Here is a 64,258-nt window from a genome sequence, read left to right as displayed (position 1 = left end):
CTGTATATTGCTAGTCCGCTGTATATTGTTGCATTTTCTGTTTTCTATACTTATATTACTTAGTTAGCTAATTTTATTCTGTTTTTATACTTTTACCTTTACTGTTTCTGCTTTGGCTCGCACCGGGACCAGGGTTACTAATTTCATTCCACCTCATGTACCAACATGTCTGTAATGACAATAAAAAGTCCTTGAATCCTTGAATCAATGTAACCAGAACGTTAAACTCTCTTTTTTTCTGCTAATTTCTTGCCTCTAATGTCTAAAATTAAATGTGACCAAAAAACATGGGGAAGTTTGGGCTTCCAAAAGACCGTAACCAGTTTACCTCTAAGTAATTAGATATTTTAGCTTTTACTTCCTCACTGGCACGACGCCGTCTCCCTCTTCGCTGGAAGTCAATAAAAGCTCCCTCTGTCGCACAGTGTCTTTTCTAAAGCTGGAGAAGACTAGATATTTAACGGGAACTCTGATAAATTTTTACAACAAGTGGCTTTCCTTTTTAACATTCTTCCACTCTCTTCAATCTCTGCCCTCTGATTGTTGGACCCCTACTCCCTCTCTCTCTCTCTCTCTCTCTCTCTCTCTCTCTCTCTCTCTCTCTCTCTCTCTCTCTCTCTCTATCTTTTGTTTTTCCTTTTCTGTCTTTTGGCTTCCCTAGTATTTTTATTTATACTGAGTAGCTTAAACACTTATTCAATACAAGAATCCTCAGTTATCTATTAATTCATTATTCTTTTTTGAATCGTGTATTGTTTCTTGTTTCACCCGATTATGTTCCTGCGGGCCACAAAATTAAGAAAACGTCCTAGGAGGTAGACTGTATGCCTTGCTCTTCAGTCATCGAGATACACGGTATTTCTCTGGTATTAATATGTTTATACATTTAATTGTGATACAGATGTGATGTGATACTCCATGTACATTTGACATTGGTTCCTGTTCTAATGTGCCGTACCTCTTAATAAAAAAAATTACAATAATATTAATTCAGTATATAATCACTGGAGTCGAACCCAGGACCTTCTCGCTGTGAGGAATAAGTGCTAACCACCTCACCACTGTGCCGCCCACCTGAAAAACCTTGATAGCCAAAAGGTTATTCACTAAGATATTAAAGACTTGATGTATCCCCATAGGCACAAAGTATAAATGCAGGTATACTATTACAAAGGTTTATAATGTCAGAGATCCCAAGAATAAATGTTGGAGTTATTTATGATATGTTACTTGTAAAACTCTACTTTTGGTGATGTTACACAAAGAGAAAAATAATGGAGTTTTTTTTTTTGAATTTTCACATCCATCACAAGTGACAAAATGTTGAAATACTGTTTAAGCTTCTGGTTACAGGCAAAAAATGACTCATCCACTGATGACTACTGTTACTTGGAGCTTTGCACCAACACAGAATACAGGTGTCTGCTGTTGGCAGCTGGGAATCAGTGTAATAAAATCTCATGGATGGCTCTGAACAAAATCCAACAGAAGAGTGTGAGGAGCCTGGCCAAGAATGCTGACACTTCAGTCAGTTGGTACAAAATGATTCATTTCACAATAACTGCGTCTCCATGGTTCATGTGCAATGAGAAATCTGCACAAAAATCACAAACATAAAAACAGTTAACTCGTCCTCAACTGACCTAACCGAAAAAAAACCTTAATCTCACATGCACCGAGGATGCTCTAGACTGAACCACAGATGAGACACGGTGGCCTTCCCGAAAAAGGCGGGTGACAACCTTTTGTCCTCCTCCGGTTGTCAGAGTAAATAAACTTTGTGTCGTGATACCAACTTCCAGAGGCGATCACATTAAATCGGTGTTTTCCAGCCACACCCTACACTGGAAACTCTTACGTGAAACAGCTTGTCTGAAGTTCCCACTGCACTATGCATAGTATGCAAAACGCCCGGGCCTTTTGGAACAAGCAGTTTTATAGTCATCCATGAATTTCGTATTAAAGTAACCAACATAGTAATTAAATGTGTGGGCGCCTAGAGTATCAACATTTTGAGAGGTGAACAGATCACGACGTGTTAAAGTGGTTGATGGGAAATAGCATAATCCGTACCTAACCTGTCCTAAAACCTATTTATATTCCTTGGCTTCCAACCCAGCATGAGACGCAACTGTTTAGTACTTTAAGTGTTATTTTATTGTTTTATTGCTTTTATTGTTTTATCGTGGTTAATTGTTTGTCTTATCTCTAATGTTGTGTCTGTGAAGGTTGTCAGTTATCCAGGTCACGGTATACCCACAAAGCGTTTAAAAAAGGCAACTGGACTTGTAGAGTTTTTTTTGAGAATACGTTTCACCGCTCATCCGAGTAGCTTCTTCAGTATGTCTTATGTTCTTATTCGTACCTATGTACAAGCACTTTGTTTCGGCTGTGGCTGTTTTTAACGTGCTCTATAAATAAATTTGAGTTGAGAGTTAAAACCCTCTCTGTCTTTCGTTCTTATTTTGGAAATTTTTCCAGTATTCTGTAAAAAAAAAAAAAAAAGAACATCAATAAAGCCCAGTATTATTTGACCATGTGCCCTTCTCTCTGACTTCTGGCAACTGGAGTATATTTGAAAATGGTGAAAAATAACTGTCTATTTTATTTTATTTGTTTTATATATTTTATATCTGAAGACAGGCAACAGCATTAGTATGTTGATTTGACTAACTTCTTTACCATCAAGTATTCAAGTCCGTTCACTCACATACTGACACTGCTCCTTTGCATCTTGCAAAAGGGAATATTGCATTAAAACCACTTAAAGTGAAAGTCGGGATATATTTTTAGTTTTCCAAGCTTTATTAATAAAAATTCATGTTCAATTTCAAGATTCATGGACTATAAACCCTTTAAATGTGACAGAAGGAAAATAACTCCCAGAGGAAAAGCATTTTGGGGGCTACTGATTGCTATAAGGCAACTACTAAATGAGTTCTGTATTATTAATAACATTAAATAAGTAGGCTACAAACCAGAATCCATATATACACAAAAAAATATATGCTATATTACTCACTGTATACATATCAAAATTGAGTGTAAAGATACTGAATTTTCAACAATAATGATACACACGATTACAAAGTAACCTTCCAAATTACTGGATTTTACTGGGAAAATAAGAATATATTAGTTTAGGCCAACATGATGAATACATTACCTGGCTGAACTGGGCTATATTTGAAAGACAATAAATATGGAAAAAGAAACCATGCTGTTACTGGTGGGGGGGGGGGGGGGGGGGGGCATAAGTCTTAAAAGTAGTTAAATCTTAAAAAAGGAAGAAAAAGTACGAGGAAGGCAGTGGTTAACAGGTGAATAAAATAGCTCCCACTAGCATAATTTGTTTGTTCTTTCTTTGACAGTGACATTGGTTAACTTACACCAAGTCTACTGTGTACGCCGTGTAAAAGTCGCTATAGTGTGGGCTGATGCACAAGTTTAATTCTCTTTAGTGGAACAGTGTCAAATTACAAACAATGTTGAAAACTAGGCTCAAAGGAGAAAATGCAAAGGTGAAAACATGAATTTATAGTGTGCACCATATCACTTGACCTCATCTTTCCCCTGAATCACAACATACGTTTCTTACACCAGCTAAAGAGGATAATGTGCCGTTCAGGGATAACACCTGCAGTCAACATCAAACTCTTCCAGTTGGCTAATCCATCTCCAGTCTATTATGACCGGGGTGCAGCATCAGAGCAGACACACCCCAATCCCTTTCAAATGGTGGAGATGAATACAGTTTGGAGAGGTTACTAGGAATATTTACAGTGAGCCCCAATAGACTCTAGATCCACCCCTGGGCAGGGCGAGCAAAATATCTCTGCCAAACGGCGTTCGTGCGAGCCATTGACTGCACAGGTGAGAACTAAAGAGGACGGCGCGCTGTTTTCTTTGGTCTGCACATACTGTCAGGATAGCGTGGCGCAGCTGGATAGGAGGTGTCTGACTTCTGGAGGGTTTTGAATCATTTGCCCCAACACAAGGAACTCTTTTCGACTATCAGCTCTCTTGATCAGGACCTTTCTGCAGCCATGATTTGGAGTTCTTCGCCGGTGTTTTTGTTGCTACTGATGGTGAGTCGAGATGGAATTTCATTGCCTGTCTTTCCACATTCAAAGACCGAACTAACACTCTAGCTTAGTTTCTGTTGTCTCATAGTCTACCACGTTCATACGGAAGTCCGCGTCTGTTACACAAACCAATATAAGCACGTTTGCGGCAAGCCACATGTAGGTAATAAACCGCCTCATTGGAAGAAAGAAAAACTATTTTAACAGGAATAACCCACGAGCAGAACTCGTCTCATTCTGGGCAGTGACTGAAAAAGAGAGAGGACAGGAAGAGAAGAGAGAATCAGAAACAATAATAATAATAAAAAATCAGAAATAAATATGCAGCAGACAAACATGCCCCAGACAAAAATAATAAACATTTTTTGTCGATGCGTCATGGGTGAATGAACACGATGAACCGAGCCAGCATGCACAAAAGAATACCTAATAGAGTTGCTGTTATGAAAATAAACAAGTGTGCAGAGGCAGAAAGCTATTCCAGTGAGTTTATGTAATAGTGGGATATGAGAGCTTTCAATGTTGAAAGAGAGGAGAGGAGAGAAGCTTACTGAGTCATGGGAAGACCACTAGAGGTCCCATAGGAGGCCATGTGAACCAGAACAAGGTGACACAGTAGCTGTGTTGCCCTTTTTTTTCTGTATTGTAACTGTAAGTTTTTGACTTTCTGACTCAAAAATAAAATAAATCAAGGTTTAACCGTTATATCCTATTTAATCTGTCTATCTATCCTATCTAATCCTGTTTGGATTAGAAAGGATAGATTAACATGAAATGAAAATACGTTGAAGATTAATTAGTCTTCAACAAAGAATGAGGAATTAACCCAGTACGTTCTTTGTGCCTAGCCGGTTTTGTTATGCACCTGGTGAGTCATCGCTCCCACATTTTCAGTTAATTACATGTTTGTAATTATGCTGACATGTCCGTACACTGAAGGAGAAAACATCCAGGGAGTGGCAGGGTGTTGTCTTCCTCATAACAACCTACACTGTTCTCAGCAGATCAATGATTTTACTTAGAAGCCTTTACAGGTTCTTTTCATTAAAGGCCAAATTCATTTTGGACAAAAGCTTAGGACAAACTGAGTGCATCTCCTCCTCCCACAACAACAAAACAATTATGGCTCATTCTGTTTCTTCCTTATTCTGGCTGTCTAACAGTATTGGTTCTAGTCCTCTGCTGCAGAAATTATAGTACCCTCTGAGCTGAGGGAGGTTGGGTCTGTCCCAGGACACAACCCTGGGTTCAGCCCAGGGGCCTCATGTAAGAAGGGTGCGTGCGCACAAAAACGTTCCGTACGTACTCGTTCACGGAAAAGTTCAGATGTATCAAGAGTGAAATGAACTTGTGCGTGCCCAACGCCAACGTCATGGCTGGCGTACGCTGGCTTCTACAGCTGCTGATCCTTTGGCGACACATAGAGGTGATGCTGGGAAACTGTAACAAATGTGAAAACAATTAGTCCGACCAGTCGGGACTGTGCTGGTCGACCCTTGAGCAGAGCCATGCTAGCCGTGTGGGACGGAATTATCCACATGTCAGCCAGGTATATCAGATTCCCATACAATGCATCTGAACAGGTCAACATTAAAGCGCAATTTGCAGCAAGAGACGGTTTTCCAAATGTAATCGGAGCTATGGACTGCACACACATTGATATAAAAGCGCCATCACATGATGAATTTGTAAATGTCAACAGGAAACATTTTCATTCGATCGTGTACAAATCATATGTGATGTGCAAATACAATTAAACAACATTGTGGCGCGTGGAGGACAACGTGCCAAAGAGTACATTTTTGCACATCTCCACTCCAGTAGAGTAGCGTCTCCAATTTTCCGTGAAGTTCTTCTTTTTTCCCGTCTTACTCATTCTTATGTTTTCATTTTATGATCGTGCAGATAGGGGAATCTCAGGTGATGGGTCAATTTAAATGTAATTTGCATATTTAAAGTGGGGTGTGGATAGGGAGGGGTCGGGTACAACATGTGCGCTCAATTCCGTGTTGAATGGGATGCACAAAGGAAATGTGCTTCTGGATCTGAGCGTGAGCCACGTTTTAGTTGAAAATCCACGCAAGTCTTTGTACATGAGGCCACAGGTGGTTGTGGAAGTGTTTTTCCCCTCTCTTGGGGTTGCTTATAGGTTTGTGCACAAGATGGGACGAGTGGTTGCTACCAAACAGGGCATCAGCATCTTGGGAATGTTTGCAGCAATGAGGCTTATCTGGTTCTTTATTGAGACACACATGTTCTTTTCATTACTAAATAGTAGTTTTTGTCATTATCATTTTGATTTTGAAATTAAATAGATGTAATGCCATCTTTAATTATAATATCAAGTAGTTCCTATCGTTCCAAACCCAGTATTTTTGCTACAGTTGTATCCCAGGGGTATGCATGAATTAGTATTTACATAAACACCAATCAGGCATAACATTATGACCACTGCCAGGAGAAGTAAACAACACCTAGACCAGACCAGACACCCCACCCCATGGCAATGACACTCCTTGATGGCAGCAACCATCCCCAGCGGGATGCAGCCTGACACAGCCACACGCACAAAAACGGTTTAGGAACAAATAAAAAAAAATAAAATAAATACCACAAGCCCCTCCCCTCAACCCATAGGACCCAAAGGCCCCCACTAACAACATCCTTTTATCAGACACCACAGGACACCCTCAGAAGGCCCATGTCCATTCTCTGATGAGTCACAACTGTTTTGGAGGAACAAGGGAGACCTACACAATATTATAATCATAATGTTATGCCTGATGGACTATTCTGTCAAGTTGTCAGTTGTCAAAGTAAAAGTAATTACATGTGTTGTGTTTCAGCTCCAAGTGGTTGCTGTGGCAAGGGCCAGCACTGGAGGCATTTTGGTGAGAAGAAAAAGAACCTGGATTCCTCCGCCAACAGAAATAATGGAAAATGAAGAGCCTCCTGAAAAACGTGTTGCTCTCGTGAGTCAATGGTGTTTAACTCCTTGTGTTTTGTCCTATATGTTTTAGGCTTTGTGCTAATGTTCAGGACGAAGAAGAAGTTTAAAAAATGTGTGACTGAAGAAGCCCTTGGCTAATATTTATGTCTCCAGTGTAATCATAAAATAGAAAATAAAATTGCTAACATTTTAACTTTAACACAACCTATGTGATATATTGTCTACTTTATGTGAAAGTCATTACGTGACATACACAAAGAAGGATAAAGTCTGCTATTTATGCAGTATTTGCACATATAGTTCAACCTTACTTTTTCCACAGCGCCAGTATTGAGATCAACAGTCACTCAGTGAAGACATACTTCATATGTGCCCACCTGCTGCTTTCCTTTCCTTGCTTTTATTGTTTGTTTGTTCCCCAAGCTGAGCAGCCAAATATATTTTCGGTTGTTTTCGTTGTTGTTCAGTTCTATAGTGCAGTGAAATTACAAATTAACATGTTTTGTTCTCTCCTCCTTGTATTTTAGATTCATTCAGATTTAGATAATGGCCTAGGTAATATGCAATACTCCCTGAAAGGCAGAGGCGCAGATCAGGATCCATACCATGTGTTTGTGGTCAAACCCGATAATGGACATATTCATCTGAACAGAAAGGTGGATAGGGAGTACATCCATTTGTACAATGTGAGTGAAAATATTTATTTCCCTTCACAAGAATTTGAACTATCTGCTTTTGATTTCAACAATTGAAATATTTGACATGGACAACATCATTTTGATTTGTTTCAGCTGTCAGGTGTTGCAACGTTCATTAATGGCACTACGGCAGAGGATAACATCGTCATTCGGTTCAAGGTTTTAGATAAGAACGACAACCCTCCAGTGTTTAAAAAGCTAATTTCCGGGACGGTGAAAGAGCTCAGTCCTGCAGGTTATTATTTTGGCTTACGATACACAAAATGGGTCCTTGAGGCCTAAGCAAAGGTGTTGAGTGCATTTCCAGCATCAGAAAATGCTTCAAAGCCAAGTTTTAAAGTATTTTACTATACAACATGATTACTTACAGTGTTGCTTGGTACATTGCACTTTTCTGTATCTCAATACAATACTAAGAAATGGAGACAGAAAAATTACTGGCCCGAGAGGTCAGCTTATGAGTTATTAATATGATTAGTTGATTAAGTGTGTTTAAGTGCAGCAAATCTGTCAAAGACTGCAGACAATATATAAAACCAATGCACTGTTTCTGATGATGAGAAATGTTGCAGGCACATAAACACAGATGTGAACAATGCATGATTAAAAAACAGCTAGAAAATTGGCTTGCATATATTTTATGAGAAAAGAAATGCACCCAGCGCATTGGTCAGGCTTCAAGTATGCGCGTAAAACACTGGATTTAAATCTATTTTGTGTTTTTAAGTTTTATGACTGTTTCATTTAATGCTTGTTTTCAGGAACTACAGTTATGAAAGTCGAGGCAATGGATGCTGATGAACCTGGCCATATGAATTCTAAGGTTGCCTATACCCTCTTAGATCAGACACCACGTGATGACATGTTCTACATGAACAGAGATGGAACCATCTACGTCAAAAAGCCTTTGCTGGACAGAGAGGTACGAACCAAACTAACAGCGTTTCACGTTTAAAACACAGTCAGATACATGGGGAAAATCAACTCAAAGGAAAGAACCCAGGCGCAGGACTCAAGTGTTCAGGCACAAGGTTGGGACTTTAATAACAACAAATGCTGGAGGGGAGTTCCAAAAAGAAACTAAAAGATCAGCAGGAGCTGGCTGGTGAAAAAGCTAGAGTGGGGCTGCACCTGAAGCAAACAGAGAAAAGCAGGTTTGTTAGATTGAGCACATTAGAAATAGACTGAACATCGATTGCTGGTCCCAGTGTTACTACCGCAAAGGTAACTGAAGAACTGGTGATGAGTGGGAGCGTAGAAAGTCCTTAAGTAGAGAACAGCTTGACTGGACAGTGAGATGCAGGTGAGATGGCAGCCCAGCCCCAGCATAACAACCAGCAGCAGCTCAACTCTGCACACCTGGGGCAAAAAGGAAACAGCCAAACAAACACAAATGCAAACCCATAGAAGGTGACAAGTCGCCTCTTAAAGGGGAACTACCGTTTTTTACAACCTGTTTTTTCTGGCATAAAATACGATCGTTTACTCATCCATATAACTTCGGTGTCATTTGTAGTCCTTCAGAAGATAGTTAGCTCCAGGGCACTGGGGCACCGAAACGCAGCCTCTAAATAACGCATTAACTGCCACAAAACTCGTTAATTTCACCAATATTTTGTTATGATACGCTAGTACTATTCCCCTTTGAGTCTGGAGTTACCTGTTATCATCATCCGGGGTCTGTAGATTGACCTATTAACCTCCGACCTTGATGATGTCATCTCTGAGTGCCGCGAAGGTCGGCTTGTTTACCTGTAATTTGCTACTGCTAGTTTTTTGCAACATGGCTGAATATTCTTCAGATTCTGAGGTTGTGGACGATGTCTTTGTTTATGACGGACGTCCTTACCGTTTTGAGCCAGAGTATACGGATGAGGTGCTCGTTGAAAGGAGGATGCGGAGGCAGAGAGAGGAACAGCTGGCCAAAGAACAACAAACAGCTGCACGTCCGCGAATAGATAACAGGTAACTCTGGACTCAACGGGGAATAGCACTAGCGTATCAAAACAAAGTATTGGTGAAATGAACGAGTTTCAGGGCAGATAATGCGTTATTTAGAGGCTGCGTTTCGGTGCCCCAGTCACTCCCACTATATGGATATACGCAGCGCTCTGTTGGAGCTAAACATCTTCCGAAGGACTACAAAAAACAAAAACAGTTATATGGGTGAGTAAACGATCATATTTTATGCCAGAAATAAGGTCCAGGTTGTAAAAAAACGGTCGTTCCCTTTTAACAATCACTACAACTAAAATGCAGTAGATTTTAGAGAGCACAAGCTGATTCCCACAACATCTGCCCCATTTATAACACCATGTCCCATGCTTGGTCTTGGCATTCCTGTTTCTGGAGCTGCAGTTTCTGTACCAATGATTGTCCATAGTTTATATGGATTTTCAGTTTAACAGATTTTATGCACATTAAAAATGTAAGTCATCTATGATTTCTTGTCTTTATCATTTCAGAAAATCGACAAATACTTGCTGACAGTGAAAGCACAGGACCTAGATGGCGGTCCAGGTGGAAATAGTGCAACTGGCACTATTACCATTAAAGTCGGGGATGTGAATGACAATCCTCCCACTCTTGAAAAAGAAACGGTAGTTCTCTTAATCACAGTCTTCTACATCATGTCGTGCTTTTGTTTTGACGACAATTGTTGAACTGATAGGGCTAATAGTAAGGGCTGAGAATCATCTTTTCTTTCTCCTCTTTGCCAGTATTCTCTTTTGCTTCATCTGTTTACTTTGTGCCTCTCTTCCTTCCTGGCCTTGAGCAGAATGGTCCCTGTTAAAGGGTTAGAGTTTTTATTTGCTTTTTCCATTGCCTTTGTGCTTGCTTTAGGGCCTTTGGGCTAAGGGTACTGTAAAGCATATTGACACAAGTTATATTGTTTTTCTCACTTAGTAGATATAATTTAATTAAATTACACATATCTGTGCATGCATTAATCTGCTTGACTCTACATGGCCGACCTAAAGCAGATGGGTCCAACCACATGAACTGGGCTTTGCTCAGTGTTCATTCCTGTTAAAAGTTTTGACTTGCCACCCTCACTTTACTGCTTCCTCTTGGGATTTCAAGCTCTGAGTTCGGTTAAGTGTCTCTAGACAAGTTTCAAGTTTTGGTGGCCCTATGAAAATAAACGTCGAATTGAGCTGAATATGGCATTAAACTTAATATGGTTTCTTTGATCTTAAAACTTGTTTTATTTGCAGTATGAGGCAGACATTGAGGAGAATACACATGGTGTGGAGGTGATGAGAATCAGAGCAGAGGACCTAGACCTGAAGGGCACGGACAACTGGGAAGCTGTGTTTGATATTGTCAAAGGCAATGAAGAGGGCTACTTCAGCGTTAGAACAGACACCGAAACCAATGAGGGTATCCTAATGCTTGTCAAGGTACTGCAGTTTTCACTTTATGAGTCCTAGACGATTTGAAGCGTAATTTTGCAACCGTCACTTTTAAAAACTTACCTTGGTCATTATAAGGGATATGCATATCTTGTGTATCTTGTATATATTTATTTATTTATTTATTTATCAGAGAATATGACAGGAAGCATATACATAAGCATTAAGATTATAATATTATCTGCCATACAATGATATTATCATGATTATTAATATAATATTGAACATGGTGACGCTGCCACGGATTAACATGTTGGGGACAGGCTGACGACAACTGGGCTACTGGAACAAGACACACTTCGACCAGTGTCCACATTGATGAAGAAGCAACAGTGCTCAAATACCAACTGAAGGCAACGAGTGTAACAGTTAGAGAAGTAGAGGCTAACACAGTCCACCCCATTAGAAGAGCAATCAAAGGCAGTTAACACCACTAGCCTCGCTACCAGCGTTACCGTTGATCACTTAACACAATAAGCTTGTATAAACTACAACTACAGGTGACGTACTCGGGTATAAGATCAACAAATTGTAGTGAGTGTCGACCATGGAGAAAATGTTTGGAAGCTAAGATTGAAGGAGCCCGGAGGGATAATAATAGACTATTGTAGAAGGCTGTCAAGAGAAACTGGAGCTGCTGGATGCAAAAGGAGTACAATAAGATATGCATGAGTGAGGCTCTAGAGACTGCCAAGCAAACATGCACAGCTCTGGATGAGAACATTGAGAAGTACCAGGGACTTAGAAGGAGAATCAGAAGTCTGTATAGTCAGTGTATGTAAGTGTATGCAATTATAATTAGCTGCAGCTCAAGTCGTGAAGCTATTTACCACAAGCACAGAACATTTTAATAAAAGGATAAAATGGCGTAAACCTATATAAATATAATATTTTCTTTTTTTTATATATGCACCGTATGCATGTCATATTTATATTAACCTGTGTTCTTTATGTTTGTGTTTTGCATTTCACAGGAGGTTGATTATGAAGTTATGTCGAAACTTGAACTTGGACTGTCTGTGAGGAACAAGGTTTCACTGTATAATTTATCTGCTGGAGGAGGTGGAGGAGGTGGAGGAGGCGGAGGAGGTGGAGGAGGTGGAGGAGGAGGAGGAGGTGGAGGAGGTGGAGGAGGAGGTGGAGGAGGAGGTGGAGGAGGAGCTGGAGGAGGAGCTGGAGGAGGTGGGGGTGGAGCAAATGGAACTGGTGCATCAGTTTGGTCTGGAGGAACATCAGTGACAAGTTTTAAAACCTATCCCATCAAAATCAATGTGAAGAACCAGCCTGAGGGGCCACGTTTTAATCCCAAAACTAAAAACATTCCCATCTCGGAGGGACCCAGCTCCATCAGCATTAATGACATCATTGCCCGCTACCCTGCAAAAGACGGAGACACTGGGGAACTAGCGGAGAATGTCAGGTCAGTGTACGCAAACACACAATATTACTATAATCTCAATATAAACTGATAACTGATACAACTGATTTCTTGTGCAGGTACGCCAAGGGCTCAGACCCTGACAACTGGATAACCATTGATCCATTGACAGCAGAGATCAGACTGAACAAGATGCCTGACAGAGAATCTCCAGCCCTGATCAATGGGACATATTTTGCTGAAATAATCGCCATTTCAGAAGGTACACCCTTCCGCTGTGTATCTGCTCCTGCTTTAGATGTTTTACGTCTCAGAGCAATACTCTTGTGACAAGCAGCTGTGGATAAGCTGATGTGGATTCAACCTTCATAAAGTTGCATCTCTGTTACTAGATTCTACAAGCTACATGGTTTAACTCATATACTGTATAAATCACAATATGACCGTCAAAAAGAATTGTGCTACTGGAGAAATATGAACTCTCTAATGCTAATTTCCATAAATGCACTAACCGCAACAGTTTGCATTGGCTCCAGGCTTTTTTACTGAGCCATTAGGACATCTTCTTAAAAGAAAGAGTCACAATAGTCTAGCCTGGACACGTGCAGTAACTAGTCACTGTGAAACAGAATGTTTCTAATATTGCATAGTCCCATTAGCTTGTTTTATATGCCATCACACAAGTCATACTGCCTTTCTGGTCACTTCCCGCAGCTGTAACACATTACCACCTGGGCATGCTAAAAACCCCAGCTCCTACAGTGTATTGTTTGTACTTTCTCTTTTTCTCTCCTCCCTTACCCCATCAGCTCCTTACTGCTCCAATGGCTCTATGACCACAGGAGGGGTCTTCTCCAAATGTTGTGACGCATTCCGGCAAGCAAAAATAAGAAGCCATTTAGCCAGCAGCTACAAAACGTAGTATACCTGAAGAGGCTGGACTCTTCTGGCTTCTAGTGTGTTAGTTTCATCAAACTCACCTATATTTGACCAGGCAAATCTAGGTCTACGTCAGGGTATCTTCCCAGCTGGCCATGCTCGGTAAACTTCCACAGATAAGGCTGTATGACTTCACTTCAAAAATATGCAGAGCTCCACTGTCAGTCTGAACACATTATTAGAAGAGCAAACTGTTTCCCATCACTAGAGGGAATGAAGTTTCTGTCTATATATTAAGAAAGAAACTTTAATCAAAGGAAAAGGTTGAACTACAGTATATTCACATTTCCGTTTTTTCCATCACAGACATGCCAACTAAAACGGCCACAGGCACCGTGGCCATCCAGGTGGAGGATTTTAATGACCACTGCCCACAGCTGACCAAAAAGGATCAGACTCTGTGCACCACGAATCAGTCTTTTATTGTGAACGCTCATGATGAAGATGCACACCCTAATGGACCTCCTTTCCACTTTTCCATCATCGAAGAACGCACTAATGGAAAATGGCGAGTGGAACCTCTCAATGGTGAGAAGCAAGATTTTCATTTTCCTAGAAAGTTGGAGCCCGACTTAAGGTTTCTCCTACATGCACCGAATTTGGTAACAACATGTATTGTCTTCCGACTTACAAATTATCCTATTAGTGCTGTATAATAAACAGAAACAGAAAGTTAGCAATTTTGAATGCACCGTTTCATTTTTTGTGTTTTATTGCCATTTGCACACATCAATTTTACAAACTTCAACTTCCAAATTTCAAGGAATTAGTGATTCAAAACATAGCATAATGATAGTGTTATGATATAATAATAATATAATACAATTGTCACTGTAGTTACTATGTCAACGTATTCTATAGCACAAAAGAGTAACTTACCAGCTGGTTGTCACTGCCTGCTCTGGTTGGAAGTTCAACCTACTTCACAGTGTCTGGTTTGGTGACGTCAGAGGCAGTCAGGTGATGGAGGTCATCAAAAACAAGAGTTTCAAGTTGTGTTCAGGAGTAAACAAAGACACAGTATAGTAACTCAGTCACATGCAACATAAGTTACAAACTTGAAGAGTCTAATTCAAAGTCTACTGCTCTGTTTCTGACAGATACAGCAATAGTTGTGAGGGCTCTACAGTCCACGTGGCCTGGTATCTACAAGGTGGAACTTGCGGTGAAGGACAATCAGGGAAAGTCCTGTCCAGAACCACAGATTATGAAGGTGAAAGTTTGTACCTGTGGGGATGGAACAGCAGTGTGTGCAAATCAAGGGTCCTCTGCTTATCCCGGTAAAAAAGTGAAGTTGGGTGCTGCAGCCATTGGAACACTAGTACTGGGCCCGCTGCTGTTACTACGTAAGTGTGGAGTTCTGATGAAGTCTCTTTTTTGTAAAGGGGGGTCTTAAAGGGAAAATCCTATTTTTGCTGCAATGCTGCGAGTGGCATAATCATACCAAGGGTTGAGTAGTGGCTGTCTAGCGTACTACCAAACTTGAAACAGGTGACATCAATCAGATAATGTTTAACTTAGCCAGAACTTGCCCAGAAGTATTCAGAGGATTGTGATTTCAGACGTCGCCAAGTATCAGTTGTGATGCAAAACAACCCAACGGCAAAACCCACTACAGTGCTGTAAAAAAATTGGTCAAACTGTCACTCATCTTTTAGACGTAATCGCATTGCATTGTGACAGTCCCAGCACAACACTTTGGAAGCCTTTAAGTTGGAGTAAAACTTCTTCTTCTTTTCATTTTTTACAGTCATTCCTCTGTTGCTACTCCTGTTAAAGTGCGGGGGTGCTGCAGGTTTTCCAGATATCTTTGCAGAGATGCCTTTTGACACCAAGTCACACCTCATTGCCTACCACACTGAGCATCAGGGAGAGAACACGGTAAGACCAGCCCTCTTAAACAACATTTGACCTTTTTGAGATTAGAAATATTGAGATTAATAGTGGTGGCTCGTTGTTATTCAATTATGTCTGTTCGAAAGCTGCGTAGAAGTGTATTTTATTAACTTAAGAACAAATGTTGACTCTGTACTAACATTTGGATCACTGGCTGATTATAGGAAGTGCCACAAATAAAAGCTCCCAACCAAGATCCTGACGATGTGATCATGATGGATGCGGCCAAGAGTAAAAGACTTTTAGCCAGTCCACCTTTGGATTATCAGCAGTCTGTCATGTCCTTGAATCGGGACCCTGGTGAAGAATTTTTTTCAAGTGGCCACGGAGCGGGAATGTGGGGGATGACCCAGCGAGATGGCAGTGGCTTCTACTCTCAGTTCGAGGGGAGGGAGTCAAGAGAAGGTGAAGGAATGATTGATGAGATAGCTTTGCCAGACCAATTCCTGTGGCAGTACTACAGTCAGGTGAGGAATTAATTAGTGGTGAAGGCTCAAGAGCCAAGCAAAGCTGACTTTGTTTGCAGGTTTTACTTTGATTGGTTTCTATGAAAAGGAACTCATCTTAAAAGATAACCTTGGTAATGATTTTTTTTTCTTTTAAAACAGGCGACTGGTAAAGAGACATCTGGAGTACAGGATGATCTGTTGCAATTTGACTTTGAGGGCCAGGGCTCTTCTGCTGGCTCAGTGGGCTGCTGCAGTCTCCTAGAGACTGACAATGACCTGCAATTCCTCGATGACCTCGGACTGAAGTTCAAGACTCTGGCTGAGGTATGCGGAGGCAAGAAGATCTCAACTGAAGTTTCACCTTCTCTCCCCAGTGTCTCTGTCAACACTAAGACATCAGTCAACACTTCAAGTTCGACTGTGGTTCAACAAGTCTCCCCGCCACCTAAGCTGCAGCAAACCATAATCAAAGCTGAGCAGAATGAGGTCAACAAGGTTTCTCAAAATGTGACCAAAAGCACAGCCACTGTGACGGAAGGAATGACAACAATACAAAGAGGGATGGCAAATCAAGGCCAGATGTTTTCTTTTCAGCAGCAGCAGCCCATCTACTATGCAACCGCTCCTGTGTTGCAGCCAATGCAGTATGTAATCCAACCACAGGTTCAGAACACTGTGCTGCTGGCTGAGGCACCAGCCACCAACGTCCAGCCCATGGTACTGATCAACGCCACTCAATCTGGACCTTCCCAGACCATGATGTCCACTGGAAATGGCTCCGGGATGGTGCTGGTGGAAAACGCTGGGGTCCAGAGTAGCAGTGGCAACCTGATCCACACAGGAACCTTCTCTGGTCCTCAGACCATGATGTTGGTCGAGGGTACAGTCCCTCAAAGCCCAACGAATGTGATAAGTGGGAGTCAGGCATGCCTCGTTCAGAGAGGTACCCAGGTAAAAAAAAGTTCTTTGAAATACGCTGAAGTATGCTTAGTAAATTCCATGTCTCATGATTATGTGTGAGCTTTGACGTCCTCCTCCTCCCTGTCATGCCACCTGTCCTCCTCACTGTCTGTAGATGTCAGCATACTTTGTTGGCGCTCTGCGTCCCCACGCGTACTGGACATTTAAATCGTTAGAGCTAATAAAATTTACCTATACCCATGGGACGTGCAAGTGGCTTCCCCCATGGTCCTAAAAACGTCCAGTAACACCCGGAATGATTTCAGTGTAACACAAATGGAGTCCTCAGTTATTTTGAATAGGAGATTAATACAGTGTAAATATAACTGAGGTGAATTCATGAAGAGTTTCAAATGAGTTAGCAAATAGTAACAAGTATATTTAAATATATTTGAATACGCCTTGATTTCATGTTAATGCAGTCACTTAAGTATACTTAAGTGAGGTTAAGTGGATGTTAAACTGAACTAATTATACACCATTAATACATTAGGGCCACTTTCAGTATGATGAATAAAAAGCACAATTTAACTAATGATAATTTTTGTACATTTAAAATACTTCTTTAACATTATTCACAATATATATATATATATATATATTGATTTTTAGACAGGAACTGACTGTGTTCTATTAAATGTTACTGTACCAACCAAGACACTGAACTCTGAGTTGCGCCCAGCACTTTGAGAACAAATAGGTAGAAAAACGCTAATATGAATACAAGAGCATTTACCATTAGTTCATGCGTGGTGTTTATGGGTTAAACAACCAAACAAAACAAGTTTCTCTTCCTCACAAAACTTCCTATATCTCTAGATCAGTTGTATGTTTTATTAGCATTTAGTTTTTTGTTTAAACCAATTGTCCGGATTTATTCTTTCATTTGTGGCTTTGAACTAAGATTTTAACATAATGCAGTAGGACTATAGTATTTAAAATCCACAATTTGTAATGTGAAACACAGGAGGACTATTAAAGAAATATATGTTTTTTAAAACTGATCAAAGAGCATTTTAATAGATAGGACTCAATTGTCAGTTTGTTGTGTGCGGTTCTCAAAATGTGACCAAAAGCACAGCCACTGTGAAGGAAGGAATGACAACAGTAAAAAGAGGGATTGGCTGTGTTGTAGCCAGTGCAGTATGTAATCCAACCACAGGTTCAGAACACTGTGCTGCTGGCTGAGACACCAGCCACCAACCTCCAGTCCATGGTACTAATCATTGCTACTCAATCTTGACCTTTTTAGGCCGTGATGTCCACTGGACAAGCCCAGGGTACTGGGATGGTGCTGGTGGAAAACGCTGGGGTCCAGAGTAGCAGTGCCAACCTGGTCCGCACAGGAACCTTCTCTGGTCCTCAGACCATGATGTTGGTCGAGGGTACGGTCCCTCAAAGCCCAACGAATGTGGTAAGTGGGAGTCAGACATGTGTGCCATTTGTGCTGTATTAACATTAATGTACGTTATGCAAGACTTAATGTTTAAATAAGTTTCAATTAGTGTAATTGATTGCACTGTTTTGAGGCACCATTAAGATTTTAGACTTCAGTATAGACGGTTGAGGCTAGTTTTCCAAAATGGCACATCTTGGCACCATCTGTGCCATTTGAATTTCCTCATCTACCAAACTATATATTCCACTTGTGCATCACTAATGGTGTCCAATACATACAAATACAGCATACTTTTAAAAAAAAATTTCAGCCAGACATCTAAACCAGCCACCAACCTCCAGTCCATGGTACTAATCATTGCCACTCAATCTTGACCGTTCCAGGCCGTGATGTCCAATGGACAAGCCCAGGGCCACGGGATGGTGCTGGTGGAAAACACTGGGGTCCAGAGTAGCAGTGGCAACCTGGTCCGCACAGGAACCTTCTCTGGTCCTCAGACCATGATGTTGGTTGAGGGTACGGCTCCTCAAAGCCCAACGAAGGTGATAAGTGGAAGTCAGACACGCCTCGTTCAGAGAAGTACCCAGGTAAAAAAAAAGTACTTTGAAATAGACTTAAGTATGCTTAGTATACTTCCATGTCTCATGATTAAGTGAAGCACAGGAGGGCTATTAACGAAATATGTCTTTTTAAACTGATCAAAGACCATTTTAAAAGAAAGGACTCAATTGTTAGTTTATTGTGTGCGTTTAAAAAAAACAACACTCATTTATCATTGAAGTGTACAGTACAGTAGTAAATTTATCAATTTTATTTAAGTATAAATGATCATTATTGTACTTTTTTACATAAGCACTACTAGGGGTGCAACCATGGGTGCAGATCCCAGGGGGGACAGGGGCGACATGTCCCCCCCAATTTCTGAAAAACATGAATTGTCCCTCCAATAAAAATAACCTAAATTATTCAAAATTGAACAAATGTATTTTCAGACTTCACATTCTTCATATTTTAGATTCACATCTAAAAAGAAATGATTGAAATGGTGATTTATCAAAAAAAAAAAGTCCTGACATCATTTCTGCACCCCTGGGTGCAACGTAATTTCAATGTTTGCAATGTACTTTAAATGTACTTACTGATCATTACATTACATTTTTATCATATTAAAATATAATTCTTTTTTTACCAGGGCACTTTACAGTCAAGAAAGCTGTCCGGATCCCAGAGAGTCCAGAAGGTCAAAGAACCAACAAGCAATGGAGGGCAGCTGGTCCATCAGAGCTAGTGGTCTGCCCTAGAGGAGTGAGTCTTCCTCAGCAAAGGAATCCCATCTACTGGCCCATAACACACAAGTCAAGCTTTTGTGCTACAACAGAAATCAATGCTTTACCAAATGTAAGGTAGTGGTGCAGGAGATGTTTACTGAATTGGGATGAGGGAAGAAAAATAACATTTTAATACAGCTGAAAGTTTTGGCAAGGCAGTTTCTCATTGGTGGCGGGTGCAATGCTGCAGTTTGACAAGGAATTAAGCTACCTTTGCCTACGTGTTCATAATACAGCTTCCGCTTAAGATTAACGGGAAAGAAACTCTCATAGTTAACCTCTGTTGGTCAGCTATTTGGAATAGCTGTAAAAACAGACGCTGCCTTTTTGTTTTAAACTATAACATTTCATATTGGGGACAGATTTACATTTTCAGCTTTTCTAGACTACATACGTCGTACATAACCGTCATAACTTCATCAATCAATCAATGACATACAGTTCTCACATCAGCTTAATATCTCAGCGTCTTATTTGTTGATTGGCACGGCCCGTGCAGATCATTAGTGGTGGAGATCATCTGACATTCATCATTATCAAGTCAAGTCCAGTGAGCTGTGGCACCAAGTTGTAATTGTAAAGTCATCGTTAAGTGTCTCTTAATATCATGTATTTGTGCTTAACATGCACAAAATCCCTATGGATGCGCAGGAGGAGTGAATATTACGAGGGGGGCATTGCGTATGGATTCCAACTTCTTGTAATGTCTAGAAAAGTTCAGGGCTGCAGTTCACTTGTGAAAACAGCTAAATAAAAGTGTGGGTACCATGAGAGGTTCAGACAGAGTTTGCTAACTCGAGTATCCTTTCTTCTCATCGACGGGGAGTTAACGAGGCATCCGTGGCTGAGATAATTAACTGTGTATACTTGTGTACATGCAGCTAACCATAAATCTGCTCAACTCTTTTGGTTTACTTGTTTGGTTCTGGTTGATTCTTTGAATATTTCTACTTTAGCTTATCATAGTTGGGTTATTGAGTTGTCGGCTTCACCACACCATTGAGTTAATGCTTATTTTTTTCCTGACATCATTATCCAACCTAATCAACTGTTAATGTTTTTTGTACCAACATATGCTAAACATCTACTTTTACACAGTTCTCATGTTTGGACTACAGTGAATGTTTCATGATGGAAAAGGGGCTGTTCAGATTGTCTTATGTCAGATGAGGTCATTATTTTATTTTTATTTTTTCAATAGATACAGTTCTCTAGATGTCTTATTCATGTTTGTACTGCATTTTCTTTAGATCATGTACAATCTGATTACAAACAATAAAAATGGGGGTTCATTTGTTACCATGCTTATTCACATGCTCACATATTTCTTTAATAAACTTTGTAATGAGAACTTGATGTCAGCAAGTTTTTATTGCCTATTCCTCCCTGTGCACACAAGCACATCGTGCATTTTACCTTATCTGGTAAAAAAAAAAAAAAAAAAAAAAATACGTTTGACTTCAGTGTTTGACTGTAAGAGTAGGCTACATCCCGTAGGAATGCATAGGAAATGCCAGAGCATACATCGTCCATATTATCCTCGAAAATGTACACAGGCTCCTGGTTAATTTCGATGATTGTGTTTGTTATTCAATTTTAATCATATAGCTCCACTAATGATCCAAATTGTCTCAAGATGCTTTCAGAAAACAGGGTCTGAAACCTTGAATCCTCCTCACTACAAACTCTCAACGTTAATTATTCGATATTAGCTTTAAATTGTTTGAATGCAATATACAGTTCTCTCTGACAGATTTCCGTCACTGCATTCCAAAGAGGCCATGGGTTATTTTGACATGAAATCCTTGTTTTCAAGCGATACCAGCTGCAACTGAATGCAGGAATCGACCGGTCCTGCATATGATTAGTCTATAAATGAAGTTTGTCATAAAATGTAACTGAAGCTATTTCTTTCTTTCTCTTTTTTTTTTTTTTTTGCCATTTTTTCAATAGAGCACGACGTGTTTTTCAGTTAGCAAGGACGTTTGCACCTTCCCCTTTGATAGCTTTTCGGTTAGGCAACTCCAACCAATTGCTTTTGTTTCCTTGATCTTATCTGACTGCAAGAGAACGGAGTAATGATTACACACGTGACTCGGACCCCAGTCTCTTGCATAAAAGCTCATTACATGACCCATGACGGGAGCCACTGCCACCTCCCATCTTAATATGGCTGCAGAAAGGGACAACAGCTAAATTAGCTCACCATTTAATTCAGCTTGCTGTCCCTCCACACCCTTCTTGCAACTGGCTACTTTCCAGGTAGCCATAATAAGGCAACTGTGACTGCATAAATATCGTAGACGAAGGAAAACCGTTTCCACTGATCAAGCAGCAACTACTAGAATGGCAGCCTTCGTCATTCAGAGATTTTGTCATGCATATTTGTTACTAGTTTAAGTAGCCGAGAAATAAAAGCGCAATCTTGAGGAATTATGTGCACGGTGAATAACAGTTGTTTTGAAGTCATGTGTGATTTCTCGTCGAGGAGATAAGCTTCCATTTTGATGGCGTCACGAGTGAGTTTTTTTTCATCTGAGAGCAGAACCCCAATGGCGAGTGAACAGAAGCTTTAATTTTGCAGACACTGCTATGGACTACCACTCCTACTGCAGACATAGGTCAATCTGACGGCAAAGTAAAGCTCAGCACTTGTGGCCTAAGAGATTCTACTGAGACGGATGAATTTGGAAAGTTTTGAAGTAAATCTGAAGCGATCCAGACGGGCAGGAATAAACCAAAACTAGTGAAAATATTCAAACGTCAGTTGTAACAAGAAACTTTTGTGTTTCCACAAATGTTATAATTCATAGTGTAATAGCTATTGGGTTATAAGCTTTAATTTGAGAGTACTCACTTTAAGGAGTGATTGTGACAGTTTACTAAAAAGCAGTTTCACGGACAGATGGATTTTTATTCACCTTAGGTTTTCGTGCACGTTCTTCCAGTTTCAATTTGAAAACAATTCTTGGCCCTGTGCCTTTGAGGAGACTCCAGACCTTTAATGTGTTTACTAGGCTGCAGTGCCCAAGGCCATGATAATGAACTCTTACCGCATGTAGTAGGTGTTGGTGGTTTAATATCAGGCTTAAAAGCTGCTCCATTCATTACTACAGCTCATGTGAAGAAACAAAGAAATATTCAAGTGTAATTATGGCCACATCTGGGATTCCCCAGTTGTGAGGAGATCTGTGGAGGCTGGAGTTTCTTTGCAAACTAGAAGCTAACTCCGGGTTTTGCTCAGTGAGTTTAATACTTTACTAGACCTGGTAATGACAGATTACATCTCGAGAATAATAAAGCAAAAAGAAGACAGGATGCAGTTTGGAGTGAAACAGCAAAAGCTTCCGTTTCAGATTTTTAATAAGATTGAAAAACACAAAAAATAAGCAATGTTATCCATCATAACTAAATATACAAGAATTTTTATAGATCATATATAAAAAGACAGAGCTCCACCCAAATCCAGTACATTCCAAAATGAATCTACAGGTTTGTATAACGTATTTATTTTGTATTGATGCAACCCACACAGATATAGCATAACGGCAAAATATATTTTGTTCATTTTATTGTTTCCATTTATTCATTTTCCACCTTTCCCAGTTGGAGCAGTGTCTATTTAGCTGTACTGTATCCAGTAGCTCCCGTACATTACTTGAGTCTCATCACCAATGAACCTTTTCCGAGGTGCCAAGAAAGTCTATTCCTCTCATTTAGTGAATTTCTGTCTTTCTCTCTTCCACAATCTTCTTTCTGTGGGTGGTGCCCCCCCTCACCTGGGACTGACCTTGTGCCTCCTGAAAAACCTGGCCTCCATTGCTCGTTTGCTCTCCGACCACCAAAACTCTCTGAGATCCAGAGAGCATGTTAGCCTGTAGAATACCTCCTTGGACTACGGGGGTCTGATTTCCTTTTAGGACTTTCATTGTCCCTACAGGGACTTTGCTGTCAACAACCATCATGGCCTGGGAGCCAGAGAAGTTTCCAGTGTGGAACACGTTGGCACCGCCCCTCTGGACTGCAGTGTTGTTTGACATCATCATGGCAGGGCCCTGGGTTTGACCACCAGACATCACTGTCTGCTCCTGAACGACTACTCTTTGGGAAGGTCCAGACTGGGTGTTGTTTACCAGCACCATGCCTTGGAGGTTTGTGGCCGGTGCCTTGGCCAACAGCATGGTGTTCTGAACCTGTGGCTGGACGACATAATGCATCGGCTGCATCACAGGGGTGGTGGTGTAGTAGAGAGGTTGCTGCTGCAGTAGGAGCATCTGACTCTGATTTGCCCTCCCCGTATCGACTGTGGCCGTTGCTTCTCTCACTGTGGCTGTGTTTTCCTTCACAATTTGAGAATGCTCTGTTGTCTCCCTGACCTCAGTCTGCTGTACTTTGTGAATGGATGACTGCAGCTGGGGTGGAGAGGACTGCTGTTGGGCAGTCTGCACACTTGATACTGCTGTCATGGTGTTGGTTACTGAGTGACTGGGAGGAGGAGTCAACACTTGTTTGACTTCAGTTGAGATCTTCTTGTCTCCGCAGACCTCAGCCAGTGTCTTGAACTTCAGTCCGAGGTCATCGAGGAATTGCAGGTCATTGTCAGTCTCGAGGAGGCTGCAGCAGCCCACTGAGCCAGCAGGAGAGCCCTGGCCTTCATAGCCATACTGCAACACACGATCCTCCAGCCCAGTATTATCGACTCCACTGGTCACCTATTATTGAATGATTAAAAATGTCATTATAAGTCCTTAGAAACATCAGGGGTGTCTATGTTTACTTGCATTAACAGCTCTTTGAAATGTGTTTTTAGAAATACTTTCAAAGTTAAAATGCTGGCTTTTGATCCTTTCTCATCAGTCAGCTGATTCCTCACCTGATTGTAGTACTGCTCCAGGAGGTGGTCTGATAGAGCTATACCACCGTAAATTCCTCCATCTCCTCCTGATCCTCTCCCCTCAAACTCGGAATATGAGCCACTGTGAACCATCTGGTTCATCCCCCACATCTCGCCTCTGGAAAAACCATCGATGGTGCTCCCATTCATCCCGTTCATCCCGTTCATCCCGTTCATCTCGTTCATCTCGTTCATCCCGTTCATCCCGTTCATCCCGTTCATCATGTTCATCCCATTGCTGACAGTCTGCTGAAATTCAAATCCTGATCCAGGTGCCATTTCCGATGTTTTTTGAGCTGTGCCTATACACACTGGTACACTCAGTAGTGGCACCTCCTATATACACAGGGGATCCAAAGATTAGAACAGAATCATCTTTTTTTTTTTCTCATGTTGTCAAAAATCATCATCTCAACAGCCACCAGCCGCTATGTGTGCCAGTATTTCTCTTGTCAACAATGTTTAAGAAGGCTGGTCTTACCGTGTTCTCTCCCTGGCGCTCGGTGTTGTAGTTGATGAGCTGTGACTTGGTATCAGAAGGTAAATCAATAAAGAGGTCTGAAAACTGTTCAGCACTCCCACACTGGCAGAACAGCAGCAACAGAGGAATGACTGTAAAACAACAGCAAAGTTTTAGTCCAACTTAAAAGTTCCCAGTGTGGTGTGCTAATTGGTGTGTATTGAATTAGAGGAGGTGCTTTTTAAGGTTGTATGTTGAAGTACATTACAGGCATCACCAATTCTTTGATCACATGACCTCTCATCTGAATGAGCATCAGACTTACGCAGTAAGAGCAACAAGCCCAGTAGTAGTAGTCCAATGCCTGCTGGTCCTAATTCAACTTGTCTGCTGCTGGCACCCATGCACACTCCTTCAGTCTCACAAGTACAAACTTGGACCATCACTTTCTGTGGTTCTGAACAGGACTTGTCCTGCATGTCCATCACCTTAAACGCCACCGTGTAGACACCAGGAAAAATGGGCTCCTCCATCAACAAGAGAGCTGCAGTGTCTGCCAGAACCAAGACAAACATTATGTATGCAGAAAAATTAAGAACTCAAGGTCCACGTTTTATTTTACTTTCTGGTAATCCAATGGTTTAAGATGCATACCAGACATAATGTTCTTACACTTATCTCGGATGTCAAAAATTGAAAATATTCTTACCATTGAGACGCTGCACTTTCCATTTTCCCTCAGTGCCTTCTGGAACGATAGAAAAGCGGAAAGGAGGCCCAAGAGGGTATGTATCCTCATCATAAGCGCTCACAATAACAGTTTTATCCTTGATGCACATAGTCTGCTCGTTACTGGTCAGCACTGGGCAGTGGTCATTAAAATCTTCCACCTGGATGGCCACGGTGCCTGTGGCCGTTTTCGTCGGCATGTCTGTGATGGAAAAACAGAAGTAAGAGCATTCAGTATTCTGCTTTGCTTGTCTTTCCTTTGTTCGGAGATAAGTTCAGGTACAAACACGTCACTGCCTTGGCTGGTGGACACTTGTTACTGATATACGGTTCATTGTTTTGGCTGCTTGACTGTCTGCACGGGTCTGTTAATTCACCATGAAACAGACAGTGTACTGATGACTTTAGTAATCAATGGCTTTGACTTTCATATTGTTTCATAATAAATCTATTAGCAGAGCTTACACTTTATGAACTGTTGATATTGACAGCGCACTTTTATGCAATTTAATGCTCCGATATATTTAAAGCTGCAGTAGATACACAATGTAGATATTTACCTTCTGTAATGCAGAGTATTTTAGCGTAATATGTCCCATTGATCAGGGCTGGAGATTCTCTGTCAGGCATCTTGTTCAGTCTGATCTCTGCTGTCTTTGGATCAATGGTTAGCCAGTTGTCAGGGTCTGAGCCCTTGGCATACCTGCACAAGAAATCAGCTGTGTCAGTTAACGGTTATCAGTTTATATTGAGATTACAGTAATATTGTGCGTACACTGACCTGACATTCTCCGCTGGTCCGCCAGTGTCTCCATCTGTTGCAGGGTAGCGGGCAATAATGTCATTAATGCTGAAGGAGCTGGATCCCTCTGAGATGGGAATAGCTTTAATGCTGGGAATAAAACGTGGCCCCTCAGGCTGGTTCTTCACATTGATTTTGATGGGATAGGTTTTGAAGGACCCGCCACCGCCTCCACTTGCCGGAGTTAAACCACCACTGGATCCACTTCCCTCAACGTATGGAGACTTGTTTTTCACAGCTAATCCTAATTCAAGGTTCTTTACATTCTCATAATCCACAGGCTGTGAAATGGCAGAAAGATGACTTGTTTTAGTTCTTGCAAAACCCAGTTAAGTATGCATATGAACAAGATTTCAGTAACAACCTCGTTTTGAAAATTCTCAATGATTTTATAGTGACGCACAACAGTGCAACATCCCATTTAATCATAGTTTGTATGAGATGGCCTCTCCACTGAGTTCCTGTATACCAAGGTGTTTGGGGGTTAAAGGGTTAAAGAGTTTATCCTAACACCAGGCAAAAGGTAACAAGCAGAAGATTAGACTAGATAATCTGATTTTATTATTCTATTACACTGATCCCAAAAAGACTGGAGTAACAGCCCATATATTATCTATATCTAAATTAAAACAGCAGTACCTTGTCAAGCATTAGGATGCCCTCGTTGGTTATGGGGTCTGTTCTAATGCTGAAGTACCCAGCCTCATTGCCTTGGACAATATCAAACATAGCTTCCCAGTTCTCTGTGTCCTTCAGGTCCAGGTCCTCCGCCTTGATCCTCATCACCTCCACACCATACGTATTCTCCTCAATGCTTCCCTCATACTGCAGAGCAAATTACAACATCGAAGTTTAGTTATGCAACTTTATTTTAATGACACACTGATTTACTTTTCAACTTCTTAACAGCTTCTTCACAAATGTAGCTTTCTCTTTTACAGAGTCAGACTTGTCAGTGTTCTTTCTGCGCATTGCTATTTTGTGCAAGAAGATGACTTGAAAAGCTTGAAACTTCAGTTTTAAAAGCATGAAATTACATTTTGAAACTTTGACGGATGTACATTGTTGTCTCAGAGCTGACTTTAAGATACCCAATTGTCAGAGAGAGTCTTCAAGTCCATCTTTTGAGTTACTCTTTGGGTGAGACAAGCATTTATGTCTTCAAGGCATGCCACACAACGGATAAACGAACAAGTTTCTCTCTTTCAGAACAATTTTTAATGACATTTCAAGCTTTCAAACACTGAATTTCAACTTTACAAAACATTTAAACAAAATTACCATCTCTTTTTCCAGAACGGGAACATTGTCATTCACATCGTTGACGTTAATGGTAACGGTACTGGTTGCGCTGAATCCCCCTGGTTGGCCGTCTAAGTCTCGACCTATAACTGTCAGAGTGTACTGGTCTGCTTTCTGAAATGTGAAGACAGTATAATTAATAACCCCAGAATAAATAGTTGGGCTCAAGAGGTAGAGCAGAGACTTGACTCTGTTGCATGTTTCAGTGAAATTTCTTCAACAACTGGAACAGGATGGCATAATAACAAGTCATGCATTGTACACAAGCCAAAATTAAGAAAGAGGAGAGTAGCTGCTATCTCAGGGAAGGAGCACCTAGCTGCTGTGGAAGACTATTCATGTGATGTTGTTCTTGCACACTTGCCCATCACAAATAGTCAACAAATACTTTGTTGTTTAAGAGCAAGTTTGTCAGATGGGCGATCCCACTGGAAATGAGTGAAAGTGACGTCACACCTCAATATGTCCCACATTTTCTCTCAAAAAGGGCAGAACACAAAATAATAACAATACTAACAAAAATAAAAAAACAGAAATGAGTTTTAAATAGTATCAATAGTGAGAGAGAGAGATTAACGAGTTGTGGCAGGAGCACAAGTTCCCATATGATGTTGGTTGCAGTTCATAAAAAAAAACTGTGATCCCCAGTCTTTCAGTCGTCACACAAGAATCTGCTGAAGCTGGTCTGTTAGTTTGTACTCCTAGTCTTTGTGACAGTGAAAGTTGAGTAGTGGTTCCCCAGCTTTAGCCAGGGCTCAAGCAGTCGCTCTGATAGAGCCTAAGAAGTTCTCTGCAGAAATGGGCTACCTAGGTGCTGCAACTTTACCCTGGGATGAGTTTTCTTCACTTTACAACATGCACCATGATGTCATGAGCGCTAGAGTTACAAAGGTACACACGTAGTTTCATTTGACAATATTTTGTATGTGTCGGTATAGTTCATACCTCTCTATCCAACTTAGGGTTTCGGATGTAGATGGTCCCATCTTTGTTTATGTAGAACATGTCATGAGGCGGATTCTGAGCTACGAGGGTATAGGCAATCATAGAATTGATATTCCCAGGTTCATCTATATCCGTTGCCACCACTTTCATAACTGAAGTATCTGCAAAAACAGAATTTTTATATTATATGAAGCAGTCATCAAGATTTATTCCACCGTCAGTGATGTTCTGGTTCAAAAGAAAGACTCAAAAGTTTAGGACACAAAAACACAAAAGGAGGTATTGTATGACGTGTTTCCCTGTGGTTTTACACAGCGATGTTAACATATCAACCAGAGGAGGTGTTAGCTGCTGTGTGTCTTGTAATGTGATATCAGTATTTGAATTCACAAAGCTCATAAACATTTGGAATAGTTCATGTTAATATTTTAGGCTAGATAAAAAAAATACCTTCTCTGATTTAGTTGAAGCACTCTAAACATTCCTTGGTCACCACTAGTTGGGTGTGTGAACTGCAGCATACAGCTTATTAGAAAGAAGTTACCGTTGGTACACACTAACCTTTAGGACTGAGCTCATTCACGTATGCAGGAGACATTTTTTGGAAGATTGGAGGGTTGTCATTCTGATCTACAACTTTGATTCGTAGGTCAATGTTTTTCTCAGCCGGTTTCCCATCTGTGAACGTAGCAGTACCTGACAGCTGAAACAGCAGGAGATAAAAACTTTATCATCTGTCTTGACATAAATAAACTGTGAAGCAAATCACTGCAAAATATTTTAATTTTAACAATGAAAAGCAGCATTTATTGGATCTTATAAAGGGGATAAAGTAAAACCAGACAAATCTCTCAATGGGGGCTACCATTGCTATGATGGCTAAGATGACCTTTTCATTGAGTAAGTTAATAGCAGGAACAAGAGACACTGTCACATGTCACTGAGCTATTGGTCTTTTATGTTAAACTCTGGTTCAATACTAGCAGTATCCACTGGATGGATGGTGTTTATCAGCACATTTGAATGTGAAGACAACTACATCAGTGTTGGGGAAAAATACACATGCTCCTTACAACCAGTGGCACTGGGACTGAAGATGTAAAATTTGCAGTGAATTCAACCACTTCTTATACAGTAAGTGTAGTCACATTAAAAATCACATCACTCGCTTACATTGGCACTGTTTGTTTTCTATATCAAAGCAGGAAGATGTTCAGTCACCCTGTCACTGAAATCAGACATGTTCCTGACTAGTTCAGTAAAGTCCCTTTCTTTCCCCTTTGGCTTTGTGTTGCCTCATCACCTCAAAATTAGAAATCAGCCGTGATAATCACTCACATTGTATGTGTCAATGTATTCTCTGTCCAGGATTCCATTCACACGAACGTTTCCAGTGATAGGATTAACCGTAAACACGTTGTAGGGTTCTTGGTTTGCACCACGACCTTCCAGGGAGTAAATAACATTATTCCCATTGTCAAGATCTGATCGAATCTGAAAAAAGGAAGATGCAAAAGACTTGATTATCTCACTAAAAAAAAAATAATAATAATTTGCACCATAAAAGTAAGAGTTGAACTGATGAGAGAGTTGAGAGTTTCCTTTGATTATAAGATCAGAAGAGTTTGACAGTAGCTGCCCAGTAGCTACCCCTATACCATATTTCTGCACACAACTGCTTCTGCACACAACCACTCTGCAATCTTAGTCACAATTTACAGACTGTATGTTATACTGTACTCTGCATGCTGCTAAAATGACTGAGCAAGAATTTGCAATCACCATACCCACTTTTAAACACAGCTAGTCTACTGCTGTATACTTAATACTAAGCTGAGCCAATGCAATATTAAGTTCAGTGTACAGTTGTTGTAAACCTGAATGACCGCAATAAAGTCTGTCTGCATCTATTGTTATTACCTTTTGTAGCCTGTTTTGTTTGCTGAGTACAGTGCAGATTAGTCACAGAAGAGTCAGAGGCAGTCAATATTTCAGCAACGCATTTTGAGTGAGCTATTCCTAAATCCTTGATCTATCTGCACATGAGGTAATTTCTCTCACCTTGCACCCAGCAGAAGTGCTACTAAAAAGCTTACATCAGATGTTTGTACTACAGGAATAGTGGGTAGAATTTAAGTGAATTGGGCAGCAGTGACTTACCCTGGCAACAGAGTCCCTGCGGGTGTAGTCCACATTTTCCGTCAGAGGCTTTGGAGGGAGAATCCATTCTCTCCTTTTTCTCACCAGTTTCTCTTCAGAGTTGGCCCTCACGCCAGCAACAGCCTGGAACTGTGACACAACACATTACACCTTCAATTCCTTCACCTCTTTCAAGTTGCTTAAATTTTGGCACATTTGAGAGTTGTGCAATAAAATATTGCCAAACGCAGCACACAAATCGTCAGGATGTCAAAAAAAAAAGTGTAATTTGCTGCACTGTTTTATGTGAACTTAAGCATTTAGTTTTGACGGCCACTAATTCTGAACTATAATAACCCAATCAATGCAGAAATAGGGCAGACCATAATCAGTGGGCACTGATCTCCCTGGCTGACTGTGCCCACTGGCTGGCTGTACTTTGTCACGTAACCTAAAGAAATGCCAAAATAGTAGCACTTGGGTGTTATTTTATTCCCCCTTCAAATTTTTTTTTTTTTTTTTTTTTGTATGAAAACATAAAAACATTTTTACATCTTTCACAAAAAGAGTTGCTCTGTGAATTTGAAGTGGAAGCTGTGATTTCAGTGCGCGCTTAGCTGGAAAAAGAAAGCAAATAAGGGCTAAGAGGGAACCACCCATTTATTAAATAATAATAATAATAATAAATTTTATTTATAAAGCACTTTACATCAAAGATCTCCAGTTAAGCATTACATTATATTGCTTAGCCCATCCAAAATACATATTATATGTTTTTAATGTTCCAATCTTATCTGGATCTGTCTATCTGCGGCTTTAATAGCAAATGTTTGCCACTTATTTGAAATAACTATGTCTGATGTGCTCTTCAAGTGGATAAAGACTGGCTTGTGTTAATTGTTTGTTTTTGTTTGGCGTGCTGTCACTAGGCAGTTTGATAACGTGTCATTTATGTTGAGTTATGTGGTGTGTTTCAACAGAAACAGAGAAAGAAATACCTTCGCATGAAACTGGATAGTCAAACAACAAATCAGAGCCATTTTGTTGAAAACTACTTCAGCTGAGCGGCGCTCAGATGACATGTATGACTACATCGCCGTTACCCTTCTATCCATCGGCACATAAAGCTCACCGAAATGATCTGACTGGACGGTTGGTCCCCATTTGAGCGAGCCACAGTTAACTTTTGGGCACAAGAAAAAAAATTGTGTGTCGGGAAGGTTGGGCTGGCTTTCAGACTAGTTCTTTCTTTCTTTCTTTCTTTCTTTCTTTCTCATTTCTTATTTCTAATTAACCCAGTTAATTTGGTGACAGAATTAAGTTGGCAAGCAGAAAACTGACCAAAACTATACCTGGTACGATCAAGCAAGACAGACACATCCCAAATTTTAAAATATTACAAATTGCCACAAGAACTGAAAGCTTTCTTTTAAGAACAGAAACCTCTAGCCATGTATTAAATCCATCTTTGACTCTTAACTGTGTTTGTACTGTATGTACATTTCATTGTAATCTTCATTGGTTATGACTGCAACTTTACACCGAACAGGCATAACATTATGACCACTGACAGGTGAACTAAATTACATTGCCCGTCTTGTGACAATACAATGTTCTGCTGGGAAACTTCTGGAACTGGCATTCTTTCATGTGGATGTTACTTAGACATGTACCACCCACCTAGACCAGACCAGACACCCCCACCCCATAGCAATAACATTCCTTGATGGCAGCTGAACTTTAAAACCATTATACTGTATAATAAAGGCATAAAGTCTGGGATATTGTTTCTCTTGTCTGACATCAAATATTTATTACACTGGCAAGTTTGTTCCTCTGTTATCTCCCACCCAATAGCAATGGTAAACGGTAAATGGCCTTGCTTTTATATAGCGCTTTTCTACCTATCTCAAATCGCTTTACAGCCACAGACACATCTACCCATTCGCTCACACAAGCACACACACATTCACACACCAGTGCCACGCACTGGGAGCAACTGGGGGTTCAGTGTCTAGCTCAAGGACACTTCGTGGACAAACCGCTCCACCTACTGAGCCACAGCCGCCCCACGCAACGAGACTCCTTGATGGCAGCAGCCATCCCCAGCAGGATGCAGCCTGACACAGACACACACATAAAAACGGTTTAGGAAGAAATTCAACTCAAGGTGTTGACCTGGCCTCCAATTTCACTAGATCCCAAACTGATCAAGTATCTGGGGGATAGCCACAGAGCCCCCTCCCCTCAACCCATTGGACCCAAAGTCCCCCACTAACAACATTGTGTTACCAGACACCACAGGACACCCTTAGAAGACCCGTGTCCATTCTCTGATGAGTCAGAACTGTTTCGGAGGCACAAGGGAGACCTACACAATATTAGGTCACAATGTTATGCCTGATCGGTGTACACTTAAACTTGGGTGTCGACATTTTTTCGTTATTGTGACAATCAACATACACTATAGATGGCCTCTAGTCAGGTGTTGCAAGTTTCTCTGTTATGAGTCAGTTAAGCCAGAACTAGTTTAGCTACAAATACAATGTACATTAGGTGCGGCTATTGTGTATATTCGCACTGGTTCAGATTATACACTGACATATGACAAAAACATTCCCCATTATGAATTGTTCTTTGTACAATTTGTACTGCTGAGTCAGATGCTTGCTTGAAAAAACACAACAGACCATAAAAGAGGTTCCGGTTTGAACACAAACAACTAGTTTTTCCATATTTATATTACTTACTTATCTTGCTATTTTTTATACTTAAAGTTAGCTAACGTTATTCTATTTGTATACTTTTTACTGTTTCTGCTATTAGCTTGCATCTGGACCAGTAACTAATTTCGTTCCACCTCACATACCAACATGTGTGAAATGACAATAAAACTCCTTAAATCCTTGAATAAACAATTAAACGCATTTCTTTTTTCTGTGCTCTTATATTATTATTATAATATTCCCATTCTGACATTTTCATGGCAGGAAACTCGTTCTCATGAGCCAAGATGAAACCGCCAGCCCAAGCCTAAACAAGTTCATCAAAGTTATGGGGAGTAAAAGAGCAGGTTGTGAGATAGTAAACGGTGTCATGTGTCCCACAGCACCATTTCCGTGGCAGTGTAGGTATATCTGCTATTGTCATCATAAAACATATCCTGAAGCGAGTGCGTTGACAAAACCGAAATAACGTAGAAACTTAAATTTGAGATATTTTGGAAGTAGATCTCTGAAAATTGGCAAGATTGTTCTGAAAATAAGAAAAACGAGGGGGAGAAAAGCACACGGTTGCTTCTGCTTTCAGGTAAATACCAGCACCCGCTTATGCCCGCGCTATTGTCCGCATGTCCATTACAAGAAATAACACCGTAACAGAGAGAAATATTTTTTCCAGCCACAATAATCTACAAGGAAGATATTCAGGTTTCCAGCTGAGGCCCCGGAAGCGCTGAACCACAAGTAATACGCAAGATAAATTATTTATTATAACCACAGAAATGGTCATCTGAAACACTGAAAATTTGAAAACGCACAAAATTCCCCTCAGACTTACCACAAGTAGTAAGACAAAAACGGACGAAAAAGCCCGAATCATGACCGGAGAAATGTCTCGTATCCGGATCAGGTGAAGACAGAAGTGTTATGTCCGCCGACGACAGGTTGTGACTGAAATGACTGACCGGGCGGTAGGAGGGGGGGCCTCTTAAAGAGTGCGTGTGGCGCACAGACATCATTGATGGACGGGAAACGCTACTTCTTTAGAAAGTGGCACACCCTGCGGTGGATCACAACACACTTTCCCTGGCTCGTGTCTGCAATTAAAATCGGCTGTGAATTATGGGCTGTGTATTTAGACAGGATCAGGACTCATCGTGACTGAAAAAACAAAAACATTCGCTGTAAAAAAAAAAAAAGAAAACCTCTCTCTCTCACACACACCCTCTCTCTCATAACTTCGCAAACACTTAGAAAGAACATACAAATAAAATACAGAAGAATATAACTCAGCCGGAGAAGGTATGGCTCCTCACCCTGACCAGAAGGTGCTCATAATTTTTTAAAAATGCAATATATAAGTATAAATGTCCTATACGAATCTCAAACCGTACATACTTTTTTTTTTTTTTTTTTTTCTTTTGCACGGTTAAGTACACAGGTCATGTACAATTCGTCAAACTTTCTGAAGCAGAAATCCAAGAGTTTGTGTTGGCATAAGGTGGTCTATGTACAGTACAGTATAGAAATTGTTTAAATATTTAAAATAAGGACAACACAACCTCGTGGGCTTATGGCTGATACGAGGACATCCTGTTCATTATTTCACAAAAGACACCATATATGTGTATAATATATACATCTTTAATGAACTCAGAACCTAATTAACAACGTGAAGAACATTCATGTCATACAGTAAGTCGATGGGTTGTAACAGTATTATCATTATAAAACAGGGTGAAATTCCATCCAGGTTTAACCAACATAGCAACAGGGTAACATAGTTATAGCGTCCATCCTGTGTTAATTTTACGGTGGAGAATCACTGCATCCATCCATCTACCCTGACAATACGCCACCCCGGGCGGCTGCCCATCTCGGGAAGTTGGGGGACCTGTGCTGTGATCCCACTGTTCTCAGAATTTGATCTTGTGTAAATGTAAATGTATTGTTTTGCTATATGGATGATATAAGAATCATTGTGTGTCAATATTAGAAATTACTCATTAGTGTCTTACTAACACTACACACTTTGAAGTAATTCTGAAGGTACTGATGATGCCGCACGTCTCACTGACTCACAGAACATTATGGGCAGTAAGTTGCTTTATTTTTTGCGTTATATAAATTATTATATCATAGTATAGAGAAACTAAGTATACCACAACAAGGCTAGGATAAGATAAGATAAGATAAGTTAAGAGGCGGAACAGTGGCGTGCACCTCACAGCAATAAGGTTCCTTTCTGTGTGCAGTTTGCATGTTCTCCATGTGTCTGTGTGGGTTCTCTCCGGGTACCCCAGCTTCCTCCCACTGTCCAAAGACATGCTGGTTCGGTCAATAGGTGATTCTAAATTGGCCGTAGGTGTGCATGTGAGTGTGAATGGTTGTCTGGCGACCTGTCCAGGGTGTACCCTGCCTCTTGCCCGATGACAGCTGGGATAGGCTCCAGTCCCCCCGTGACCCTTCACAGGACAAGCGGTTACAGAAGATAAATGAATGAATGAATGAATGAAAGATAAGATTGAGGCTGGAGTGGATTTGAAAGAGAGTCACTTAAAACAGGGAAGACAGACAGGAGGAAATGGTCCCGAAATTACTGCACAGAGAAATAAATCTCTGTGTGTCTGTACCTTTGTGTTGCATCAGAGAGCTTCCGGTACAACCGGTTTTCACCCTGAGAACATTAATTTGAATCACGTAGTGTGTAAAGGGCTCTGTGACACTTAAATCTGCATTCTTTGGAACACTGATGACGGGGAAGGTTGGGCTGGCTTCCAGGCTAGTTGTGGCCCATGCAGCCCATGCTACATTCCCATGATGGTAATATACAACTTGATGGTAATGGACAGTAAATTTCACATGAATTTATGTGGCAGGGTAATAATCTACTAGTACAAATGTCAACCAATTTTTCCACCAAATGTCAACCAACATTTTTGTCAACCAATCCAAACATTTGCTAGGGTGGGGTTTTCATAATGTCAAAAATCAGATAAGGAAAGAGGTAGATAACTTTGTGTTTTGTTCATTGTTCTTGTTTATGTCAAGGTCATTTGTTTTTGTAGATAATGTAGTTAATGGCTGAGACACAAATTAGTAGATTATAATTCGTGTGGTATTATTTGTGTAACCTACTCAAAATATCTCTGAAAGATAAAGGCTTAGGGTCTCTTTGAAAGATATAGAGACATGTTTAAGAGTCCATCACGCACTTTCGCATAAGAGTATATTTCAGTGTGCTACAAACCAGTTTTAAGATGAGACAACAAACAGAGAATTTTTATTTAAATAAATGCAGTACATTTCAGGTAATTTCATGACGTCAAGACCATATGGCATTATTTTTAGAAACCCAACAATTCCCCACTTAGCAAGCAATTGACAACAGTTCATTTAATGGTAAAAAAAAAATAAATAAAAAAATGGAACAACCCAGACTAGGTGGGAAAACATCTGCCTTGATGGATTAATGTGACAAGACAGTGTAGGAGAAAGGATGGTCACTGAGAAATAAGAGTTAGCACTGGACAGGCTTGTCTGAACTTATTTTTTTTTACGTGATTATACTGATTTTAAGTGAGTGGTTAGAGTTTTTAAAGCTTCTTCCTGTTTGTTTTTTATTTCATCAAATGTATGATGTCACTATGTTTGCTAGCAACTGTGATGATAATCGTTTTTTCATTTCACCTTTCCTTCATTAGAAATTCGTATTGCCTTTGTTTTTTGTTCTTGCTTTCTTCCTATGTTTTTCAGAAAAAAAAAAACAAAAAAAAACGAAACAGACCTCAGGAGTTTTTCCTTCTATTTCTCAACAAACCGCATCACAAGCCCGAGACAGACAACTGGTGTCAGAAGTATGACGCACTCATGGACGTGCCTGTTTTCCTGCGAACAGAAAATGCCACACCTTGTCGCCCTGTGTCGACAGTTCAACAAATTCCATCAAGCCCCTCCTCTGAATGATATTTTTCTTTGTCAAAACTTTCAGTTTCGTGTACTGACAGATTTCTGTCAACCTCAGTTGTCTTTGGCAGTGTCAGCTTCTTTCCAAATATGATGGCAATCTCAAACCGACACACCGCACCGATAATAATATACCTCTGTGTTATTAAGGTGTTCCAGTAAAGGTGGAGACAATGCTAGGTGTGAAGAATCTTAGGAGGATGAATATGTTTTAGTGTAAGAACAATTACCAGTCTTACTGGCAGTTTGAACATAAACCCGTGTGTGTTTATTAAAACATGCAACACCACTGGAAAAAAAAGTTGCAACAGGGGTGAATAAACCCTCAGGATGGATACCTGAGTGAAAGACGTATCTATCACTGTCTGTTGCAGCGACACGCAGTATTTCTTAGTAACCCACCCTAACTTGTCAGGACAAGTGAAATCAGAATGGTTCTGCAGTATTTGAAGTACGGTAGTAGGAGTGTGAGGGTGTGTGCGCCTACACACCCATAAAACATGGGGAGTGAACAGTGTGAGCAGGCACTCCTCTGTGTGTTTCTGACTGGTTTTTCAGGTCTCTATTGTCTCCTTTCAGTCATACACCTGACTGAAACATGACCCTCTGGTAACAAGAAACCTGCGGCACATTAACATAAGAGCTCAGGGCAGGCATTCAAACAATGACCAGGTTGTTCACCGAATATCAGGGAGCTTTCAAATGTTACCTTTACGGATTCTTGGCAGCAGACCGTTGGGGACACCTCTAATTGTATGCTACCTTAACTGTAGCCTGACTTACTGCCGGTAACGATAAAGCGATAAACAGAAAGAGACAGTGTTACATAAATGCGTGCATAGTGAGAGAGGGCAGCCTAGACCTATAGCAGATAAATAGGGAATATCCAGGGTCACCTGAGCAAGCCCTAAATATAAAGAGGTTGATCAGGGAGGTTGTTTGCGTCAAGAATCCAAACTGGGAGCTGCTTCTACCGGAGAAGAGGCTGATAGCTGAAGGCTCTACTTCGCTATTTTTGACTCTCTAGGAACCACAAGTAAGCCTGAACTTTAAGAGCTGTTGCCAGTCAGACCAGGAAAACCTAAACACATAGTGAGGGTGAACTGAGAACAACTGGCAGAGGCCCCAGTCTGTGATATCGTCAGCTCTCACCTCCGGAAGAGGTTCTCATGCATACTGGGACTATGGAATGAGGACAGATGGGTCTGAAAACTCGAGTGTAGGAGGAGTTCAGAGAGGCTATAGAGTAGGACTTTCTGTTGGTCGAAAAGATGTTCTGGTGAACCGTACGGTGGCTCAGGAAGGGAAAGCAGCGCTTAGCCTACACTGTGCTTAGTCTGAAAGGAGTGCTGCTTACCCGGACTGGGGCTGTCGCTGGCCGGTGGAAAGTACACTTTGAGGAGCTCCTGACCCCTGCCACTATGTCCTCAAGGAATGAGTCTGAGGACTTGGACAAGGTCTTATCCCTGCCAGAGGTTGCTGAGGTAGTTATGAAACTCCCCAATGGAAAGGGGCCAGGGGTGGACGAGATTCGCCCTGAGATGCTGAGTGCTCTGGATATTGTTTGGCTGTCCTGGCTGACTCGCCCATTAAGTGTCACACAGAGGTCTGGGACAGTACCTGCTAAGGAGTGGTGGTAGCTGTCTTCAAAAAGGGGGTCTGGAGGGTGTGCTCTAACTATTACACAGCCTCCCTGGGAAAGTTTATTCCTGGATACTTGAAAGGAGAGTTACCGGTATACTTTGGATTCAGAAGGGGCAATACGGGGTTCGTTCTGGTCTTGGAAAACAATGGACCAGCTCTTTACCCTCACAGAGTTGCTTAGGGCTTTTAAGGGAGTTTGAGAATCTGGTCTACATGTCTTGCGAACTTCGACAAGACCTATGATCATATTCTCTGTGGAATTTTGTGGGAGGTGCAGAGGGAGTAGGCGGAGGTCTGTTGTTACGAGCCATCCGGTCCTTTTATAACCAAAGTAAGAGCTGTGTCCACGTGCTTTTTTTCTTTGATCACTCAGGTTCTGCAGTTCCAAAAGATACAGCTTAGGTCCTTAAATCACTACACATGGGCACAAATCATGAATTAGACTCCCAAGTAAGGAGTATTTAATTACTTAGGCCAAAACTGTTTTTCAAGCCAACTTTAATAGTTTTTTTTCTACATCACATGCTAGCTATCCACACAAACACATAGTGACAGGGTGAATGAATCACATTCTTGAGAATAATAAAAACATGTACCTTGACCTCCAGAGAATTACAACAAACAAACACCACATGATTATCTTCTTATTGAGATGATAACAAAGTATTAACATACATAGGCAGCAGAATGTGAGATTTAATCATAGGTGACTGCAAACCTAATCACATAACTAAAACACACTTGAGCACACAGAAAGGAAAAGAGATTATAGATGAGTAATTTTTGTATTTGTAAAGTGTGTCCTGTGTGTGGTGTCGGGGTGGGGGTGGATTATGAGAGGCGGAGAAGCATGTGTGGCAACCCAAAAATTCAGATCCAGAGTATTTGCTGATTGATCGGAAATTACACTTTGAGTTATTCTTTGCAAACTAGACACCATCCCCTGCTTTCCCCTCCAAAAACGAAATTTGATTTTTCCATTTCAGTGTACATGTCAGTTTAAAGTTTGTTTTTGTTTTTATGATGGACTGTATTTCTAATGTTTTTCTTTCTTAAGCCCACACAGAGACAATGCATAACTGTGCTTTTGTTTGCTTGGTTATTTTAATGTTAACTCAGGCCTATTTATTTTCCGTTTTCTGTCTGGAGCAGTGATAGTTTAACTCCCCTGTATCCTTCAGCTGTCTTGTATTACTTGAATCCCATAAAATTCCCGTCACCAACAGGCTGGCAATGAACCTTTTCCCAGATGCCAAAAAGACCATTCCTCTCCTATTCCTTTCTCTCTCTTCCACCATCTCCTTGCTGCAGGTGGAGCCCTCCCTCATCCCCCCAGGACTGGGAAGAGGAGTCAACACTTGTTTGACGTCAGTTGGGCTCTTCTTATCTCCGCAGACCTCAGACAAACTTCAGGCCAAGGTCATTGAGGAATTGCAGGTCATTGTCAGTCTCTAGACGTCTGCAGCAGCCCATAAAAGCCATAAAAAGAGCCATGGTCATAGTCATACACGAACAGACAATCCTCCAGTCCAGCATTATCATTTCCACTGGTCACCTATAAACATAAAAAGCTGGCATCAAGCTTGGGCAGAGTGAGGCTTCATTTTGCCTTTGATCCTTTCTCACCAGTAAGTTGACTCCTCACCTGATTGTAGTACTGTACCAGGAAGTGATCAGGCAGAGCTATACCGTAAATTTCTCCACCTCTTTCTGATCTTTGTGGCCACTTGAAAAACCATCGATGCTACTCTCTTTCATCCTGTTCATCCCATTGTTGGCAGGCTGCTGAAAGTCAAATCTTGGTGCAGGTGCCACTGCTGATGTTTGAGCTGGGCCCATATACACTGGTACATTCAGTAGTGGAACCTTCTATATAGACAGGGGATCCAAAGGTTAGAACAGGATCAACATTTTTTTCTCATGTTGTCAAAAGTCATCATCGCAACAGCCACCTATGTGTGCCAATATTTCTCCTGTCAACAGTGTTTAAGAAGGCAGGTCTCACCGTGTTCTTTCCCTGGCGCTTGGTGTTGTGGTTATTGAGGTGTGACTTGATATCAGAAGCCTTCTCAGCAAAGAGCTTTGGAAAACCTCTCCCACGCCAGCAGAGAAGCATCAACAGAGCAATGACTAAAACAACAGCAAAGTTTTAGTCCAAGTTAAAAGTGCCCAGTGTGGTGTGCTAATGGGACTGAATTGGAGGAGGTGGAGTTTTTGTTTTCTGAAACAATGCAGTGTCTGCTCCTGTAATAATCCCATTGTGCAGGTATTTACTGCCATCTATGGCGCTTAGTGTACAGCCAGTGTTGTGTCCTACTTGTTCATTTATGAACTTAAGTGTCACTCTGTGTGTTTGTTGTCATGGGAACACAATATGTACGCATTAAGCTGTTTTATAATACTTGAAAAGATCATCCATGCTTTTTAATCATAATGGTACAATGCAGTCTGTCCACTGGGTGTGCTATGCACAGTAATCTTGTCAAAATAGTAGCAGGTTGCATGTTGAAGTACATTACAGGCATCACCAAGTTATTGATCACATGACCTCTCATCAGAATGAGCATCAGACTTACACAATAAGAGCAAGGAGCCCAGTAGTAGTAGTAGTCCAATGCCTGCTGGTCCTAATCCAACTTGTTTGCTGCTGGCACCAATTACTCTGCACAACCCTTCAGTCTCACAAGTACAAACTTGGACCATCACTTTCTGTGGTTCTGGACAGGCCTTGTCCTGCATGTCAGTCACCTTAAACTCCACCACGTAGACACCAGGAAAAATGGGCTCCTCCATCAACAAGAGAGCTGCAGTGTCTGCCAGAACCAAGACAAACATTATGTATGCAGAAAAATTAAGAACTCAAGGTCCACGTTTTATTTTACTTTCTGGTAATCCAATGGTTTAAGATTCATAACCGACATCCTAGTCTAAGCAAGCTTAATGGTAGATGGTAGATCATAACCTGTTAATTGGGAAACCTATAGCAACTTATATGTACTTAATAATAATTAACAGAAAAGTAGAGGATTCTCATATATTTATACTTTAACATGCACTTGTATATAATTATATTAATCCAGGATGTCTTTTAAAGAAACAAAAATATTCTTACAATTGAGATGCTGCACTCGCCATTTTCCCTCAGTGCCTTCTGGGACGATAGAAAAGTGGAAAGGAGGTCCATGAGGGTGTGTATCCTCATCATAAGCGTTCACAATAACAGATCTATCCGTGTCGCACATAGTCTGCACGTTACTGGTCAGCACTGGGCAGTGGTCATTAAAATCTTCCACCCGGATGGCCACAGTGCCTGTGGCTGTTTTAGCCGGCATGTCTGTGATGCAAAAACAGAAATAAGTGTCATGATATTGAGTTTTGGACTTTCTGTTTGGTCTTCCTCATTTCCTTACTTATTCTGAAATGATCCCTTACCCTGCATCTTTCAGTTAGTGGGACGTCCAGTCTTTGGACACTTGTTGATGATGTAACATTTACTGATGACTTTAGTAATCAATGGCTATTACTTTAATACTGTTTCACAATAGAGCTTTCAGAGTTTACCTTCTGTAGCGTAATATACACCATTCTTCAGTGCTGGAGATTCTCTGTCAGGCATCTTGTTCAGTCTGATCTCTGCTGTCTTTGGATCAATGGTTATCCAGTTGTCAGGGTCTGAGCCCTTTGCGTACCTGCACAAGAAATCAGCTGTATCAGTTAACTTTTATCAGTTTATATTGAGATCACAGTAATATTGTGTGTTTGCGTACACTGACCTGACATTCTCCGCTGTTTTCCCAGTGTCTCCGTCTGTTGCAGGGTAGCGGGCAATAACGTCTTTAATGTTGATGGAGTTGGGTCGCTCTGAGACGGGAATAGTTTTAATGCTGGGATTAAAACGTGGCTCCTCAGGCTGGTTCTCGACTTCGGTTGATTTGATGAGCTGTGAAATGGGAGAAAGACAACTAGTTTTAGCTCTTACAAAAGTTAGTAGAATATTGGCTGATGCATATAAAATAGATAGAATTTTGTCTGCATCCACAATATGCTACATCCTTGAATTTTATTTCTATTTAATTTCAATTTCCATCATTGCAATTTATGCTATGATAACTTACTTAGTCCTAGGGCACCTGTTACTGTTACAACTGTATTCTCACGCAGTCACAGGTTCACAAAAATTAAATGATACTATTGTTCATATATGTAAACATAGTTTTATGAATGATAGTAAATCTGGAACTGACGCGATTTGGCTTGTGGCCTTTATCAGGGTCATAAAGAAACATACTACAAACAGCATTTTAAATAGTGTATGAAGATGAAAAAACAAATGTGTTTAACAAGCAAACATATACCCACAGTATATAATTTTGGGGCAAACGCAAAATTGGGTTGGGCATAGGAGACACCTAAAGATGTGGACTGGGCGCTTGTTAATTAACAAGGTTGTATGGCACTTTTTTAGATATGCATTTTTATCGCCTGAAGCCACATAGCTTTGCATATCTTTGCAGATGCTAATATTTATATGAGGATGTATGTTGTTTTTATTTACTTTTTTAACCTCATACATAATTTAAAATAAGGTTTGCAGAGTCTGTAAACATGTAGCACACATATATACTGTATAGTGGGAGACTTCACATCCCCAAAGGAGCTAAATTTGGGTTAACGATGCCCCCAATATGAGAGTGAAGTCAAATGTCAAATGTTTCTCTATGTATGTACATACGGATTTACTGAGTAGGTACTTCCTGGTCATGGCTATATCAACTTCCTTAATGATGGGCAAGTCAAGTTCTTAAATACCTACTGTATTTTAAAATGTATCCCAGAAAAGGTTGGAGTGACAGGCCATATATTTCTTCTAAATTAAAACTGCAGTACCTCATCGAGGTTGGGTTTTCTGCGACTGCCAAAGCACCAATCACTAGACCTAAAGTAAGGTTCTGCTCTCCAGTCGTTGTTTCTCTTCGGGTCCTTGTCCTTGATGCTCATCACCTCCACACCCTTTTTTTTTCTCTTTGGTGCTTCCCTCATACTGCAAAGCAAATAATAAGATATCATAGTAGAACCATCAGTAAACCTCCATTGAAATTGTTTGTACCTGCTACACTTAATAGTATAACATGTTAATATAGAAGAGTGTGGGAAAGAAAATTACCTCCTCTTTTTCCAGAGTGGAAAGCGTGTCATTCACATCAAGGATATTGATGGTAACGGTAGCGGTTGCGCTGTTTCCCCCTGGATAGCCATCGAAGTCTTGACCTCTAACTCTCAGAATGTACTGGGTTTTATTCTGAAATTTGAAGACATTATAATTAAGAGACACTTCAACTTCATGAGAGATTTTGTGTCAGAAAAGGTCCCGAGCGAATCAGAGAAAATATTAGTCTACAGGAACGAAATGGAGCGAAGTCTCTGGTCAAAGGTTTCTTCCTGTTTCATGAGATTTGTTTTCTCCTCACTGTCACCAAATGTCTACTGAAGGGTTATATTGTCGGATTTTACTAGAGGTGACATAATGTCTGTTGTAACTTAGTACTATATAAAAAGCATTGAGGTGAATAGCATGTGTTTCATTACATGACTAGCTAGAGCTGCAACCTTTTTTTCACTTTTCAGTATACACATACACCAGGAAGTTATCCAGTTACTACTGTATATGAACACAAAGTGACACACACAATCTCATTTGAGAATATTTTGTTTCTGTGGGTGTAGTTCATACCTCTCTATTCAACAAAGGCTTTTTAACGTAGATGGTCCCATCCTTTTTCATGTAGAACATGTCATCAGGTGGACTCTGATCTATGATGGTATAGGCAATCGCAGAATTGATATTCCAAGGTTCATCAGCATCAGTTGCCACGACTTTCATAACTGAAGTATCTGCAAAAACAGAATTTTTATAGCAACGTTATATGAAACCTTGATGTTCTAGTTCAAAGGGAACACTCAAAAGAGCTAAGGACACAAAAACAAAAAAATTGCATTTCCATGTCCAGTATAGGAGGTGCAAGCTGCTGTGCATTTTGTAATGTAATATCAGTATACAGTTCACATGGCTTATAAAGCTACACAGAATAAATCTTTCATTTCAAACCTGCTCATCATGAATAAAAAAAAAGTGGCCTCCTTGGTCGCTGCTAACTGGGTGTGTGAACTGCAGCATACAGGGTTTCTTATTGGAAAGAAGCTACCATTGGCACACATCGGGAGGCAAATTTTGAACACTAACCTTTAGGACTGAGCTCATTCACATATCCAGGAGGCATTTTTGCAAAGACTGGAGGGTTGTCATTCTGATCTACAACTTGAATTTCTAGGGTATAGATTCTGTCAGCCTTGGTGCCGTTCCTGAACGTAGCAACAGGAAACAGCTGAAACAGCAGGAGATAAAAACTTTATCTTTATCATTTGTCTTGACATAAATAAACTGTGAAGCAAATCACTGCAAAATATTTTAATTTTAACAATGAAAAGCAGCATTTATTGGATCTTATAAAGGGGATAAAGTAAAACCAGACAAATCTCTCAATGGGGGCTACCATTGCTATGATGGCTAAGATGACCTCTTCAATGAGTAAGTTAATAGCAGGAACAAGAGACACTGTCACATGTCACTGAGCTATTGGTCTTTTATGTTGAACTCTGGTTCAATACTAGCAGTATCCACTGGATGAATGGTGTTTATCAGCACATTTGAATGTGAAGACAACTACATCAGTGTTGAGGAAAAATACACATGCTCCTTACAACCAGTGGCACTGGGAGAGAAGATGTAAAATTTGCAATGAATTCAACCATTACACTTCTTATACAGTAAGTGTAGTCACATAACTCATAACTAGACATAACTAGAAATCAGCCGTGATAATCACTCACATTGTACATGGCAATGTATTCCCTGTCCAGGATTCCATTCACATGAACATTTCCAGTGACACGATCAACCGTAAACACGTTGTACGGTTCTTGGTCTGCACCACGACCTTCCAGGGAGTAAAAAACATTACCCCCCGTGTGAAAACGTGATATAATCTGAAAAAGGAAGATTCAAAAAGAATTGATTATGTCACTACACTAGGAAAGAAGAAGAAAAAAAGAAAAATAATAATTTGCACCATAAAAGTAGAGTTGAACTGATGTTTGAATTTTCCTTTGATTATAAGATGAGAACAGTGTGACAGTAGCTGCCCAGTAGCTAGCTACCCTATACCATATTTATGAATCAATTTTGCACAACTGTTAAGTCCACATATTCTTTTTACTATTGCATTTCACACTATGCTGCATATAATCCTGTATTCTGCACACAACCGCTCTGCAATCTTCATCACAGTTTACAGACTATTTGCACTACTACTAATACTGCAGGGTACTTTGTTTGCATTGCTGCTAACACTGCAGATCACTGTTGCACTGCTGAATTTGTTCATTTGTTTTTAGGCAATACACTGTATGTTATACTGTACTCTGCACGCTGCTAAAATGACTGAGCAAGTATTTGCAATCACCATACCCACTTTTAAACACAGCTAGTCTACTGCTATATACTTTAATACTGTGTTCAGCCAATGCAATATTCCTTATGCCTTGGTCTATCTGCACATGACATTTTATGGAATTTCTCTCACCTTGCACCAAGTAGGGGTCTGTAGTTTTTTTTTTTTTTTTTTTTTTGTGGCTTTCTACCCTCAGCATAACCAGTCATCTCTTGCAGTGCACAACTGATTGATGCACATCAGAGGGCACAGTGATTTTGTCCTTCATCTTACATTAAATGTTTGTATTACAAAGACAATAGGTAGAATTTAAGTGAATTGGGCAGCAGTGACTTACCAAAGCAATAGGCCCCCTTTTGGTGTAGTCCACATTTTCCATCAAAGAGACTGGAGAGACAGTGAATCTTCTTTTTCTCATCAGTTTCTCTCCAGAGTTGGCCCTCAAACCAGCAACAGCCTGGATCTGTGTCACAACACATTCTGTAAGTTTCATTAAAGTGACTTTTGTTAATCATACTGCCCTGTCCCCTGTGTGTGTGTGTGGGGTGGGGGGGGGGGGGGTATCATGTCAAAAGCTACATTATTAAGCACTCTATTAAACAATGCCATGCATGAGACGAAGCCACAAAAGGTCTGGGAAAACACCCAAAAACCAGATAAATGAGTGAATGAAGATGTACGGAAATATGAAATGCTGAAACACAGAACAAAACTAAGGAACAACATAATTAAAGGTCAAAAAGGACCAAATAGAAGAGAATGAAGGTCTGTTAGGGCAAACAGAAAAGTCCATGAATGATGTGTGGAGTTGATTTCAGTATGTTGAGCATAATAAAAAAGAACTTACACAAAAACTTAGTTAATATAAAAACAGAAATGTAAACCAATTGTGTGCATACGCATGACTTACAGGGAATTACTGTTACAAAGATCTTTAATTTGTGAGGGCAGTGGGTGAATGAAAGATTTATAAAACCAAAGAAGACAATCAGCTACTGCAGGGAGGGTATGAAAATGGATTGGTTCGCTACCACTCATCCTTCAGATGAATGCCATATAATCATATAATGTGATAAAATAAGAGCTTTATCACGTGTAGATAAAGACAGTTGCATTTTTTTTTTTTTTTTTTTTTTTAAGATGGCACAGTAGTAAACGTTATGATGCCGAGACAGAGCACTGGCAGATGGAAATGTTTAAAAGTACAGACAGAAAAAACTGACATCAAATACCGGCAGACGGAGGTATCGCCTCGTACTTGATGCCTTTGCAAAACTACAGCCTAAGGGCAGCTGGTACAAATGTTCAGAGCCTGTGTGAATGGAAATAACTCTCCATACCAGCTGGTGGCAGTAGTTTGAGTTCGGCATGCAAAAGAGGAAATCAGAGGAGCCACTATTAACTGGATGTCCAGGAAGAACTACGACTGCTGTAGAGATCCAGCCTTTGCTGGCTCACGCTTATCAGACAGTATCTAAATGATCCCCCTACATCAAAAACGGGCGTCGATAAAGGTGGTCCTTCTGACTGAATTTACGCTGAGCTTTGTAGCGGCGAGGACGCAAAGCTGCCACGATTTATATGCTTGTTTGCAAGTACTGGAGGGCATGCATGCGCGCACAGGTTAAAGCTGCAGAGGGAGACTTTTATAATTACTTTAACAGTGTTGATAACAACAGTTACAACACTGACATTGCAGGAAGTCATAAATGATACGAATGCTTTGTAATGCACGTTCCTGATCTGTGATAAATGGATCCTAAACAAATTCTCCAAAGTTATCCACGGAAGGCGGGTACTGATTTGTTAGGGTCAACAATAAACAGCGTATCCTTTCTGAGAACGGAATGCTAGTGTTATTGTTTGCATGTCCATGACAAGAATTAACACTATTACAGACAGGTTCTGAGGCCTCAGATGCTTTGGACAACAAGAACTACACAAGAGAAATTATTAATTATTATCACTATTAGAAATAGTCATGTGAAACACACTGCAGTCTAAGAGACTCAAAATTTCCCTCAGACTCACCACAAGTAGTAACACCAACGCGGACATAGAAGCCCGACTCATGACCAGAGAAATGTCTCGTATCCGGATCAAGTGAAACGTCAGGATGACCCCGTGTTCCTGGCTGATTGAACGACTGAGCTGTAGGAGGAGGCTTATTAAATATTAGATGTGCTCCACAGACATACAGTTAGTGAGGGAACTCTTCTTTCGGTTGAGTGCCACACCTTACGTATCACATCACAATTTATCTTCCCCTCATAACACGGCGGCATTTATACCTTGCCAAAAAAAAAGTTGCCACCAACAAAAAGGTAGTTGGACCGCCTTTAACTTTGATTATAGCATTCATTCGCTGTGCATTGTTTCGATAAACTTCTGCAATGTCACAATATTTATTTCCATCCACTGCTGCATTCATTTTTCACCAAGATCTTGTATTGATGATGGGAGAAGTCTAAGTATTTTACAAAGATCCAAGGAGGGAAGAAAGGAAAAAGACATGCTGGTTAGGTTCATTGTTGATTCTAAATTGGCTGTAGGTGTGCATGTGAGTGTGAATGGTTGTCTTTCTCTCTGTGTTAGAGCTGCAATAGACTGGCGACCTGTCCAGGGCGTACCCCATCTATCGCCTGATGATAGCTGGGATAGGCTCCATGCCGATGCTTATGTGCTGCCTTTTGAAATAGACTCTGAGGTAGGAGGCAGAGGCGCAGGACTCAAGGAAGGCAGACTGAGAAGTGCTTTTGAAGAAGATAAACTGGTCCTAAACTTACAGTACCAACTTGAGAACCAGGTGGCGACTGAGCTGTCTGAGCTTCAAGTACAACCAGTTTTCACCCTGAGAACATGTGAGAGTCATGGGAGAGTCTGACCTCTGTGCAAAGCCTTCTCCAGCACATCCCAAAGATTCTCAATGGGGTCTGGACTCTGTGGTGGAAAAACCATGTGTGAAAATGATGTCTCATGCTCCCTGAACCACTCTTTGACAATTTGAGACCGATGAATCCTGGCGTTGTCATCTTGGAATATGCCCGTGCCATCAGGGAAGAAAGAAATCCATTGATGGAATAACCTGGTCATTCAGTATATCCAGGTAGTCAGCTGACCTCATTCTTTGGGCACATAATGTTGCTGAACCTAGACCTGAGCAACTGCAGCAACCCCAGATCATAGCACTGCCCCCACAGGCTTGTACAGTAGACACTAGGCATGATGGGTGCATCACTTCATCTGCCTCTCTTCTTACCCTGATGCCCCCATCACTCTGGAACAGGGTAAATCTGGACTCATCAGACCACATGATCTTCTTCCGTTGCTCCAGAGTCCAATCTTTATGCTCCCTAGCAAATTGAAGGCAACAAAATTTAGCCTAATTGATTAGTGGTTTTCTTTTCCTGTGAGTTTCTTTTTCATTGTACGTGTGAAAATGCTCTTACTTTCACTATTAAACATAGCCCTGAGTTCTACTGTTGATTTGATTTCACCAAACATTTCAGTGATCACAGATCACGATCAATCAGGATTTTTTTCTGACCTCATTTCTTCCTCAAAGACGATTGTTCCCCACTATCCTTCCAGTTTTTAATAATGTGTTGGACAGTTCTTAACCCAATTTAAGTAGTTTCTTCAATCTCCTTAGATGTTTTCTCTGCTTGATGCATGCCAATGATTTGACCCTTCTCAAACAGACTAACATCTTTTCCACGACCACGGGATGTGTCTTTAGACATGGTTAGTTAAGAAAACAGAGAAGCTACTCATTGCATCAGTTGGGGTTAAATAACTTGTTGTCAGCTGAAAGATAATCACTCATGCAGTAAATATCCAATAGGAGTCTCGTACCTCTTTGGTTAGTTAAATCCATGTGGCGACTTTTTTTTTGGCCAGGTAGTATATTTAACCGTATAACAAGTCATCTGTCGGTAGTTTTAAACTGTATGACATTTTTGAGCTCAAAGCTTCACTCAAGGTCCACTCTGTGACATACCGACTTTCTGCTCTCACCAAAGATGTGTTTTTCCCCATTGCGGGACAAACAAATGTTTTCTTAATTATTAATTCTTTTCTTAGTTATTTTTATGGGGAAAACAACATCCATATGAGTCTGGGTGGCTCTGCCTTTGGCCCCAGGCCTTCTGAGGGTGAGACCAGCACTCAGGCTGGGAACAGTCCTATTGAACTTAGTGTGGTATACACCAATTACACCAAACGTAATTTGGCATGAAATATATTTTGGCTTACCGCTTGGAAACATGGATGCTTGATTTTGGGCGGCAAGTCCTGACTTGTCCTGCTCCTCCATGTCAGACATCAGTCAGGAGACCGTTTGCCCTGCAGGTATGATTCACATAATATAACCTACTATGATGATAGTGACAAATCTGAATTAAGTGGAAAGGATTAACTGAAAGAAAGCAAAGGTTTAAAATAAGAGATTATTTGGGAAGGTGTTATTTAAAACATATTTAGAAAAACACGTTGTTGAAATCCTAAAGCATTTTCTTGCTAATGTCTTACATTATTTTACTTTGTTAACTGTTGCCCAACTAGTGAGACTGTGCTTGTATTGTATTAGCGACAAGTAGGACTCGCAGTAACGATCCCCCAGCTGCTCTATCTACCCATTTTATGTCCCTACAACGTGCTAACACCTTGAGGCTATAAACTCTGTGGCTGCACAAGCAATTCATTTTCCTCACATTAGACAAGTATAGACCTGATTTAGCTTGTGTGTACATCATATAAGCATTTTGCTTTGAGAATAATACACACAACAGTACAACTATAATGGTAGTTCAAGAGTATATTCCCCTATCAATGCTGCAACAGACATTACTTTTCACAGTAAGAGATTCCAGTAATGAAGGTTAATAGAAATGAGTGTGTCTCTCGTGTGTGTGTCTTTGGACACACACACAAGAGACAGACATTAGAAGAATCCAAGGAGGGAAGAAAGGAAAAAGACATGCTGGTTAGGTTCACTGTTGATTCTAAATTGGCTGTAGGTGTGCATGTGAGTGTGAATGGTTGTCTGTCTCTCTGTATTAGTGCTGCAATAGACTGGCGACCTGTCCAGGGTGTACCCCACCTATCGCCCGATGATAGCTGGGATAGGCTCCATGCCGATGCTTATGTGCTGATCTTTGAAATAGACTCTGAGGTAGGAGGCAGAGGCGCAGGAATCAAGGAAGGCAGACTGAGAAGTGCTTTTGAAGAAGATGAACTGGTCCTAAACTTACAGTACCAACTTGAGAACAAGGTCTGAGCTTCAAGTACAACCAGTTTTCACCCTGACAACATTAATTGTAGTTATTCAACCACTACAATGAGAAGGGCTGGGAGACATATTTCTAACTGCATTTTCACAATGCAGAGGAGTGGCTCATACACCGATCAGCCACAACATTAAAACCACTGACAGGAGAAGTAAATAACATTGACCATCTTGTGACAATACAATATTCTGCTGGGAAACTTTTGGACCTGGCATTAGTGTGGCTGTTACTTAGACATGTGCCACCCACCTAGACCAGACCAGGCACCCCCACCCCATAGCAATGACACTCCTTGATGGGAGCAGCCATCCCCAGCAGGATACTGACACAGTAACACACACAAAAACACTTTAGGAACAACTAAAAAAAAACAACAACATGAAAAACAGCACAAGGTGTTGACCTGGCCTACAAATTTACTAGATCCCAAACTGATCAAGTATCTGTGGGATGCGCTGGAACAAGTCTGATCCACAGAGGCCCCTCCCCTCAACCCAGAGCACCCAAAGGCCCCCACTAACAATATTCTGTCACCAGACACCACAGGACAACCTCAGAAGTCTCATTCATTCTCTGATGAGTCACAGCTGTTTTGCAGGCACAAAGGAGACCTACACAATATTAGGAAGGTGGTCATAATGTTATGCTTGATTGATCGGTGCATGCTTTAGTAAGAGAAATCTACTGTGTTGTAGCTCATTAATATTTGTCATCTAACAACATCTGTTGTGGTGGTGTATCTTGATATGAAAAGTCAAATAAGGAAGGTGTTAAATGCGCTTGTTACTGGAATCAGGAAGGGCACATGACCAGGCATGAATTACACCGTCGGTTGTTTTTATCTCTGAAGATTTTTTTCTTTTCTTTATCTCACACGTATCAACCACAGAAAAAAAGGGAACCAAATATCCAGCGACACCAGGAGTCCAAAGAGAGGCACTGACTCCTCAAATGTATTTTGTTTTATGGCATGCACACACACGCACACCTGTTTTCGAAAAACACCACGCCTTGTCTGGCTGCGGTAAACATGTTGACACTGATACTTTTAGTGAGTCAATTGTTTTGTTGCCTGCCCTTCAGTTTTATGCACCTAAGACAGAATTTCCGTCCATCTCACTTTATATTTTCACTCCAAATACAATTTTTTTAGGCGTCAATAATGGCTTGATGATAAATACATTAAGGACATAATAATATATCATTGTATTATTAAGATGTCCGAGTAAAGGTGGATAATTATTGCTAATAAGTTGGACTGAGTTTGCTTCAGTTTGGAGCAGCTGGTATATTTAGTCTTACTGACAATAAGCAGATAAAATCATATAGCATGATATTGAAAACTCATTCATTCATTCATTCATCTTCTATGCCCGTTTAGTCCTGTTAAGGGTCACGGGGGTCTGCTGGAGCCTATCCCAGCTGTCATCGGGCGAGAGGCAGGGGTACACCCTGGACAGGTCGCCAGTCCATCGCAGGGCCACACACAGAGACAGACACAGATTCACACTCACACTCACACCTACGGACAATTTAGAATCACCAATTAACCTAATGAGCATGTCTTTGGATGGTGGGAGGAAGCCGGAGTACCCGGAGAGAACCCACGCAGACACAGGGAGAACATGCAAACTCCACACAGAAAGGCCAGCCGGCCCATGGATTCGAACCGGTGACCTTCTTGCTGTGAGGCATCAGTGCTAACCACCTCTCCACTGTGCCGCCCATATTGAAAACTCAAATAAGCAAATGACGTTTCAGTTTCTTTCAGGCTGCTACATTTCTAGGAATCTTGAGTTGTTCACCCAGACAGAAGTCTGGTTTGCGTTAATACACATCACAGTGGAAGACACAAAAGACTTATACGTGATGTAAGTTCTCTGGAACTCTAACCAGCATAAAGATAGAAAACCAGAGCCTGGTTAAGGCACCACGAAAACTCCTCACCCATGTTACTGAGCAGTCTGTCTTATCAACGGGCATCGGATTCTGCAATGCCACATAATCTCCATCCGCCAACCTCCCCTGACTGTGACTCCCAAAAACACAGTACACCACTCTCACTCAGTTTGCCTGACCCCATATGTGCATGTACAAACTGTATTACAGAACATGTATACACACACACACACACGTTTTCCCCTTTTTAAACACAGTTTCTTTAGTTCTGCTTCGTATCTATTATGGATAAGGTCAGATCAGACAAGACAAGACAAGACAAGATTTTGTTTGACTTCCACATGAATCACTTTGTCAGCTTTTCATCATGTGGGTGTGTCTGGAAAAAACATTGGGAATGTGCTCCTGACCGGTTTTGCAGAGCACTTTTGGCTCTGTCCCTAGAGAGTTTTCTCCCCATGCCGCCTCCATTGTTTCTGGTAAGCCTCACTTTCTGCTCCTTTCAGTCCTTCATCTGACTGAAACATGGTTGAGGCAACTGAGCCCATACTCCAGCCAAAGACACCGCCACTGCAAGGCCAGTGGGGCTGCGGAGGGACAGAATACCTCCTCTCTCAAAAGGGTTCCTCCATGAGCCTTTGCAGATTACCTTGTAGCTGAGTAAATCTCATCTTTAAACTACTGCTTTTCCTAGACTATAATTCTCAAACTAAAATATCAGCCAATGTTGCTCAGGATACCAATTTATTTGTTTATTGACTAACAAATACATTTTCATTTTGGATTTTTAAATGCTGTCAATCATCGTCTTCCTCCTCGTCTTCATCTGACTCCCCCATCTGCTCCTGTGCAGCTCTCTCCTCCTCTAAATCTTCTTTCAACTGCTCTTCCTTCAGCGATGGGTCCAGGGCCTCTGTGATTTCTGGTCCGCTGGGATATTCTTTCTGTGGAAGGGGGGGTAATGACGGGCTATACCCTTCCCCTGCATATTTCAGACCCCATCCAACATATATGTTCTCAAATTTCCTAGGTTAGAAGAAAGAACATGGTTGGTTGCAAAGACGGTGCCTTCAGGACACTGTGAGAAATCTAACAACGGCTGAAGACTGTTCTTATCTTATCACTTACTTTCCACAAGCATATGCAAAAGCCCCTGGCCACAGGTTAGAACGCAGCACAGCTAATGCATGTTGAGAGGTGAGACTAGAGGACAGCTTGGAGCTCCAAGAAGGTGTGTTGAACATTTCTGAAAGGTGAAGAAAGAGCAGATATACACAGAATATGTTAACGTCACATCTGGTTTGACTTTAGTTGGACCATCATTTGTTTAACCTTGTGTAACACTTCACTTAGTGACTTCAGTACTAATCCACTGTGGAAAATAATAAACAGAAAAAAGCACAGAATGAGAAGGTATGTATGTGTGTGTGTGTGTGCGATTATGTGAATTGTTGTATTACTGTTTTAGTACACTAGTCCACTAATTCCATTTCAAGAGGCATGTAGTGTCTTAATAGCTTGACAGAAAATTGTCCAAAGTCAAAGACTGACCTGCATCTTGTGAAAGGGGGGTGAGCAGAGGGGGTCCAACTTCTGGCTCGGGTTCATCGGGCTCCTCTTCTTTTTCTTCAGCCTCTGCTTCCTCATTGGAGTCTTCTTCTGGTTTCATAGCCAGGTTCACCCATGTACAGCGACCCTAAAGTAAATTTTCAAACTTTAAATGCACACACATACACAGCATTTACACAAGCAGAAAAAATATATATATATTGATCTGCTCAGATCTGACTTGTACCTGCTGGAGAATATGTTGGACATGATGCACCCACGTGGACAAAGACTCAGCCATTTCCACTACTGGAACACCCTCAAACTCAGGATTCACTTCATAGCTGTCCCGGGGTGCCTCATTTTCCTCATCACCCTCTTCCTCTCCAGCTTGGTAATAGCCCTGGGGGCTGACCTGTGTGCCTGCAGAGATCCGAGCAATCTGTGCTCTCAAATAGTTGGCTTCATTCCCAGGGAAAGGTGGGTAGCTCACAACTGGGGTATCCAGCCTCCCAGTGAAGAATTTACGGATCTGCCGAGCAACAGTAATCTGTGCAGGAGTAACTGGAGGGAGTTTTATCCAGGGGAGGCCAGGATCTTTGCACACATAGTAAACACACTTGTTAGCACCTGTGCCTATGACCTCCTTGTGCACTACTGGTGGGGGCTTATAGACTGACTGGGGTAATGGATCGATCTGTAGAAAAAAGAAAAGAATCTCACTTATTTATCTTAAAAATACATTCAACATTAAAACTGAGACATTAAATAATAATAATAATAATGACAGAAGCAGTAATAGACTAGAGACCTCTCCAGGGTGTACCCTGCCTATGTGAACATGAATTCTGGGAAAAGACCTGACAACGTGGAGTTATAACAGTTTGCAATGAATACTCACAAATTTCAGAATTTAACATCATCAAAGTGTTTGTTTCTCAACAGATTTAAAGTGAATGTGCTCATCAGTACACTGAGAGAGGAATAATCTGTATACGCAAATGCAGATAAATGTTCAGTTTGTATTAGTAGATGTAAAAAGGAGGACTCTTTATAATATATCATCATTTATCTCAAATGAGAGAAATAAAGATCTCTTCCATAATTTGCAAATTACTGCATACTGAGCACTTTCCACTTTCTCACCTCATTCTCATTTTCCTGATTACTCTCCTCTTCCTCTGCTGATTCTTCAGTGCTCTGCTCATCTTCCTCCCCCTCTCTGTACTCGGCTTCAGCAACGATATAGCTGCTCTCTGTTCCCAGAATCTTGCCCCACAGTCGGCAGTTTTGCAGCATCTGTGACTCAACAAGCTGCTTAAGTGCAAAAAAGATCCTCTGTATCTCCTCTCTACCCAGACCCACTCCAGCCTGCTCCAGGTAGAAGCCAATCTCCCTCACATTAGGAAGAGTTGTTTCAACCTGACAGAGACAGATTATCAGTGTTTCATCTCCATAATACCCACAATATACATGATAATAATACGATGTTGTATTTGGATATTTTCAAGTGAAAAGGACAATATTGGTTGAAATGGTTATTCCATGCCTGACATGTCTCGCAGTCTCATTTGAATAATGTCTTTGTGGAGATGGAGATTTGTCTGTAGGTCCAATAGGGTGCAAAGGGAGTTATTTATACCCCTAAATAAGTGAAAAAAATACTAATTCAACAGCCGCACAAAACAACAAGCGATGTGGTGGTTTGTTGCTACATTTGATGGAGGACTGTGTGTGTTACTGCCCTGGCCTGAGAGTCCTTTTTGTCACAATCAACCCTCCAGATACAAGAGTGATTTTGCCTAAATAAAAATGCCTAAAAATGTATATTTTTATTTAAATCAAGACCAATCAGGTCAAAGAGCAACAATGGCATGCTGCTGAGTAGGTATAAAATGTTTCACAGTTAAATCAAAACGTTTAAATGCATTTAATATAGGTGTATATGTTGACAATACCAGTTCCTCCTCCTGGTCCGCTTCCTCTGAACGTGAAAACAGCACACGTTGCTGTTCAGCCAGTAGCTCAGCCGCTGTAGTCTGTTGTCTGTCTTGCACGGTGCTCTGTACGTCTTGGAGTAGACCCCGCTTTACATCATGGCTTATATCTTCTATCACATCCACCACATTGTGTGGGTGCTCATTCATTACCTTTATGAGCAACTGCGTGAGGTGATCGTAGCTGAAACATTAAAGATTGGTCATTGTAGTGTGAAATTTCCCAGTTTGGGATTAATAAAGCATCTATCTATCTATCTATCTATCTATCTATCTATTTATCTATCTAGTGCCTAACCAACCAGAAATTCACATATATTGTAAGTGCATACATGTATATGGAACACCTTACAAAGTCTAAGCATGGGTTTCCAAAAACACAAAGCTAAAACTAAAGGGCAACTGGAGTTGTTGGGTTTTCCACTCATCCAAGGAGCTTCTTCAGTCCTACATGACTGGTAGGCAGATTAGTGGTTCAGATTAATCTGATTGTGTCCTGTGTTTCCTCGAGTTGTGGTTCTGGCCATCTGAAGGTTGGAATGGAGGTGAATGGAGGTAAGTGTCTGCTACTGGAGTCTGAGTCCAACCCTTATCAATCCCATCTCCAAAACATACTATATTGTTGGAAAGGGTTGGAAAGCGCTGTTTGTACCACAGACAGTGCAGGAAATTAAAAAGCAAAAGAGTGCTGTGTGTCAAGCTGTAGGAAAAGTGTAGGTTACTTGAACGTTTCTTTGAAGCACATTAACATCAGACTTGCTGTTGCTCTAAAAAATGAAGGATACTAACTCTGACTGGCATGTTTTATTATTTTTTTTTTCTATTTTTACTGCCTAGTAAATACAGAACCCTGCAATAGGCTTCTATTTTTCTTCTTCTAGTTTTACCAATACCTGCTGACTGTGAAGACACCATCTAACCAACCAGATTAGTTTTACAGTCAATTGTAAACAGAGGCTCTGACTGCGGCAACTTTTGATGCACGCTGGGCCAATTTAGGACAGTTTCACTGGAGCTGCCACCAACCAGATAATTATATTCACACAAACAATGGTTAAACAGCTGTGATAAACACGTTACTTACAGGTTCAGGTTGCTCTTCGTGCTGTTTTTCAACATGAAAGCCTTGAAAGCTGCCGCCGACTGCAGTCTGTGCTCTCTACTGTCTTGGTTTCCGTTGTTAGCGTCCATCTTTGACGAAATGCGTTTATTTCACTTATTTGTGAACGTGTATTTGTCAATATACATACAGTGAGCATAAGATAAAAACACAATGTATGTTACACGGGGAAACACCGGCAGCGCACAAACTCCGCTGGTTGCTATGGTAACAATAACAGTCGTTGCCAAGTTCCCAGGAGCACCATGGAAACGACAACTAAGGGTGTAATATAGCCTACCTTTGCCACTACGTCTTGTTGGCGCTATTCTGCGTTTTTGCTTTATTTAAAGACGCTATTGACTGAGGAGGGATCACACAGCTTACACTTGTACATTCCGTGTTATTATGTGTGCAAGTATTTAGACATGTAAATTCTGTTAAAATTGCAATATTTCTATAGGCTATTTGACTAGAGATAAGCTGAAACTGTTTGTATTTTAGTTTAGTTTACCCATTGTCAGTCAACTGTCATTCAGCTTTTATTTAAAGTTTGTCGGCCCTTGGGGGCCACCTACTGGCCCAGGGCCTTCAAACATCCTGTCACAAAATGACGCTGAAAAACTAGTTCGTGGATTTGTTTCTTCTAGGCTGGATTACTCTTAATTCATAATTACCAGGTTGTTCAAATATCTCCTTAAAAAGGATAAACCATCTTTACATACAAAGCCCTTGACTACAGGCTGTATACTCACAAAGCTGTTTTATAAATCATTTTTTGTAGGAGCTCTCTCCCGTTTATCCACAACCCTTGGAAGAACTTGCTTGAACAAAAGAATCAAAATCTGGACTTGTTGAGTTTCCTATGATGTTTCACCACTCAACCATGTGGCTTAATCAGGAGTTTAGGTTTTTATTAGTTACATCTGTGGGTGGTTTCCAACTGAAACTCACATGACGCTGAATTAAATACTTATGATATAAACCAAACATATGAAACGAGGTCCCATCAAGGTTTATGATTTTACATAATATTCCACAAACACTCCTTTTTCAGTACATACCTGGCTGGAAATAAAACATTTATTAAAATTACAAATTGTACACCTGTGTCATAACCAATGCATAGAACAAGTATCACAGGTTCTTGTCAGTTCTTCAGGACTGTATGATCACATACCACCAAGAGGAAGAAGGAAGAACCGTGCGCCTTTGCAGGAAAATCCCTCACGTTTAAATATAATTGGTGAGGTTCTTCAACCGAAAACTGTCCAGACACTTACTCAAAAATAATAAACACAGCTACACCCAATGTGCTGTGTTTAATTTCATTAAATTGAGGGGGAAAGAACATAAAGAACTCTATTCCCCTACATTGTCTGGTTTGTTTCGGCTTTTACAGTTTATTATTTCACACTGCAAGGCATCATCAAGGATTGTTCGTAGTAATAATCATTTTACTGATGTATCACCGATATCTGAAGCTTTCTTTTTATGATCATCTTAAGATGATAAGTAAATACGTTAAGGATGAAATCCTCCCCCTCTTGTGACGTTTAACCCTGTAATCTGACCAGTCCATCTGCGTACTGGAACTGGTCACTGTTTTCGTACTCCAACATGTCAAGAGCAACCTCACAGCTCTCCTTCACAACGCGTTCTTGGTCTCCGCGGTAACACTGCAGGACAGCCAGACACTCATTTTTGCCAATAGAGCCAAGAGCCTCTGCCGCTTCATGCCGGACCATGGGGTTCTCACTGGTGAGCTCCAAAGCTGCGCGCAGGGCTGGGACTGCTGCTGGGTGTTGCATCTGGCCCAGCACGTAGCCGATTTCATGACGGAACAGAGCGCTGGAGCACTGCAGGCCTAGGGACAAATATGGTAAGACATTTTTAGTTGATTTGAAAAATAGATCTGCAGGCATACATTGCAGACATGAAGTTCTCAGGTAAGATGGTAAGACTAAAGGCTGTTACATACAGCCCTCGGTAGGGCGTTCTTGCAGCTTGTTCTCGACACATCAAACAGGCAGAACTTTTTTCTTGTGTGGTGTCCAGTTACTGTTCTGTGATTGGTCAGAAACCAGAAGTGGGCGAGGTTGACGCAGAAAAGCAGAAATGCTAGCAGCCACTCGGTGAGCTTCCAGATGCCAATATTCTCAGTGTGACTGCTAATCTTTCCTGGGTAGAGATCGGCACACTATGTGTGGGTGCATACTGAATGAACGGCGAGATCCAATGGACACGGTCATCAAACTGGTCGATATCCGTAAATAATAAGAAAAGTGTCTCTCGTCGTCCATCTCCTGGATCTCCCAAAATGCTTAGTGCGTGCGTATGCTGCAGTGGGAGGGCCCTAAGAGGACTTCCCTGGAGTTTGGCGCTTATGCTTTGGGTGAAGAACAAATTTCACTCTTCTCACGGATTATGTAACAAGCTTATTGGTCACTACTATATGAAATATATGTATAAAATCATCTAGTGCTGTATCCTACCATCTCCCAGTGCTCGCACAGCCTCCTCAGTGCCCAGATTACGCAGGGCAAACATGGCACGGTAGCGTTCAAAGAGCGGCAGACTTTCATCCAACAGGATGGAGCGGAGCTCTGGGACACTCTTTCTTGGTGCTGGAGGGGCTGGGTCTACAGAGCAGTAGGGATTCTTATCTGTGCTTCCATCCTGCAGCTCTTTCTCTTGTCCACTCTGCAGCCATTCTAGCCGACAAACAGCCAACTGACATGTCTCTGCAACCTGCAAGGATTAAATGTCAAGTATTATGTTTTAGGTTTTATTTTCAAGTCATATTTTGTGTGTGTGTGTGCTGCCTATTTGCCCATTAGAAGTTACAGACTGTTGTGTTTTGTGTTATGCTCCTACCTCTATAACAGGATCCTGACTGTAGTCTTTTAGAAGGTCCAGAACTACAGGATCACCAATTGCTCCCAAAGCTTCCCCTACAATCAGACATGGCAGAGAAAGACGGACATATACATCACCTTTGCTGGTCTTCATGCACATTTTTAATCTGTGTACTGTAATAGCCTTGAAAACATGTTCTGCATATAAGGACTGGTCTCACTACCAAACATACAATGCATAATAAAAGTACATTCTCAAAGTTTGTTTCATTCCTTCGTATGTAGCTTTTACACTACTGTCAACACTTTTGGCATAATCCCCAAATTATGGCAGATCAGATAGGAATGTTTAGTGTGAGCAGTGTACTTATGAATGTACAAAAAAAGTTCATTCTCAGGTTAGTCGTCAAGCCCAATGCTTGGTCTCACTCCTGTCAGCGAAGAATTGAAATCTTAAGCTGCACTTGGCACAGACTGAACTAATGCTGTCTGCTAGTGTAGAAAAACAGGTCCTGGACTGAGGTTGGCTGAGCTTGCAGATTGAAAGGTTAGAATTCACAATCTTCTCATGAATACTTACACTATACTAATACTACACCATGTCATGAAACAAAAGTAGGTTTACAAAAATTCCCCAGTCACCACATCAGCATCAGGTAGAAAGCCTTCAGGATGTGGTATTTTGGAAGATTTGCACCATGAACCTAACAATGTGACAGAAATTGTGTGATCCTATCATGTCAACATGGAGCAGAAGGTCAATTTCCCATGCTATAAAGAACTGAGGCTATTTAGAGGGGAAATGGACCCTACCCTGCATTAGTATGTTGTTCCAAATAATGTGCTGTATTAGTGTATGTGTTTGGCAGTGAATCAACTCTTTTCATCCCCATATTGTTTGAGTGCATATTTACCTGCTTCGTGTCTGACCATTGGTTCCTGCTTTACATCTTTCAGAACCGCTGTCAAAGAGGGAATGGCTTGTTTGTCTTGCATCTGCCCCAGGCAGTAAGCCAGCTCATGCTTCAGCAGGGCTGACTCATCAACAAAAGCCTTGCTGATCCATTCTATAGCTTCAGCACCTGACACAAAATAAACACACAGATTTCCTGAAACATTTATCTTGGTTGTTTTGATAGAATTGACAACGTGACATATCAAGGAGTCATGACAAATTTAACTTACTAGTAAATAACAAAAGCTGAGTTTCAAGAAAAGTTAGTTACCTGTCACGGAGAGTGTAACCCTCTCCAAAGCAACTAGCATCTGACTAGCATATCTCTGATTTAAAATGAGCCTAGTAGAACCAAAGCATGACACGGTGAAGGTTTATGGCCGACCAAAAACAAGATCTACAAAAGATGAAGCCTGTTCCGATCATTTTAAAATGCCTGGATAGGCCTCGATACTAATCGGGACATCCCCAATTCGATGTTCATTTAAGTGTCAGTGTTTACTGTTTTTCCAAAGTTTTACCTCCCAAGTTCTTCAGGGTGAATAAGGCTCGGAATCGCTGGGTCAAGTTCAGTTGAGGGTCCACCAGAACTCGTCCTACTGCTGCCACATGCTCAACATTAGCCACACTGCGACACAAGGAGACACACAGCTGTATTAGGTATGGGCTTTTCATTAAAAAAAAGGAAAAACATCCCTCTCTTGTTGTCAACAGCGAGTCAGTTTGATCCAGTTTTGTTAATGATCAAAAACATGTGCCTAAAAATGTTTAAGCCTGTCGTATTAGATCAGTGTAAAGTTCTACAAGTTATTCACTATTATTAACTGAGCTAACAGATGTTAACACTGGGTAGGGTGATAACATAAACTGAACATTATAACATTATATAGGGGGATTAATCAATTTTCACTAGTTTTGTCAAGTGAGAGTATGTTGATTTTCTGATCATTTAATATCACATTTGGCCCTCTAAAATCTCCTTATTCTAGGCTTAGTTGATAATTTTATTGACAATGAGATTTGTATGCTTTAACGTAATCACAGTATGACAAAGACATTAAAAGTAGTACATGTCATGCCTCTGGCGAAACAATGCATTATTTTTAATGCATAAAATCCACAACAAAAACCAAGTCTCCAATACAACTCTCAAAGTTCTCAGTCATCCGGGTCATGGTATATTCAAAAACATTAAGAAAAAGCTGGACATGTTAAAGAGGTTTCATCAAAGTATCTTCTTCAGTTTCAAATGACTGGCGAGGAATTGGGGTTTAAATAGGTACATCTGTGGGTGTTATCTGTCAGAAACTCGCTTGACTAGCATCTGTTAACGACCAGATAATTACCTGTAGTTGGAGGAGGCTGTTTGACCCAATGAATGGTTCTCTAACAACTCATTATCAGTCAGATGCTGCAGCCTCAAGGTGTGAATGGGGGTAAAACTTCTTGAGGACAGATGTCCGTATTGTAGATTGACAGCAGATAATATCTATGGCCATCACCCCTGTTCACAGAAGGATTTTCCAGTTTGACATAGATGGCTTTCGAGAAAGAGGACAGGGTCAAACAGTCCCCTCCAACCATAGGTAAATACACTGCCTGGTCCAAAAAAATAAGTCGCCACCTGGATTTAAATAAGCAAATAGGTATGAGCCTCCTATTGGATAATTACTGCATGGGTGACTATCTTTCAGCTGGCAACAAGTTATTTAACCCCAGCTGATGCAATGAGTAGCTTCTCATTTCTTAAACAACCATGTTGAAAGACACACCCCATGGTCCTGGTAAAGATGTTAGTCTGTTTGAGAAGGGACAAATCATTGGCATGCATCAAGCAGAGAAAAAATCTAAGGAGATTGGAGAAACTACTAAAATTGGGTTAAGAACTGTCTAACACATTATTAAAAACTGGAAGGATAGTGGGAAACCATCGTCTTTGAGGAAGAAATGTGGTCGGAAAAAATCCTGACTGATCGTTACTGGCATTCATTTAAACGTTTGGTGAAA

At 40.9% G+C, this 64,258-nt stretch overlaps 4 protein-coding genes and 1 pseudogene across 5 annotated transcripts in view; 1 reads left to right on the top strand and 4 right to left on the bottom strand.

The window, feature by feature from the left end:
• Positions 1-3,758: 3,758 nt before the first annotated feature.
• Positions 3,759-20,849, top strand: LOC311490844 (desmoglein-2.1-like). The gene is made up of 17 exons (XM_084548570.1): positions 3,759-4,088; positions 6,932-7,057; positions 7,563-7,721; positions 7,827-7,968; positions 8,495-8,655; positions 10,199-10,333; positions 10,952-11,137; positions 12,124-12,569; positions 12,647-12,789; positions 13,773-13,994; positions 14,567-14,812; positions 15,217-15,347; positions 15,527-15,829; positions 15,971-16,762; positions 18,024-18,185; positions 18,554-18,757; positions 19,363-20,849. Exons 1-17 carry the CDS (start codon positions 4,047-4,049, stop codon positions 19,456-19,458), a joined length of 3,696 nt encoding a protein of 1,231 aa, XP_084404696.1. The 5' UTR covers positions 3,759-4,046; the 3' UTR covers positions 19,459-20,849.
• A 1,994-nt stretch (positions 20,850-22,843) lies between these two features.
• On the bottom strand, positions 22,844-34,568 carry LOC311490845 (desmoglein-2.1-like). The gene is made up of 14 exons (XM_084548571.1): positions 34,328-34,568; positions 30,791-30,919; positions 29,969-30,124; positions 29,192-29,333; positions 28,631-28,791; positions 27,665-27,799; positions 27,023-27,208; positions 26,363-26,664; positions 26,142-26,284; positions 25,562-25,783; positions 25,178-25,405; positions 24,874-25,004; positions 24,372-24,728; positions 22,844-24,210 (listed from the first exon to the last, which is right to left on the bottom strand). Exons 1-14 carry the CDS (start codon positions 34,367-34,369, stop codon positions 23,215-23,217), a joined length of 3,330 nt encoding a protein of 1,109 aa, XP_084404697.1. The 5' UTR covers positions 34,370-34,568; the 3' UTR covers positions 22,844-23,214.
• Positions 34,569-39,516: 4,948 nt separating this feature from the next.
• Positions 39,517-50,510, bottom strand: LOC311490846 (desmoglein-2.1-like; annotated as a pseudogene). Its single transcript, XR_014699947.1, has 14 exons — positions 48,639-50,510; positions 46,945-47,070; positions 45,988-46,143; positions 45,341-45,482; positions 44,831-44,991; positions 44,264-44,398; positions 43,987-44,140; positions 42,873-43,039; positions 42,661-42,788; positions 42,212-42,433; positions 41,676-41,912; positions 41,105-41,229; positions 40,745-40,968; positions 39,517-40,654 (listed from the first exon to the last, which is right to left on the bottom strand). The product of XR_014699947.1 is annotated as a desmoglein-2.1-like (transcript).
• Positions 50,511-54,591: 4,081 nt separating this feature from the next.
• On the bottom strand, positions 54,592-59,374 carry rsph4a (radial spoke head component 4A; the record flags this gene model as incomplete). Its single annotated transcript, XM_084549002.1, has 7 exons — positions 58,424-59,374; positions 57,301-57,523; positions 56,489-56,764; positions 55,590-56,039; positions 55,346-55,490; positions 54,923-55,040; positions 54,592-54,820 (listed from the first exon to the last, which is right to left on the bottom strand). The coding sequence occupies exons 1-7, from the start codon at positions 58,528-58,530 to the stop codon at positions 54,592-54,594; spliced, it is 1,548 nt and encodes a 515-aa protein (XP_084405128.1). The 5' UTR covers positions 58,531-59,374.
• A 133-nt stretch (positions 59,375-59,507) lies between these two features.
• dohh (deoxyhypusine hydroxylase/monooxygenase) overlaps positions 59,508-64,258 on the bottom strand; it is a 5,708-nt gene continuing 957 nt past the window's right edge. The window contains exons 2-6 of the mRNA XM_084547701.1: positions 62,773-62,879; positions 62,211-62,378; positions 61,316-61,392; positions 60,934-61,189; positions 59,508-60,305 (exon numbers count right to left, since the gene is read on the bottom strand). Of these exons, the coding sequence (XP_084403827.1) occupies positions 59,995-60,305; positions 60,934-61,189; positions 61,316-61,392; positions 62,211-62,378; positions 62,773-62,879 (919 nt within the window). The 3' untranslated portion in view covers positions 59,508-59,994. The remainder of the gene's footprint in view (positions 60,306-60,933; positions 61,190-61,315; positions 61,393-62,210; positions 62,379-62,772; positions 62,880-64,258) is intronic.

Source organism: Chelon labrosus, assembly GCF_963514085.1.
Source record: "Chelon labrosus genome assembly, chromosome: 7".
Lineage (NCBI taxonomy): Eukaryota > Metazoa > Chordata > Actinopteri > Mugiliformes > Mugilidae > Chelon > Chelon labrosus.
This window is presented reverse-complemented; position numbering and strand designations above follow the sequence as displayed.

Coding starts and splice junctions, on each gene's coding strand:
- LOC311490844 (XM_084548570.1), top strand. CDS start 4,047: ATGATTTGGAGTTCTTCGCCGGTGTTTTTGTTGCTACTGATG. Junction 7,722..7,826: donor AGTACATCCATTTGTACAAT/GTGAGTGAAAAT, acceptor GATTTGTTTCAG/CTGTCAGGTGTTGCAACGTT. Junction 16,763..18,023: donor TCGTTCAGAGAGGTACCCAG/GTAAAAAAAAGT, acceptor TGACCTTTTTAG/GCCGTGATGTCCACTGGACA.
- LOC311490845 (XM_084548571.1), bottom strand. CDS start 34,369: ATGATTCGGGCTTTTTCGTCCGTTTTTGTCTTACTACTTGTG. Junction 26,665..27,022: donor GCATCCTAATGCTTGACAAG/GTACTGCTGTTT, acceptor GCCATTTCACAG/CCTGTGGATTATGAGAATGT. Junction 25,784..26,141: donor AATACTCTGCATTACAGAAG/GTAAATATCTAC, acceptor TTTCCATCACAG/ACATGCCGACGAAAACGGCC.